The sequence below is a fragment of the Strongylocentrotus purpuratus genome, unplaced genomic scaffold (assembly GCF_000002235.5).
Source record: "Strongylocentrotus purpuratus isolate Spur 01 unplaced genomic scaffold, Spur_5.0 spur5_scaffold_14, whole genome shotgun sequence".
In the NCBI taxonomy this organism is placed as follows: domain Eukaryota; kingdom Metazoa; phylum Echinodermata; class Echinoidea; order Camarodonta; family Strongylocentrotidae; genus Strongylocentrotus; species Strongylocentrotus purpuratus.
The window spans coordinates 36,262,764-36,330,265 of record NW_022145599.1 but is presented as its reverse complement, the minus strand read 5'-3'; the positions used below and the strand labels follow the sequence as shown (position 1 = coordinate 36,330,265).

The 67,502-nt window shown below is 37.9% G+C and overlaps 3 protein-coding genes and 1 long non-coding RNA gene across 6 annotated transcripts in view; 2 read left to right on the top strand and 2 right to left on the bottom strand.

The window, feature by feature from the left end:
• The window catches only part of LOC115923680, a 10,846-nt gene extending 3,377 nt beyond the window's left edge, over positions 1-7,469 (bottom strand). Inside the window, exons 1-2 of the long non-coding RNA XR_004064051.1 lie at positions 6,394-7,469; positions 2,921-2,924 (exon numbers count right to left, since the gene is read on the bottom strand). This is a non-coding gene — a long non-coding RNA (uncharacterized LOC115923680). The remainder of the gene's footprint in view (positions 1-2,920; positions 2,925-6,393) is intronic.
• Positions 7,470-15,448: 7,979 nt separating this feature from the next.
• Positions 15,449-24,721, bottom strand: LOC584052 (TNF receptor-associated factor 6). The gene is made up of 8 exons (XM_783936.5): positions 23,949-24,721; positions 23,415-23,472; positions 22,435-22,533; positions 21,832-21,990; positions 20,594-20,671; positions 19,810-19,896; positions 17,533-17,705; positions 15,449-17,029 (listed from the first exon to the last, which is right to left on the bottom strand). Exons 1-8 carry the CDS (start codon positions 24,368-24,370, stop codon positions 16,516-16,518), a joined length of 1,590 nt encoding a protein of 529 aa, XP_789029.2. The 5' UTR covers positions 24,371-24,721; the 3' UTR covers positions 15,449-16,515.
• Positions 24,722-26,885: 2,164 nt separating this feature from the next.
• On the top strand, positions 26,886-51,668 carry LOC584036 (putative E3 ubiquitin-protein ligase UNKL). 3 transcript variants are annotated; one of them, XM_030984859.1, is made up of 14 exons: positions 26,886-27,018; positions 27,121-27,330; positions 32,554-32,924; positions 33,819-33,954; positions 35,064-35,266; positions 36,177-36,298; positions 38,078-38,284; positions 39,425-39,557; positions 41,179-41,298; positions 43,042-43,208; positions 44,345-44,638; positions 47,619-47,714; positions 49,443-49,604; positions 51,454-51,668. In XM_030984859.1, the coding sequence occupies exons 1-14, from the start codon at positions 26,945-26,947 to the stop codon at positions 51,634-51,636; spliced, it is 2,478 nt and encodes an 825-aa protein (XP_030840719.1). In that variant the 5' UTR covers positions 26,886-26,944; the 3' UTR covers positions 51,637-51,668. The 3 variants fall into 3 exon arrangements, with proteins under 3 accessions (XP_030840719.1, XP_030840718.1, XP_030840720.1); XM_030984858.1 differs by having other exon boundaries at positions 43,012-43,208; XM_030984860.1 differs by lacking the exon at positions 47,619-47,714 and having other exon boundaries at positions 43,012-43,208.
• Positions 51,669-58,054: 6,386 nt separating this feature from the next.
• Positions 58,055-61,157, top strand: LOC586579 (cyclic AMP-dependent transcription factor ATF-5). Its single transcript, XM_011666516.2, has 3 exons — positions 58,055-58,188; positions 59,026-59,316; positions 59,647-61,157. Exons 2-3 carry the CDS (start codon positions 59,142-59,144, stop codon positions 60,513-60,515), a joined length of 1,044 nt encoding a protein of 347 aa, XP_011664818.2. The 5' UTR covers positions 58,055-58,188; positions 59,026-59,141; the 3' UTR covers positions 60,516-61,157.
• The last annotated feature ends 6,345 nt before the right edge of the window (positions 61,158-67,502 follow it).

Below are 67,502 nucleotides of genomic sequence, written 5' to 3'. Positions count from 1 at the left end.
TAACTAAGACTCTATCTCCTACCACAACCTTATTTTCCTTCAGCTTCCTATCATAGGCAGTTTTGTTTTTCTGATTCATCTCATCACCTCTTCCTGATGCCAAATTATAAGCATAATCAAGACGATCTCGTAAATGCGTGACATACTCGGGTGCACTAGAGGAGGAGTTATCTTTTGCATGGAGTCCTAAGTACAAGTCTATGGGAAGGCGGGGGTGTCTACCAAACATCAAATAAAAGGGGGAAAACCCAGTGACGTCATGTTTAGTGCAATTGTATGCGTGAATTAAGGGGGCAACATACAATTTCCAGTCACTCTTTTTCTCGTCAGAGAGGGTACCAAGCATACCGAGGAGTGTACGATTCATCCGCTCACAAGAGCCATTACCTTGGGGGTGATAGGGGGTTGTCCTAGATTTATGAGTTCCTACCAAACTACACAGTTGCTTAATTACCTCGGACTCGAAGTTTCTACCTTGATCAGAGTGCAACCGTTCAGGGAATCCATAATGTACTAGAAAGTGATCAAAGAGGGCCTTGGCCGTAGTGGTTGCCGTCTGGTTTCTGGTTGGCACCGCTACTGAGTATCGAGTAAAATGATCAGTGATAACCAAAATATTCCCGTACCCACCTTTTGATTCCTCTAGGGTCAAGTAGTCCATACAAACTAATTCAAGGGGTCTATTAGTCTTCACACTAACTAAGGGGGCAGTATTCCTCAAATTTTGGACTCCTTTTCTGCGCACACAACGACCGCAACTCCCAACATAGATTTTCACATCTTTAGCTAGGAAAGGCCAAAAGAACCTCTCACGAATCAAGTCTGTGGTTCGTTCAATTCCTAGATGGCCTATTTCGTCGTGTAGGGAGTTCAAGGCTAAGGTCCGATACTTTGAGGGAAGGACAAGTTGTAGGGTGAGCTTTCCCTTATCAAACCTCCTTCTGTACAAGACTCCTTGTTTCATCTCTAGCTTGTCCCACTCTCTCAACAAAATCTTCACCTGAAGTGACTCATTCCTAACCAAACCTATTGGGGGCTGTGTACCTTGTTTAACATAATCTATTACTTTTCTGATGGAAGGGTCCTTACTTTGTTCTTCCTCCCAGTCTGGGGGTAGGCCAGGGAAGCTATGAGGGGGGTCACTAGAACAAGTAAAAGCATTAACAGTAGTACCCATCATTTCAACATATGGACTATCTTCCACGTCAACATGTAGGGCATAATTAACTACCGCCTGGAATGCTTCAACTGAAATTGGGGGTTCACTATCTACTGGGGACTCGGTACTACAGGTGGGCTGGGGCTGTCTAGAAAGAGCATCGGCGTCAATGTTAAGCTTACCGGAGCGATATGTAAGAGTAATATCATAATTCGCTAAGGCTGCTAGCCAACGTTGCCCTGTGGCATCAAGCTTCGCCGTGGTTAGAACATAAGTGAGAGGATTATTATCTGTACAAACATGTACTTTGTTTCCATACAGAAAATCATGGAACTTATCAGTCACGGCCCATTTCAAAGCTAAAAACTCTAACTTGTGAGCAGGGGCGTTCCTTTCACTCTTATTTACTGATCGACTGGCGTATGCTATGACCCTTTCCTTCCCGTTTGCATCTAGCTGATATAGGGCTGCACCCAGTCCAGTAGTACTTGCATCTGTATGCAATATGAAAGATTTATCAAAATCAACATATGCCAACACAGGGGGGCTCATCAGCTTTTCTTTCAACAACTGAAATGCCTTTTCACATTCGGGGGTCCACTTCCAGGGAGGGGATTTGTGTGGGGGGTTCCTATGGTTACCTTTCTTCTTACGGGGTCCACCCAGGAGATCATGCAGGGGTGTGGCTATCTTAGCAAATCCAGGGATGAATTTTCTGTAATAGTTCGCAAATCCAAGAAAAGAACGAGCCTCTCGGACACAAGTAGGGGTAGCCCAACTTCTAACAGATTCAATTTTGTCTGGGTCAGTTTCGATTCCTCTATCTGAAATGATGTGGCCCAAATATTTCACTCTGGTTTGGAGGAGCTTACATTTGGATGCTTTTAGTTTGAACCCATTTTCCGCGAGGCGCTTAATGACGGTTTCTAGTCTATTAACCTGTTCATCGACAGTTCTCCCATACACTATTATGTCGTCTAAATAAACGACACAACAAGTGTGATTTAAGTCTCCTAGGCATTTCTCCATCGCCCTTTGAAAAGTACTGGGAGCATTGCAAAGTCCGAAAGGCATGCGATTGCACTCCCACAATCCGAGCGGAGGGGGAAGTACAAAAGCAGTTTTGTGCTTATCTTTCTCCTCAACTTCTAGTTGCCAATATCCAGATTTAAGATCTAAGGAGCTGAACCACTTTGCACCATGAAGCATTTGGAGCGTCTCGTCTATTCTGGGCAAAGCATAGGAATCGCGAATTGTTCGCTGATTGAGCTTGCGGAAATCTATGCAAAATCTTAAAGTCCCATCTTTCTTGCGAACAAGAACGACAGGGCTTGCATATGGGGAGAATGATTCCCTAACGACTCCGGCTTCATGCATAGATCTTATGTGTTCCCGTACTTCTTCGTACATTGAGGGGGGGATCCGCCGGTACCTCTCCCGAAATGGTTGCGCATCATTGAGGGGGATAGTGTGTTTGATGATGCTACTTCGCCCTAGATCATGATCGGATGTGCTAAAGGCATGGGAGTATTTGCCCAAAACCTTTTTCACCTTATCTACATCATAGGGGGAGGCAGGAGAGTCCGAAAAATCTAATCCCTCTATAACACCATCACCACCTCCCATTGCCTCAGGAGTTACCACGCTTTGCTTGTTTGTTTGAATGGGCCCTTGCACTTCACACACATATAGATCACCTAGAATCTGGCGTCTGTATAACCAAATGGGACTGTCAGTATGATTCTCAATCAAAATAGGGACACACCTAGATTGCTGCCGCTCGCGATCAACAACTATGACATTCTGATTAACCACCAGGCCAGTGGGGAAATCACGTATACGAGGTTCTAACATTGCTGCATATGCATATCCTACGCAAGGAAGCGATACTTCACCCGGCACAACTACTGCCTGTTTTGCAGGAATCTTAACAGCTTTTTTGGCTGCGATCCTTACAGCGCCTAGTCTGCCTTCCACGGTCGCCGGTATCGGTCGTTGCATACATGCATACACTTCTTTCCAAGTAGGGGTCAAGTCCGTATGTGATTCAAAATCATGGCCATAATTAGCATGTCCTATCTCAATACACGATTGAATAACATTTGTACCTACACATAATGGGACCTTTCGATTATATGGGGTATCGGGGACAATCAACACAGGGGCAACTAATTCCTGGGGGGCGGGGAGGGAACCTGGGAGATGAATTGAAATTTCTACATATCCTAAATAGGGGACGGGCAATCCATTTGCACCTTCAACCTTAATAAGGTTTTCAAGTGAATGGAGAGGGGTACCTTTAAGATTACATGCATAAAATGATTTACACAAAGTCGTAACTTGGGAGCCAGTGTCGATCAAACATTTGGATCTATGTCCATTAATAATGGACAAAGCTTCATTTGCTGGACCAACCATTTTCTTCATCGTAGATGGGGAAGGGGGGACATTACTAGAATTAACCTGCACCTGGTCTACCGCCTGTCCCACGGCAGAGACCTGTTTTCGTTTAAACTAAACTGTGTGTCATGGTGGGACATGGGGGTAGAATGATGGGACATGAGAGGGGGAGGATGGGACATGAGGGGAGGAGGATGGGACATGAGGGGAGGAGGATGGGGCATGTTGTCATGAGGGGGCATTGTTCCCATCATGTGAGAATTAACGGGATGGGGAGGGTGCTGGTTATAGCCATGGGATGGGGGTCTACGGAGGTTACATTCCCTAGAAAAGTGGCCTACCCTTCCACAAGTATAACATGGTCCCTTGGGAGCCCTGGGAGCCCGTGGAAAATTTGACTGGGGAGGGGGTCCCTGGCGTCCTACCTCCATCTCCCTCAATTTCTCTCGAATCTCTTTCAGCTCCTTCTCGAGGTCGGCCTGAGGGGACTGGACCTGCGCGGCATGCGCATTAATTTTGTGGCGGGTCGCTGATTTTCCTGAGCATGAAAGTTCCGAAAATCTTCACTTTCCTGCTCTACCAGCCGAGCTACCCGCACAAGCTCGTCAAATGAGTCAATCACCTCATATTTATGCCGTATGGCTTGTTTAAGGCTTACATTCGACAAGCCCTTCCAAAATATCACGCGCAGCGTTTCATCCTTAGCCGACTTAGAGATGCCACTCCTATGCTCTGCCCTATCAATTAGCAGCTGGAGGCGAGCGCTGAAGGCAGAAACGCCTTCCTCGGGGCTCTGCTTGGAAGAGTAGAGCTGCTGTAAGAGCGCAGCCCCACTTTCCACAGTGCCATAGAACCCCTCTAACTTGCTCAAAATATCCTGGACTGTTGTGTCCACCTCCATATGTAAAACCAATTGGGCAGCTTCACCACGCAAGGATCGCCGAACTAGCCTAGCTAAGGCTTGATGACTGCAGCTTTCATCTGTTTGGAGGCATTTTATCTCGTGCATCCAAACTTCGAAAGGAACATCACCACCCTTGGGTTTCGGATCCCCAGAAAATATTGAAAGTTTGAATGGGTTCTGGATTACGGTTTGGGACCTAAGTACAGGCGGACTAACATCAATTGGTTCCTTCTTTAGTTTGAGAACAAGATTGGATGGGGGAATTTCTAATATCTCAAGTACCTTGTCATCTAAGGTCTCTTTATTTAGTTCGGATATTGCTCGTAATGCAAGGACACTACTAGCAAAAGCACAGTGAGCATTACCGGTGCTCTCGCCAGTTACAGAATCTTTGCCAAAGTTTAAGTGGGACACTTCCCCAATCTTTTCTAAAAATTCTCTTAAACCGTCCTCGGTAGTTGAAGGACTCAATCCCTTTATCAAAACAACACAATCTCCCTTAACAGAAGCCATTGTTTAAAGAAGTAAGGAGAGAAAGTATGAAAGAAAAATAAAGAAGTAGAAGAGGAATAGATCTAAAGGAAATAAGAGGAATAAAAGGATCTTAGGAAAGACAACTATACGATTATTAAATCTACAACAGAAACAAAAAAAAAACAGTCAAATCCCAATCTATAATATTGACTATACAAAAGAATAAGGACTTTAACATGAAATAGTATAGAGCAACGCTAAGCGGAAAATATAAAAATTTGCCAATCACTAGCGAGCATACACCTCAGCAACACATACACTCACACAAAATATTCAACCATTCGTCAGATAAGGGGGTGATATCAGAGGATTGGAATGTAATATCGTCAAAAAATAAAAAAATGGAGAACAGGGCTAGCGATTAAACAAAAAAAATGATTTTAAATAAATCAATATAAAGACCAAATAGTATAATTAATTTCCAAACAAATCAACTATTCCTCTGCACCATAAAGATTCAAATTCAAATCCTCAGTCAATGGAATACCTGCACTCAAATCTCAACGATAATGTATACAACTTCACACACAAAAAAAACTGTAAAATGAATAAACTGTCTCCAAAACTATTTTACATATGCAAGCACTTTTTACTGACAGGGACTTGGCATCAAACCTGTCTTTAACAAAAATAATTTGGGAGCGTTACAGCTTTTTGAAATATTTAAAACCAAAATCCTACTAGAGTATTCGTGCTGATAACGCGAAGGTCGTGGGTTCCGTCTAACGGCCACGCCACGCGTCTTCTATTATGATGAAATAATAGATTCAGGCTCCGAGTGAAATCAGGTTTTTGTATTGGTCCGCTAGCTATATGACTTTCACTCGGGGGTGGGGTTAGTCTCAAATAGACCACTGTATCAGTGTATGATATTATTAAAATATAAAATACAAAGAGACAAATCCAGAAATAAAGTGCTTGGACACGCTTTGAATTACGATGTCACTTGGTAATTATTTAATTAATATGAATGACAAATCTCATCCATCAAATCAGAATAATAGAAATAATACAATGTATATATAAATGTTGCAATAAATATAATTGCAAAGTATTCTTAAGAGTTAAAGGGCGACTTAATTCTTACTTAATTTGTTACAGTCTAATGGGGAAGGGAAGGGATAGGTTAATGGAAATGAAGTTAGTAATTATGGCCACTTAGCTCGCTGATATTTCGATCGAGGACTTGACTTGGGACGAGATGCGACTGGGACGAACTTGGACGAGACTTGGAGGAACTTGACTTGGAGGAACTTGACTTGGCGGGAACAAAGCTGGACAGGATATGACAGGAACGAAGCTGGACGTGACTTGGTGACTTGGCGGGAACAAAGCTGGACAGGATATGACAGGAACGAAGCTGGACGTGACTTGGTGACTTGGCGGGTACGGGAACGGGAACTTGACTTGGACGAAACTGGAAGTTGACTTGGACACTTTGATGGTTGTGTGAAAGTCCTTTAGCTTAAACGTTAAAGCTTTGTTTCAATTTAACTGTTGCTGCTTTCTGTCGATCATGAAATTCTCTCAACCTGATACTGTTGCTTTTTGCTAGAATATATCGTAGAAGGTCAACCAAAACTGTTGCTTCACTTCTCCAAAGTCCAAATCTTGAAGTATGTTCTATATTTGATCTTGGAGCACTGATGAGTTAGAGATGGGTTAGGAGGAGAAAGGTTCCGGGTGGGGACGTTCTAAGTGAGGGGGTTCCAAGTGAGGATTTCATGCAGGGGATGGGGGTTTTATACCTAATTACATATTCACAATCTCGATTCTGAGATCTCCTCCTACAAAATATTCTTACACTAAACTTCACTATTTCGTTATAATTACAGTAGGTGACTGGGCGGGCATAACACTTGATGGACACTCAAACAGTGTTCCTGGACCATTAATCCTAACATTCTGATTGGGCGAAAGTAAAAATAAGGGGAAGGAGTAGAAAAGACAAAGGCTCATTGGACAGTGGGGTATATCCCTGCTAGTACTTCCTGCGCTGACCCAACTCCTTTTCCAAGAAAACAAATGCTTTGTCTTCCAGCCCAAACTGGTTTTCGCAGAGGCAGAAGGACAATTTATATGTTTGCTTATCATCAAAGATTGTCAACATTAACTTCCTCTCCCTGTGTTTCTAATCCTGGGGTAAATAAATCTAAGTCTTAAGTTTTGGCAACACTGGTTGAATAGGGGCTTTGTCTACTATAGGTCATGTACCTATTCTATGTGAACAGATTTAATCCTATCCTTTCCTTCATGTGAATGGACCTAAACTCCAATGAAATAAGGGGCATTCTCATTATCTACAAACATCCTATTCTTGGAACATTTGGACAAGTGGAAATGACCAGGTTTCATCCTACTATAGTTTGTTGACCTCCAGTAGAAAGGATGATGAAAATAGGAGAGAGAGAGAGAGAGAGAGAGAGGGGGGGGTATCTGGTTTAAAGGGAGATATCTCTACTTCGCTACACTTGGAAGGGAGGGGGTGCAACCTGCCACACGCCTCTACTTCTTGGTTGCTTTGATCCATTGCCGAAAATATTTTGGCACCTATAATTCCCCCCCCCCCCCAACCGAGGATACAAATCGACACCCTTGCACATAGGCCTAGCTACTAGCAATATAAAAATATAATAACAATGATAATAATGATAATAACAACAACAACAACACTGAAAAGACATAGAGACCTAGCGTGACGTGTCTTGGTCGCAGTGGCGGATCCAGGGGGGGGGGACGTGTAAAAACACGTTAATTTTATCTTTTTTTTGGAGATGCCCCCCCCCCCCCCAGTGCGATTTTAAACATTTCGAGGGCCAAACAAAAAATTGTGCTCACTAGCCCCCCCCCCCCCCCTCTCCCCAACCCCTTGGTGCCCTATAGGCATAGCGTTAGTACAGGCATGTCCATGGTACAGGTATGGAATATGAATTCGCAATGGGGTGGAAATGTGAACAAGCACACCCTGCAAAACAGGGAGGGGGCAAAAAGTCTGCACCTGTTCATGGTCATTTCCCTTTTTCTGCCTTTCGCCCCCACCCTTCCCGAACCCTCTCTCTCTCTCTCTCTCTCTCCCTCCCTTCATCTCTCTCACTCTCTCTCTCTCTCTCTCTCTCTTTCTCTTTCTCTCTCTCTCTCTCTTTCTCTTTAACATGCAGCTGTATTTGAAAATAGTCAGAATTATTTTCATAGACAAAACATAAGGGTTTGGAAATTTTCTTTTGAGATGATTTCTTGAAAGTCCTTTGGCAATTTGTTTTCCTTGGAGTCCCCCCCCCCTACTGGCATTCTATTGGGGGGGGGGAACAACCATGTTCCCCTCACCATCTCCTACGCCCTTCAACCAAGGGTGTCGATTTGTATCCGTGGTTGGGGGGGGGGGAGGGGGATGATAGGTGCCAAAATATTTTCGGCAATGGATCAAAGCAACCAAAGTGGTAGAAGCGTGTGGCAAGTTGCACCCCTCCCAAGCGCGTGGCCAGGATTTAATTTTAGGGGAGCGGTAGTGAGCACGCAAAGCGCGGTTCCTAGGGGGTTGGGTGCAGGGAGGGGGAGTCCCCCCCCCCCCCCCGCGCAAAGCGCGGAAGCTTTGACGTTTCACTAAATTATTAGAGAAAGAAGCCGATTCGTTGGACCGTTCTCGACTCCTAATCCTTGTTTGAATCAAATTCCCCTTCCTCCGCGTTTAGCGCGGAAGCTCTGACGTTTCATTAGATTATTAAAGAAAGAAGCCGATTCGTTGGACCGTTCTCGACTCCTAATCCTTGTTTGAATCAAATTCCCCTTCCTCCGCGCGTAGCGCGGAAGCTCTGACGTTTCATTAGATTATTAAAGAAAGAAGACGGTTCTATGTACCATTCTCGACTCTTAATCCTTGTTTGAATGAAGTTCCCCTTCCTCTGCGCGTAGCGCGGAAGCTCTGACGTTTCATTAGATTATTAAAGAAAGAAGACGATTCGATGTACCATTCTCGACTCTTAATCCTTGTCTCAATTCATTTTTGCCCATTCCTGCGCGAAGCGCGGAAGCTTTCACAGTTTATTACATTATTAGAGAAAGAAGACGATTTATTGTATCGTGTCCTTCATGAATTCAGTTTTCAGCTTTAATGTTTCAATAAATTATTACTCTTAATCCTTGTCTGTAATCATTGTTCGCTAAATTATTAGAGAAAGAAGACGATTCGTTGTACTGTTCTCTATATTAATCCTTGTCTGAATTCAGTTTCCCCACTGAAAATAAGTTGTGTCACAAATAAGTTGTGTCACAAATAAGTTGTGACATAATTATCTTTCTCCAAAAATGAAAAATGTTTTAGGAAATATCAGGAAATAAAATGAGTGAAAAAAATAAAAATAAAGATACAATGACGTGAATTTTAAAAAGGGTGAACGGAAACAACATATCAACTAGGAACTATTTTATAAGTCATACTAATGTCCGAAAATCTTTCTCCTTGTCTCCGATCTCATCACGAAATCGTCACAGACTTTATCTATGTTTACACTGTCCAGGATTGTCTGATGTGCATTGCAGATTGCTACTTTTGTGCTTCGCGCTTAACATTTAGCTTGTTGCTTTTGACGCACTGCATTTCTATGATGCTGTTGATTGAACAAATTGAATAAATTCATCAATTCCTGATGAAGCCATATGAGCGAGAATTCAATTTATTCTTGTCTCATATACGGTTGTCTTATTAACTTCGTATATATGTATGTATTATGAAAATGAGATAGCAAAATGTGTATATTGATGGTCATCTTGCGAATAATAACTATTAACTAACCATTAACTACTCTCATCGGACTCTCATCATTAATTTTTCTCTTCATTTAAAAAAAAAAATTTATGGTGAATTATTGGGGGGGGGGATGATTGTACAGGCCATCCCCCCACCTGAAATATTGGGGGGGGGGGGATATATCCCCCCCCCCATCCCCCCGGGATCGACACCCATGCCTTCAACCGATAAACAGGTTTTGACTGGAGAAAACAATGACAAAAGTTGATACTCGATAATGCCCATGATCGTTGGAAAGTTATTGCAAACCAAACCAACACAGTCGTGCCGAGAAAATGCTCATTCTCATTCCCCCCTTTACGCAAGTACTTATTTCTTATAAATGGTATTAGTTCAACTATAAACGTGACCAAGATATTTGCTGAGCAAAGCAAGGTGTTGTGAGGGCTACATGCAGGGGCGTCGCTAGACCTTTTTCAGTGGGAGGGGGGGGGGGTGTAGAGGCCAACAATTACCGACAAAACTAGCCACCAATTACCCACAAAATTAAATGTCCAATATCTACAAATTCAACCCTATAAACCTGGGGCCGAAGGCTAAATTGTTTTTTCCTATTGGCTATCTATAGTACTTGCATATGCGCAAAATGGTCATTTACCTCGACGACATAAATATACGAATTATTTCTTCAATTTAGTCAGCATCATAGCTATATATTTTAATGCAGGCGCGGAGCTAGGATCTTATTTTAGGGAGGGGCGGTAGTAAGCCAGAGTATCACTTAAAAGCGCGCTCATTAGTGGGGTGTGGGTGATGGGCCTCCCGCGCGAAGCGCGGAAGCTCAGACGTTTCCTCAAATTATTAGGAAAAGAAGACGATTAATTGTACCGTTTTCGACTGGTAATCCTTGGCTGTAAGAAGTCCCCTCCTCCCCCCCCCCTTCCGCGCGAAGCGCGAAAGCTTTGACGTTTCATTTAATTATTATAAAAAAAGAAGACGATTTGCTGTACCGTTCTCGACTGCTTATCCTTTTCTGAATTCAGTCCCCCCCTCCTCCCGCGCAAAGCGCGGAAGCTTTGACGTTTCATTAAATTATGAGAAAAAGCAGACGATTCGGTGTACTGTTCTCGACTCTTAATTTTTATCTGAATGAAGCTTCCCCCTCCCGCGCGAAGCGAGGATGTTTTGACATTTCATTTGATTATTAGAGAAAGAAGACGATTGGTCGTACCGTTTTCGACTCTTAATAAGCCCTTTTCATCTGAATTCAGTTTCCCCTTCGCGCGAAGCGCGAAAGCTTTGACGTTTCCTAATATTATTAGAGAAAGAACACGATTCGTTGTACCGTTTTGACTTTAAATAAGCCCTATTAATTTTGTCTGAATTCAGTTTCTCCCTCTCGCGCAAAGCGCGGAAGCTTTGACGTCTCCTTAAATTATTAGAGAAAGAACACGATTCGTTGTACCGTTTTTGACTCTAAATAAGCCCTATTAATTTTGTCTGAATTCAGTTTCCCCCTCTCGCGCGAAGCGCGGAAGCTTTGACGTTTTCTGATATTATTAGAGAAAGAAGACGATTCGTTGTACCGTTCTCGACTCGTCTAAATGAAGTTTTCCCTTTCCGCGCGAAGCGCGGAATTTTTGGCGTTTCATCACAATATAAAGAAAGGAAGACGATTCGTCGTACCGTTGTTGACTCTTAACCCTTGTTTGAATTTAGTTTCCCCGAAAATTTTAAACCTCCTATTTCTTTAGCTGATATTATAGGCAAGTGAAACTTCGAGAAAATACAAGTATTGTCGTTGTAGTCACTCTCGAAGTCGTCACAGCGGATAAGAAGTCACAGTTCGTAGGGAAAAAAACTTGTCGGCCGACCGACAATTATACATCTCACCGGCTTCAAACTTCTGCATTGATATAATACACGAGGATCGAGCGAGAATACCGACACAGCTGACCCGACACAGCAACATATTTACCCGTGTCTTTCTTGCTCCCTCGACGAGACGACTCCACCCAACAACCCCCTTCTCTCTTTTACTCCCACTCCTCCTCTCTCAGACTCTTACCTCCCCTCTCTCTCCTCTCTTTCACCCCCCGTTTCTTTTGTTTCCCTTTCACTCTTTTTTCTTCTTTTTTCCTTTTCTCTCTTTTCTTTCTTTTCCTTTCTTTCCTCTCCTCCCTTTTTGTCTTTCTCTTTCTTTCTTCTCTTTTTTTCTTTCTTTTCCTTTCTTTCCTTTCTTTCTTTTCTTTTCCTTTTCTTTTTTTCTTTTCTTTCCCTTTCCCTCTCTTTTTTCCCTCTCTTTTTTCCCTCCCCCTTTTCTCTTTTTCCCGACGGCAGCGCAATTTCACCGACAATATCCTGACAGGTGGGGGGTGTCGCACCCCCCCCCCCCCCACACCCCCTTTGGCGACGCCCCTGGCTACATGTCGTGTTTCTGAAGGGTCATAATTCCGAAGGTTCGTATTTCCCAAATTGTATACGATTCATAATTGTGAAAGTTCCGAAAATTACAGAGTATACTCTTTTAAGTGTTTTGAAATTCACAAATTTTCACAATTCACAATCTAATTTCACTTGGAATTACGAAACTTCGAAAAAACGAACCTTCTGAAAAAATGAGTGCCTCCCGTTGTAAGATGTACCCCAGCTGAGTAATACATGTACTTTCACGATTTGGCTCATTTTAACCATGGACCTATTACGGATGGACATTCAACGTGATTCTTTCTTTGGTCCAATGATAGTCGCCGCCTTCTGATTATGTGCATCTTAATGAGAACATTCAGCCGTTTTAACAATAACGACTGCGTAAGCATTTTCGGGCATTGACAAAGGAGCAGTTTTCCTCTCTTGGGTTTTGTTTGGATGGTGTGCTCTGTAAGAGTGTGTCTTAAATAAAAGCATCCCCAATGGGGAGTAGCAAAGTTGAAAAGCAGACGATTTTGGTGATATGAAATGTATTATTACTGATTCGCAAACTTTCGCAAACACCTATGACCTTATAAAACAATTAGAAAGCCATGATCTGTATCAGCCCTGTGCGTTGTAACTCTGGAATATTATGAGGAAATAGGGGGAAACGGGATTTTAAATCACAACCAAAAATAACCTCTATCTGGTAATATCAACTTGTTTCTCAAAATATATTACATGTACAGTACACGGAACAACATTTTCCGATTATAAGCCAGAACTGCACATCTATTTTCCATGATTTAGGCGAGTTATTATCTTCTGCGCATGTAGATTAACATGTGTAAAATCACTATCGTGATTCTGTCCAGCTTTTTAGCGGCGACCATGATGAGATCAAAGTGAAGAAACACGTAGGGAATGTTATTGAGACGACATTGACGGAGACAATTACAATGAATTCGTTAAGAAAACGATGAATGTCCATCCGTAATAGGTCCATGTTTTAACTAAGCTTGAATTTTCGTCTTTTCACTGAACTTACACGTGTTTTGTGTTTAACGTACTTAATATATCCAGTAGTAAATAACTGTTTTGTGTATATTGTGTTAAATGTTTTGTAATGTTTTACCATGTACTTTGTCACTTGCCTACAGGGCTCACTTGAAAAGGCCTTGCGGCTCTAGATGGACTACCTTGTACTTTAAAGTACGGGTTCATAGAAAATCACATATATGGCAAATGGCGTATTACTAGAAACTGGTAAGCTAACAGATGGCCATCATGCAAGTTAAAGGTCAACTACATATCGGGCGATTTATGAAATATAAATAAAACCACCTCCATAGCATCTGGGATATGCGAGAGATTCGCCGGAAAAATAACGATGTTTTAATGCCGTCACAATATGAACCAACCCTGCCCAAGCAGACGACATCCCATAAAGAATGAACATAATTGCAATGCTTTTATTTCTCAAATTATAATGAGTTTAGATTATATAAATGTGATGGAATTTTACACCATTCAAAAAGGGATATGACCCCACTCTGATAACTAAATTCTTTTGTTGTAAATACACAGGATAGGGGTTAATGAACAATCAAAGAAACCACACTTTCAAATTAAAAAACCTCCGGAATAATAGCATGGACGTCATTTGTTCCCTCTTGAAACGCCGAACATGCCGCAGGGTATGCAGCTGAAAATACAATGGCATCTTATTTTGTTTACAAGCGACGGATTCCTTATTTTTTTATCCTTGCATTTTTCATCAAAATAATACCATGCACGGGGTTAAGAGTGAGGCAACAGATTAAACATTTCGCCTGAGGGTATTGAAGTAAGAGAAATAACTGAAAAAAGATGACAAAACAGGCACTGAAATTGTGTAAGATGTCATGGGACATCGTCTGCTTGTGCACATCATGTTCAACATGTGACGTCATATCTCAGCAGCGACCGGAGAGCTTTTCAGGTGCTATGTCGGGGCTGTATCTGAGCGTTTTGTAATTGTTAATAATCATTACTTCGAATGTCTCCAAGCATTGGCTTTTGATAACCTTGGCCAATCAAAGTGTCAACTTTGCAATAATGACATTAAAGTTAGTTTTTTTAAATCAATGAACCTTCTCTTTAAAGAAGACTGAATAAATACAATAAATAAATAAATGTGTGTCATGATATATCAATGAGCCCGACCCCATCCAGAGCTCGGCATGCAAGTATGCAACGTAAAATAAATATATGCTATTTTCGTAATGTAACCAAATTTAAAGCACGTTTTTGTGAAGTGCCTCCATACAAATCATTTTATTCACCTGTTACAAATAATCTCAATATTCAGAATGCGAAGTGCATACCGTACGTGTTGCTAGGAACGACAAACATTATGGCTTGCCCTACCTAACAACATTATGCAGTCTGGAATCTGACTTTTGAAATACATTTATTCTTAACAGGTGAATGTAATAATTTGTACCGAGGCACTCTACAAAGACCTATGCATTAAATTTGGTTACATTGTGAAATTAGCCCGTTACAGTCGTACACATTTGGCAAAGAAAAGGGCTAGTTTCACCTTTGATATTTTAAATATCGTTTGCAAGTTTTTGAGTAATACATGTACTAGGCCTAATCAAATCTGACCATGAAATCAGAAGCGGTTATAGAAGGACAGTGTTGGTGTTTTTTTCTTGGGGGGGGGGGGGAGCTTGAGCCCCCGAACCGCTCTAGTATCTCACTGAATGAAATAAAACTCGTTAACATTCTGTAAAATTTAAATTCTTCATGTTCATCTTTTAATTAATACAATATAAAAACAGAATAACACATACAGTCATACACGAGTATCATTTACATAAATGAGGCAGATATTTTCATCATTATTCGAAAGAGGCAGCAAACAATATCGTCAAATTTTATTTCGTGGACTATGCCGCCGGCGTATTTGGATCAAGTCTTGTATTTTATTCATCTGTTACATTCTCAGGGATTGGATATCGATCGGACAAGGCCTGACAATGCTATAAAGTTGAATTGACGAGATGAATTAACCTAACCACCGATGAATAGTTTGAAGATAATTTTTTACTCGGGGAAAAGCCTCAGCTTGGATATTCAGCACAGTATACAACAGATAGAGAAATTTGATTGGTAAATTGTATTTTTGATGGTAGTGAACTTTCAGTTCCTTAATATATATTGCACATATATATGAATGGATTTTAGATGGAGGATACCAACCAAATATATTGTATTTATATATATTTATATATGAATATCAAATTGAATTAAGATGAGAGTTACGAAGATACCAATCTCTGATAAATCTGTGACAACTGGAGTCTCCGAGCTCATATGTACAAGACAGGTGGAATCAAAACACAACATAGGTGGCGCCCTTTCACCCTGCAGGTTGTATGAGGACAGGGGCAGCAGGGCTGACATGATGGACCAATCATCAATGAAGGATTTTCAAGGGAGCCATAGCTTGAATGGTTGCATTGATCTGTTCCCTTCGAATTATAATTGGCTGGCAAGTTGTTCTTAATAAAGTATAAGATTTTGTAATACTTCGGTACCACTCTCGACTATTACATTTGCATAAAATACAACATCAATATTGCACTTGAGTTTGTAGTAGATGTATCATCGAACAGGAGCTAAAATGCATTTGGCTTGTACATCTATGGTGCAGAAGAGTGTCAATTTTAATGCGGTATTTAAGGGTCTTAAACATGTTGATTAAATGCATGGCATACTATTGAGTTGTACTCAAACGGGGAATATATAATATGTTTTCTACAGAATACACAATATAAGTTTTAGAGAGGCGATATGTTTTTTGAAAGATATTATGACGTTGATAACTGAATACAAGTTTCTTAGTAATCAATAATCCTTTCCCGACCCGTATCAGAACCTCAGTGTATTTTAACATGAAAGAAACATAAAGTAACAAGACCTTCATACAAACATTAATAAATACTATTTTTTTAAACCTAAAGACACGTTTACATTTAATAAACATAGATACATGTATAAGCAACTATATATAAAAACATTTATGTGACTTTTATAAGAATAAACCCTTTTCTCATATTTATTGACATTGTAAAAATCGAGACACATTATTAGATATGATTTGAAAAGACCTTAATGACTACAGTTCTCGGATTCAACATTCAGAATCAAATCTTTACATGCCAACGCGTCAACCATCCGAGATGCCACTGACATGTACCAAACAGCTGGGCTAATCTTTGGTTTGCTATGTGGTATATGATATAGGAGGGTGTTCACACGAGCCTGGAAGACACCGACATGTACCAAACAGCTTGGCTGATCTTTAATTTGCTATGTGGTATGGGCTGTAGGGAGGGTGTTCACACGAGCCTGGAAGAAGAGTGTCCCAGTCTTGCAGAATCGACCATTGATCAGAGTATCCGTCTTCATGAACTGTAGCCTTCCACGACGTTGCATGGTGCTCGATACCTCATGAGGGCGTGGCATCTTCTGACAGGTGATGGTGGTATTCAGGTGATTTTCGCAGTCCGATTGGTCGAACAGAGTCAGGCTACAGACAGCACTGAATGGGAAATACAGGTTCCTGTCGTGCTCCCCTTTGCACAGCATGATAAAGATGGAAGTATAGGAGTCTGAACGCGTCACGTGACCTCTCAATTCAAGGCAGAGGCGGAGCTTGTAACCAACTGGAGAGGTGTAGAAGGGTGGGCTCAGGACAGGTGCAGTGAAGTCACGGGAAGATATCTGGACCTTCCATTGAAGGTGGCCTGTGTAATTGGTGTTCGTTGCCAGTGAAAGTTCGTTTCTTAAACTGCTGACATCTCCAGAGAGCTCTCTTATTTTCCTGTAGAGAAACAGCATCAATAATACATCACCTATATTCTTATCACAGTAAAATATACTTAGCGGATTCATTTTCACCGTCAAATTTTAAAATAAATTATGTCGGACAATTATTTTCAACGAATTATCCAAAGGCATGAAATATACAATGCCCCGATTTCGCCCAACATAGAGCATTGAACGCCGCAACCATACCCCTTCCCCAAATCCTTCAATCGTCATCATTACAAAGGAAATCGCGCAAAACTTTGTGTAATATGTAAACCATTATATCAATCTCTTCCAAAAACAATTAATTTTACAAATAAGTTACCGAAAACGACATATTTATGACGTTTCAGAAGTACCAGCGAACATGTTAAAGTATACGAGAGAAGGTATCTTTTAGTACAACATTGCATAGAAGTTCATACAACAACAAAAATATCGACTTTTGGCTTCTACTATAGCTCACCAAAATGACATGTGGTTGTCAGGAAGGTGGTATAAATAGAGATTACGAACCTGTCAGCATCTGCATTCTGTCCGACCAGTCTGGAGCAGGTCTCCTGCAGCTCGTGTATAGTGCATGCCTGTTCCTGGACATGCTCGGTCTGTGTGGTGTAGTGAACTAACACGAGATCTAGGTGGAGACCTTGTGATTCCTGGCTATGGAGTTGAAGATCACATCGTCTTACCTGTAATACAGAAAGGTTTTAATCAGTTTAGTTCCAAATCGCACTCTGCTCATTGGTTCGCTTAATTGTCGAGTGATTTTTTTGATTAATGGTCAAATTGTGTGGGTTGTATACCTATCGTATTTCCGATTGTGGTGTTAAGTTAGGTGACGAGTTAGATGCCGAGTTGGGTGCCGAGTTGGGTGTCGAGATGGGTGTCGAGTTGGGTGTCGAGTTGGGTGTCGAGTTGGGTGTCGAGTTGGGTGTCGAGTTGGGTGTCGAGTTGGGTGTCGAGTTGGGTGACGAGTTAGATGCCGAGTTGGATGCACAGTTGGGTGTTGTGAGAGGTGCAGGTAGATTTACCAATTAGGTTGCCAAGGGAGATGTCAATTGGGTGCTGATTGATGGTCCGAATGAGGTGGGCATTGCCTGAGCCATTGGTATGCTGACAATAAGACCCAGAGAGATGCTGAGTGGGCTGGCAACTGGGAAGTCGAGAGGGGTACCAAGAGGGGTGCCGGAAGGGTTCCGGGAGGGGTGCCGAGAGGGGTGCCGGGAGGGGTTCGGGAGGGGTGCCGGGAGGGGTGCCGGGAGGGGTGCCGGGAAGGGTGCCGGGAGGGGTGCCGGGAGGGGGGCCGGGAGGGGTGCCGGGTGGAGTGCCATGTTGCCAACATGAGTGTCGAAGGGGTTCCTATTGGGTTATTGAGAGGGGTGGCTAGAGGGTTGCCAAGTAAGACGCCGAGTAGGGTGCCGAGTAGAGAGCCAATTGGGATACAAAGTGTTGTGGTAAATGGTGTTGGTAAAGTGAGAGGTGCCACGTTTTGTGGAATACTGATTGTAAATGCCAAATATATGCCGAGATAGATGTAGAGTTGGTGAAGTATAAGGGAGTTTACAGATACAATCTGCGCATGGGCAGATAAAGGTCATTTGTACCAAAATGGTAAAACCCACATAGATGAATACTGGATATGCGCTCTTGAAAGTTATGTAACATTATTCATTTATGTACCAAAGGTACATTCTATGATACGCATGTGGAAGTATTCTTTTCAAGAGGTCAAACAAAAAGTATTCATGAAGCACATCTAGAACTTTGGCAGTTATTATTCTAAGATGCTCAAAGTGGAACTTCTACATGTGTAAAAGATCTTTGTATATTTGGGGTCATTTGTACCATGTGCTATCTATCTGTAAACTCCCTTATTGAGCGCCGCGACAATTTAGGTCAAAGGAATTCATCGCATTCTGATTTATTGAAATTTCAGGTTTGTGTATTTTTTTTTTCAAACGTAACGTTTTGATAACAAAAGGTCCTTGAACTGTTAAACATTCAGAAGCATACGTCTGTGTGACACAATTAGAAAATATGTCAATCATTCCCGCGTAATCCATTAACGCCTTTCCCACAATGTCTGAGCCTTCCACGTGCAAAGGACTGAACTAATTTGCTTGCAAATGATAGCAATTGTATGTATCGATAAATAAGAATATGATCATACAATAATCAAAGCCTTGCAAGAGAACAGATTTTAAAATGCAGTATGTTATTTCGATACAACCAATACAGAATTGCGTTATTACTTGTCACTTGTAGGCTTACAACATTTTTGTGTTTGCATGTTTACTTATATGTCAATATTTCGTAATCATACAGATTCTGTTCTTGGTCTTGGTCCTCAAGAGGGATATAAAGATATGATCGGAGCTGTACAAGAAAACTTTATTCAATCATGAAAGTGTAATTTGATTAAATACAATAGCATTCATAAACCATTGAATGGAGAGGAATGAACGCGATAGATATAGACAAGCCGGAACACGATACAGATATTACAGATTAAAAGCGACAGAAAGAGAGAGAGATATACAAAGAGAGACATAGAGACAGAGATACAGAGTGAGAGAGAGAGAGAGCCAAAGAGAGCGAGCGAGAGAGAGAGAGAGAGAGAGAGAGAGATAGAGAGAAACAGAGAGTGAGAGAGGGGGATATTAAATTGATTTTTTTGTTGTTCTTCTTAATTTTATCGAATCTTTTAAATATGTGATTCTCATGTTTTGCTTTAATAAAATATACAACAAAAAACAAAAAATTTGGGATGAAAAAGATCTATTAATTTTGTACCTGAACATGGCATCCCATAGCGCCAAACTTGCATGGAACCATGGACTTAGGACAGTCTCCATCTTTATGATCCGTGTGCTTGGGCATCTGTAAAACGCAATGGTACGGCAAAGGTCAGAGGCCCAGAAATGTCATGACCTTCATTTTTGACATTCAGCCAAAATGAGCAGGCAGAAGTCGTTGGAATCAAGTTTTTGGCATATTTGGAGTCATTGTTTTGTTATGCTCTCTATAGGAGGGGGGAGACTGCATTTTCATTGCAAAGTGGACAGAAAAGGAGCATTCTAAAATATATCACGATTTAATTTTTTTTCTCAATAAACTCAACTCATCAACATTATGCCCTATTATCAAATGTGTAAAAGAAGCAAAATAGAGAGGGGGGTGGGAGTAACTATTTTTTAAGACCTATCCCTCTATAATAGGTGGCGAGTAAGGAAGCAATTGTGTTGCAAGCTATTACGATGATTAAAACATAACTACCAACAAATTAATCTGATTATTACACATAATTCACGTAAATACTGGCAAGTTTGATATTTTTATGGACAAGTTCTCTGTCTGAATTGAAAGAGCCACATGATGCAATATATATATATATATATATATATATATATATATATACTTTATTTTTTAGGGGGCAATCATCCCCCCGCCCTTTCTAAATCGACGCCCTCAAAGAGGAGAGAAAAAACATTTTAAATAAATGGTGGTGGCACTTTTATTTTGATTGGCTCTCTGGGAAAATAGATTTGGCAATGGTTCAAGAATGCAAGGTACTCACGTCCTCTCGTATTATGCCGACCTTCCCACACAGAGGGCCGTCTATAGCATACCTGGGACACAGAAGGAGTTGATGTTGCTGAAAGAAAGTCAAGAGGCAATATAAACAGTGTCATACGCAACATGATTCAAGATTCAAGATTTATTAAATTCTTTCCACTGACATGAAAATAATACATTCATGAACAGTAACAACAAGTTCATCTTCATCAAGAATAAGTTCATGAACAATAACAAAAAAGTTATAAAGACAATGAAAATGTGGACAAGAGGTGGTCTGTAAAAAAGCACAGCTTGTTAAACACAGATCACCTTCACAAGAACAAAAAGATTTTAAAAGAGTAGATTAATAATAAAATAGAATAGAATAGAAATAGAAATAGGGAAGGTGAATACATGTACAATGCAGGGGGGACTATCAATACTAATCTAGTTACCTATACTGAATATAAATATAATATAATATAATTTCAGAAAGCAGTAACACGGCATTAAATCCCGCCCCCCCCCCCCCCCACTCCGAGAACGGACGGACCCCATGCGTGTTACCAAAATGTCCTTTCGTAACAAAAGAAAAAGGTCGACCCGTATTGACTTTACACACCGGACTTTGCTGAAAAGGGGGGGGGGGGGGGGGTGCTGAAAAACGGCTCGTATAACAAAAGAAAAAGGTCGACCCGTAATGACTTTACACACCGGATTTTTGCTGAAAGGGGGGGGGGGTGCTGAAAAAGGCTCGTATAACAAAAGAAAAAGGTCGACCCGTATTGATTTTACACCCCGGGGGGGGGGGGGGGGGGTCGCTTGAAACACGCATATGCGTACCCTAAATAACACTGAATGGGGGGGGGGGGGATTAAATACGACAATAATAATAATAGTAGTAGTAATGTAGAATATTGTATAGCGCTCATGTCTGGCACATTATAGCCACTTCTGGAAGTATATTATTACCCCGCTTTAGCACGGACGCCCTGACCACGATTGCAGTGCTTGGGCATTTTGAGGAATTAATTCCTGCCAGATACACATTTACCTCACACCTGGCTCTAGTGTATCAAATGTAGATTAATGTCTTGCCAAAGGACATGATGCGTCGGGGATTCGAACCACGAACCTTGTGGTTCACAGTCCGGAGACTCGTCCACTATACCAAAACACCTCTATAACTAAATTATTATGACTCTGTCTATATCATTTTTATTGTGCAAATTTAAAGCATTAACAAATTTGGCTTACATTGAGAGATTTATATGCTACGCTTTGCTGACAGAATGTACATTCTAACAGCCTTGCAGGGCAGTTATTATGGTGCTCATCTGCATCCATTCTCTTGTGATGTGTGAGGCATCCGTTAGAACACAGTATCAGCAAATGGGGACAATCATCGGTGTGCTCCTAAAACAAAGAACATTCAAAGAACACATTTAACGCAGTTAAATCAACCCATTTAAATCCAATACACCCGACAAATTTGAAAAAGAAAAAAAAGTTACAATCATCATACTGCATGCCGCAAATACAAGTGTCCCGGTCGGTCCATGATTTTGATCAGTTTTATTGGCTTGTCAGTGAACTTGAATGCCAGTGTTCTCCGAGCTCCCCCATAACCCAAGGGCAAGAGTCACAATGATTTTTACTACATTTTTACTGCCTTATTCGATATTGTCTTTATTGTCAACAAAGGATACTAAGTTTCTAGGCTGGAATAATTAATGAAATATAAAAAAAGGAACACAGAAAGACCCCCCCCCCCCCAAAAAAAAAAAAAAAAAAAAAAAATCATTATTTTGAATGCATTAATAATAAAATACATTTTTCATCATTTTGAATACAACCCACCTCTAATAACCGAAGCTCTCCCTTCCATTCACAGTCCAAATTGGTGCAGAGGACTAATAATGATAATACTTCTCTCTTCATGGCAACGTCTTCAAACACCTGAATAGCAAAGACATACTGAAATTGAAGACTCGATTCATAAATACTTGTACATGATGACAATATCGATAAAAAGCAAAGTTCTATGTGTATACTTTTTACATGAAACATCACGATTAAAAAGAATCTCGTCTTGCTATATACACTGTAGTATACAATTAAGATATTATCAAATCTACCTTTGTTCTGATTTAGATATTATACATATGATTTCAGAGTGAGTTCCTGAATAATCATTGCGCTTCAAACACAATATGATTTGATTTATCACTTAAGCTAGCTGCAAAACGTCAAACAAAAGGAGAAGAATACAAGTGTCATTCAAGTTTATTATGATATATATATTTTTAATTAATTGGGATTTATTTTCTTTTGCGAAACCTGCAAATCAAATTACATCTCAAAGATTCAACATATATCAAATATAACCATTAAAAAAAACGTATACACAATATCATAATAAAAATGTTGACGTTAAAACAAAATGTAACTGATAACACACTATCAAAAATTAATCAATGAAATAATTTTGGAGAAGAAGAAGAAGGAGAAGAGCCACCACGATGAGCGTTTGATTGAAAGCGTGATAGCCCGGGGTGGGGTGGATGATTTAAAGTAAGCCAACCTCAATATCCAACACGCATCATCATTGATAATAAACGAATAATGACGAAGTGAATGTTAGATAATGGGAGTTTGTGTGAGACCGTTGAAAGGGAGGTACATAGATACAGAGAATTCGTGTGAGGGAAGGAAAGAGAGCAGGAGAGAGATATATGAGAGTGTATGAGAGGTCGTGAAGCTTTAAAAGAAAGGGGGGAGAGGGAGGGAGAGAGAGAGAGAGAGAGAGAGAGAGAGAGAGAGATGATAAAAAAACTTACTTCACTGCGGACATCAAAGAAGAGTTTATCCAGAGGACATTTAGCAACGTTTCCCGGGCTGAAATAGTTTAAAGAAGAACACAGATTGAAATAATCATTAAACACCACATTTGATCCTACTTTTTGATTTTTTTTCAATGGATAAATCAACTTTGATATTCAATTCGTTTAGAGGAATTTCATAAATTACATATCATATATTAAATGAAGCCAAGTTCATAGAAATGCAAAGACACAACATTCAATGTATTGTTAACAATTAAAATTCCTCGCGATAAGAACATTAATTTTATACCATATTCTCCAGAATCTCTGATCCACAAAGTGATAGAAAATATTGTCTGCAATATGTGTGATGTGTGGAACTTAAATAAGACATCATCATGTTATATTTGAGCGTATATTTTTAATTTCATCACGACTATTTAATCTTCGCTGTCCTACAAAGAACTGCATGCCTGAAAAGAATTTGTAAGCCCTAAAATTCATGAAATAAAACGATGACAAGGACTATATATTTGAGATATATCTTACCCACTTGCTAGCGTCAAGCATACTTTGCAGAATCTGTGCCCACATTTAGTCTGTAACGGATCACGAAGAGCTGACAGACAGACCGGACATACATACTTCTTATCCAGTGGAGTCTCGAACTGAGCCTCATATCCGCACACTGCAGACACCTCTGAGCCATCATCATGGGTCGACATGGGGTCTGGTGTCGGGGAGACGGCAGTTGCCGTCGCCGCTCCTTCAGTATCGTAATATGTCGCTCCATTTCCGATGGGGTTATCTTCCTCCAGCACCATAGCTCCGTCTATCCCAGTGAAATTGTCGAAAGTGCCACGCCCAAATCCCACACCAAAGCGTTGATATCTGCGTTCTCGTCGAGTATCAAAGCGATCATAGAATCCACGAACCGAACTTCGACGACTTGCCGGACGACTTACTGGCATCCTGACTTGATTTATGTCCTTAGCTCTCAGATAATGGCAACACAATGCAACAGTGAATTTGAGATCATTAATTGAAAGAAGATGATGATGAAAGTATCCCCTATCCAAGTACTCTCTCGAGGACAACTAATTATTCACTTCACATCGGAGCGAACCTAATCAAAACGCTGATGCTGCCAAAGCGGTGCTGCGAAAAGTTCTTGTTGAAATGCAACTGACCAGTTCACTGTATTCGAGAACATGAAAGGAATGTTATCAACAGTTAAAAAAAAACATATTTAGTTCCCTGTTACACGCTAATGTTCCTCAACTATTCGAATCATTTGTATTGTATTGCAGTTGTTGGAATGCAATTTGCATACATTACTAACTTGTTGATTTGTCGGGAGTAAGTAAGTATTTGGTTCATTATGCAACCACTGCAGAGGTATGCATAATGTGAAGACATTTCGGAACTAATCTATTTGATTACATCTCTTTAAAAGGTCATCAACTGAATCCCCAACAAGTCAAGTTTATTTAGGTGTGTCCATTGGCATGAACAAAATTATATAGCGCTCCAGACTTATAGATCTATAGGCAAACGCATAATGAACCATGACAATTTACGATTTATGACAGAGCATCCAATGACTTCGTTGGTATCCCACGCAGCGACAGTTTTGAAAGATCTAAAAGCCCGGTATAAAGTATTTACTGCTATCAAAGTTAGCTCCAATTTCCGCCATGATAGACATTTTGCGCCGTTATGTTGCTTAATCGTTATTCAATAGACCATTTTCGTAATGTAACCAAATTTAATGCACAAGTCTTTGTGTAGTGCCTCAATACAAATTATTTCATTAACCTGATAAGAATAATAGTAATTCAATAGTCAGAATGCAAACTGCTTATATCAAGTGTTGCTAGGTAGGTCAAGCCATAATGTTTGTCCAACCTGGCAACAACTAATGTATGCAGTTTCGATTATGTCTATTGAAATACTATTATTCTTACCAGGTGAATGAAATAATTTGTATTGAGGCACTACACAAAGACTTGTGCATTAAATTTGGTTACATTACGAAAATGGCCTATTGAGGTTTTTTTAAAATTAATTCGTGTAATCTGAGTGCAATAGGAAAGATATTGAATTCCAACTTATCACTCAAATTATTTTGGTTCGAGACCAGCCAATACCAGTCAGGCTCATCTGAACTGTTGATCCCATCTATTTAAAACAAAAATAACGCTAATCGAGCATTTGCTTGTGCAGCACCAAAACTGTGAAATAAATTGCCATTTGAAGTCAGGAAATCACCATTCTGTCAATATCTTTAAATCAAAACTGAAAACACATCTTTTCAATTAAATGTAAATCTAAGCATATAAGGAGCTCTTATAGCGCAGTAGAATATATACTTAATGTTGGAAAGTTTCCGCGCTCTATAAATGTATTATTATGATTATCTATTTTGATTAAATTATTTAATCGTTATTCAATTGAGGTCTTTTATTAAATGTGATGCACATCATTAATTCGTGTAATCTGAGTGCAATATGGAAGATATTGAATTCCAACTTATCACTCAAATTATTTTGGTTCGAGACCAGCCAATACCAGTCAGGTTTATATTTTCAATTAAATGTAAATCTAAGCATATCAGGAGCTTTTGTAGCGCAGAAGAATATATACTTAATGTTGGATAATTTCTGCGCTCTATAAATGTATTATTAATATTATCTATTTGATTAAAGTAATTGGCCTAAAGTAATGGGAAAGTGAAACAAGTCTCCAAGTCTTAGTCTTTTTATTTACCACAACAAGGTGAATACGTGCCTAATCTAAGAACACTTGTTCTTTTTGTTTATACATATAGGTGGCAAATCTTAAAGTGTTGGCAACGTTTCCATATTTTGTGCTTGTTGGAAAAATGTTAGCAAATTTTCCCAATACACAACTTCCCTTGGAAATGGTCTCCGCTGACAATATCATGTTGATGTAATGTGATGTATGAAAGAATCATGAATTAATATATCTGCAATAAATAAATACTTTAAAAGTTTACAATTTTTAATATTTACACAATAGAACGTTTTTTTAAATCATATTTTTCTAGATTATTGAAAACAGTGAAAGACATATAATCTATGCATGTACTTTGGTTTTAGCGCCACGGAAGAGTTCGGGTCTAAAAGTGGACACCCGTATAATTATACTATATAGGCCTACCCTTTCCTAAAATGTCAAGGGACGGCTAATGTGTATACAGCATAATAATATGAATTAAACTATCTGTCCTATCTGTTATAAATTCTCCAGTTCATGTTTTCTGAGAAGTTATTAGTTTATTAATTAATTGCTATTACAAGATTTTAGTTTGTTTTGGTAAACAAATGCACGTGTGTAGCGCTCAGCTGTTTTGCCAAAATATGTGACGTCAGGGGGAAGCCCGGGTCATGTGACTTCATTCACGGGCCGAGATCTTGACGTCAGAGCAGAGCTGATTGGCTTTGCAAAGAAGAGCTATTCGCGCGGGCTTACGGCCTTACGTGCACGTTCGTACGTCCGTACAACAACAGCTGAACTTCAAAATGCCGTCCGAGCAGCAGAAGGCTTCGGCTAATCAAGTCGTTTCTTCTCAACCAGAAAAACCTTTCCACTACACGTAAGTAGAAGAATCATATTTATACTATTTTCTGTTTCATTCTGTGATTGTTTCAAGAAATTTCCGTGATGATTTAACCATGTTTTTTGCTTTCCTTTTCAGTTACTTGAAGGAGTTTCGTACACAACAATGCCAGGATTTCTTGCAGCACAAGTGCCCAAATCATCGGCCGTTTACCTGTTTTCATTGGCATTTTCTGAATCAACGAAGGCGAAGACCGATTCGTAAACGTGATGGAACTTTTAATTATAGCCCGGATATATATTGCTCCAAGTACGATGAAACTTCAGGCCTTTGTGAAGACAGAGATGAGTGAGTATTGCCATTGTTTTTGTCAAGAGTGGGCGAGTCGTAATGAAAACCAGTCGGCAGCTGTAGCGTGCGTTATTGACGCCATGTTTGTTATTGCCGATACGCAGATAACTTGTTGACATATTTTGACAGATATTTGCACTCAAGTAGGCAAAATGACAAGAAGAATTCACAGATGTATTAAACACCAACTTATGTCAAATTTATTCCAGACTCTTTTGTTACTGTCTAGATGATGTGTTACAGGTTTAAAACGGCAAAATGGGCCGCAGTGTCGATGTAGTTACAACTAAACAATGGCAATGTGCTATTGCGAAATGTCGTGTAGTGGATTCATATTTGGGCGCGCTCCGCACGTTTTATGCGTGCCTTGTTTTTGTTTGGAGCAATGGCACTGCAGTCAGAGTCAGTATGGGTTGGGCACGGCGTGTTATCTTCCAGGTAAGCGAATGGATCAGGTCGGCCCACATATTTGTTTAGGAGTTGGGGTTAATCGGTTGATCATCAGCATTTTCTCAAAAATACAGGCTATTTGAAGATATTGTGGTTGTGAACATTGAATGTAACGTTAATTGAATGATATGAAGACAACAGTCAACACAAGTAAAAATATAGATCATGATGTAATGACAATTGACATGTTTTGGAGCTAGTTTCACTGTCAGGCTTTATATTAAAAAAAGACAATTGCAAGAATGTTATTGTTCAGAAGAATTGATCTTGTCTTATTTCTCAGCTGCAGATTATATTATTAATCAAAATCTCGTACATCATGTGAATTTGATTTTTTATTTGGATTAGGGTCTACTGATTTACTACAAATACAATGTACGACTAGAATCTAGAGGTCTAGTCTAGTCATTTTACTGAAGCTTTGGCTTTGTGCAATTAAAACATTTATAATTGTAGGGTTTACACGTTACATGATAATTGTTAGTCATAATTAGTCTACTTTACATTTTAAAAGGTTGTTTTATGCAAAATGTATCATTAGCTTTAATGAAATTTACCTGGGCACAGAAAGCTATCAAAGACAAACTATCGTGGAATAAAAAAGTATCTTTAAATATATGGAATGGGGTCGTTGTGAAATTTATTTCTAGTTGATGAGGTTGATAAGGGATTCTGTTTTATTTGAGTGCAAATTAATTGTGAAGGGACAATGTTAACAGAAATTTATAAATGCAATTTCATATTTTTGTGCACATCGTACATGTACATGTACATGTATGCTCCAATGAAGTTGCAGTTTTCTGTGTATCAATCTTAGCTCAATGTCAAGATTTTGCAGATTCATTATTCCTGTGAGAATGAATTTAAGTAAAATTTTAATGGTGATGAATTGGGAAATTGATGTTGAGAACTTGAGAAGTTGAGACATGTACATGTATTGTAGGGATCGGTTTTAACTTAGCATTACACATAAAGTATGGTTATATTTGTGGTTTGCAGCAGGTTCTGTCTACACAAATGTAAATATGCCTAATGTTACTAAGGAAAGTAGCAAGTGTAAGTAAGTTTGTCCCTCATCCCCAGTTCACCACATGTAACCAAGTGAAAGTCATCTAACATTTACTTTTACAACACACCACAGTGACTAAGTTAGATAATGGAAATATATATCCAAATAAACAGTAAGATTTAACACCTCCAAACAAATTAAAGTAATGTTTGCATTGTTTCTATTAATGCACAGTTATAAATCAAAATGAACTACCGGTACTATTAGTAGTGAACATTTGTGATGCGCCATGTTAGTCAAAATTGACACTCCTGGTGTGATTGTGAAAAATAAGTATAATTGTTGGCATAGATTATACATACAGATCTATAAAGTAATGCAGTTTGGATTTGCCTTGTTTTATGATTAGTTTGGAAAATATAAAGTAGATAAATTTGAAATGAATAAATGTTTCTGTATCATTCAAAATTTCTCTTTCCAATACTTGCTTGAATATTTGTAAAAAAGTAAAACCTGTAATTGATAATTTGACATTAATAATTACATATCACAAGTTACTTATTTTACTTGGGTTAAAACTTCCTCTTTGATTTTCATTGAAAGATGTCATAAATGCCCCCCCCCCCCCCCTCCTTGTTTTGATTGATCCAAATAAAAATGTCATCATTAGTATTTAATAATATCCAATGCAACTCTAGTGAATGGAGTCCAAGTATTTACAATTCAGACAAGGCTTAAATTAAATTGATTGCTCTCAATGCCCTTCTCATTGGCCTTGGAGATTTTTTGTGCCCTTTCCAATTCTTCCTATTTGTGCTGTAATATAGGAATGTGCCCTACAGAAAAGTGGCAATGAAATTTAAGGCCTGTTCAGATCCTGGGTGCAGTAAATGTACATTCATACAGTTACAAAATGCTTCATCATGAAAATGGTACATGTAGAAGTTGTCAGTTTTCACTTGTCAATGTACAGAGTACAGTACTGTGAATTTTATTTTATTTGTGAGCTCACATGTACAAGAAAATGTGCATTTAAATTTTAAAGCTGATTATTGAGTTCTACTTCTAGTAATAGAACTGCATTTTAGAGAACTTAATAACAGATCTACATGTGATAATTCTGAATTATTTCTTATGCAGACTGATACAATAGATGTCTTGTTTGGATCAGTATACAACCTTTTTGGGAATCACATTCACTGAACAATATTGCATGATGCACTTTCAGAACATCTACATGTAGCTAAAAGTTACTTTTTGTTGCTGTTCATTTCTTTGATGTACATGTAAATATACAGTATATTTTTCTACCCATGTATTTGATGGATACTGTTTATTTACAATATTGAAGATTCAGCGTACAAAATGTTTGGTTTGAATCTGTGACATTTCTATTTGTTATTTAAATATTATTACAGAATCTCCAGATAAATGTAAGAACATAACATGTTTAACTACTGTATTGTAAATACTAGATACCCCCCCCCCCCCCCATGTCATTAAGTCCTGCACTTGGTACATGTACATGTACTTCTACAGTGTGTTAATGTAGCAATTTTTCACTTTTGATTTCTTTTCTACATGTGATGTATGTATTTTGACATGATCTTCAAATATTGTCATACTACATGTAACAATACCAATAAAACATAAGAAATGAGTATTTCACAAAGAAAACTATTATTATAATATCGGTACCCAATTTCCAATACTACTTTGTTGTAGCACTCCGTGAGATCGATAACCTTGTAGTACGTGTAAGAGCTACATGTACATGTATGAGAGAATTTCAAATGTTATCACATGGTCCAACTTACAGTTGCACTCTCATTGTCATAGGCAGATTCACTTTTCATTTGAAATAATGAAAGTAATCTACACAGTGCACATACATGTACTGTACATAGTTGTTTATGTTATCAAGGAGGCATATTGTTTATCTCTGCCTTCCGTGGTGTATGCCATGGTTCTGCAGAGCCCTCTGAATCTAATGAATAACACTCTGTGACTAGATACACATCTGTATTCTTCTAGGCTATTGTAATGTAGTATTATCAAGTAGCAATGTTTTACCATGTACAGTAACAGCAGCACAGTAACAACAGCACGGTTCAAGTAAGATATTGAGATAATTGCCCCAAGAACATTAAGTTATCTACACTTTTATTTCCAATTGAGTAATAAAGGATTTAAATTTTGAAAAATACTATGTACTGTGGATGTAGATTCACTAGATCCCTGATCAGGGTCTACTCTCTTGATTGTGTTATTTTTGGAACTAATGTGCTGTCATCTAAAGTTTACCTATCACCAAAAACTATTTTTCTCTGTATGTTAAGGGTTCCATGATGCTAAAAAGCAGCTGAATACTGTACATATACATGTATACATGCACAGTGTATTAAAAATAGGAGCTTCAAATGTTAATTCTATATTGAAATATTTTCAGTTTACATTATAATGTACATTCTTAATTAACATAAAAGAAACTTGTGAATACCGGTCGACGCACCTGCACCTATTCGCATAGAATAGAGCCTATACAGCTGTATAATAAAACCCAAGTTTGACTTGGGTTCTGTGCATGAGACATCTTTATATACCTCACTTAAGAAATCCAGCCATCTGATTGGTCGAATTGCATTCATAAACTTCAACTGTTCCTGTAAAATTCTCGGTAACCATGCATAAAACATTTCAATATTTTTAATAACCATGGTTATTAAAAAAAGTTGGTCAGCCTCCATGGTTACCCCATAGGTTTACATGTTAAAAAATGGTTTGAGCGATGGAGGATGCCGTATGTGTGCGAAGGATTGGTCGGTAATTTCAATACAATTGAATCTCGATCGATCTTACCGACAATTTTATCTTGCATTGTTGACATGAAGACGAAAATAAACTTCCAAAAACAAAAAAACAACATCTGCCGATAGATCTTGATCTAAGTTCGTGCCAATATGCATTGCAAAAGTAAAAGAAGAGTCCGTATATGGAGATTTTGCGAAGCATTCATCACACGCGAAGCCGGTTTCAATCCATTTTAATGTATATATTGGAGAAAACTGCCAAGCACGTTAACGGCGGGCCATAGCCGAGTGGTCTAAGCGTTGGTTTTCGGTACACCTCTTGTTGTACGCAAGAGTTCGAATCCCGTCTTCGACATAAATGATAAATATTTTTCATTTTTCATTTTTTAGTCTATTTTTTTTCGGCATATAAAAGTATTAATGACTGCTTTAATATTCGAGAAATAGTTGTTTTCATACGCTCTCAGGAAGGTTACAATTGGGCTATTCCCCTCGGCAAGCCTCGGGGAATAGCACAATTCTAACCTTCCCTTGAGCGTAATAAAACAACTATTTCTCTCAAAGCAGTCATTAATACTATAATGTTATTCCTTCATTTTCTTCACAGCAGATTTGCACAATACTCTAGTTTTAACTTCATCTAAAAGAGAAGATAAGGATGATATTTTTAAAAAGTTCTTGCCAAAACTGTACATTGTTTTTCAGCAGGACACCTTTAGTATGTAGGCATAAACGGTCTGTGTACATGTACTGTATATCTGTTCTATAATTTGATTAATTTCACCAGAATTCTTGGGAAATTCTCAGCTCAGTAAACTTTAAATGTAATATGAGTAGTGTTTTAATCATTGATTATGTCTTGTACATGAAAATAGGAAAAAAGGCTTATTTTATAATCTTCTTTTGTCTCTAGATATGATGACCATGATAATATTGAATCTTTGCTCACAGGTGCCCCTTCCTTCACCGCAACACCGGAGATACAGAGAGAAGATATCACCTGAGATACTACAAGACAGGAACCTGCGTTCATGAGACGGATGCAAGAGGTCACTGTGTCAAGAATGGGCCTCACTGCGCGTTTGCCCATGGCCCGCATGACCTACGACAGCCAGTGTATGACATACGAGAGATGGCTCAGACCAAGCCTCCTGGACAATGTGTTCCTCCAGTGCTATCACCCGAGTGTACGACGTTACCCAGTGATCTAGGATCTCTTACTGCTAATCTCATCACGACACAAGCTCCTTCAGTAGCTCCTCCTCCAGCTGTAGCGATGGACAAGGATAAAACCATGTATGTAGATGATCCTAGATGGCAAGGTGAGTACATAACATCGGGAAATCGATTCTATGAAATAATACCAGGGGTGTTTCACAAGGACTTAGATTGAATTTAAGTTAAGTTGGACTTAACTATGGCAGGCCATTCATGCCACTGGTTGCTCTCACATTTGGTCTCTCAATTATGATCTTTAGATAATATTTTTTCTTTCAATTATGAACTATCAACAAATATAAATTATGTAAATATGTGACCATGATTTATACGTCCCTTGAGAGACCAATGCCAGTAAATGGCGAGAGAAAACAGTGGCATGAACGGCTTGCCATAGTTAAGTACAACTTGAAGTCAATCTTAGTCTTTATGAAACCCACCCCAGCAGTCATAATTCCATGCGTGACACAGCTAGAGAGTGTCTACTTTATTCAAGCAATACTGTATTGTCTGCACATGCTCATGTCAATTTAATCATCTTTAAAGAACATGGAACAAAGAATTATGTAAGAACTTTGAATTTTGAAATCATATCTACGATTGCTCTGATGATTCATGGGGAAATAGCCATCTAATGCTGATAATTGATTCTTCTACTTTTGAATGCAGCTGGCTCAAAAACAATCTAAACAAAATTTGGTGGTGGATTACCATTACATCTACTCCGTAACTCAAGAATTGCAAGAAAAATGTTCATTCTCATCATTGAAATATACTGTATAGACATCTATAATTTCTTTTGTGTTCGAACTTTGCCACATATTGATTTTATTCATACTCTGTAATTACTGTGAGTATCTGCTCTCGTATACATGTACCTTTATTTTCAAGTTTGCTTTCAGGTGGCGCATAGTACATTGTATTATTGATTTAATTTTGTTATTGTGATGTATTGAAGACTACTGATTTTATCATGTCTTTTGCTTATTTACATGTAGATACCAACTTTGTATTGGCCAATTACAAGACAGAACCGTGCAACAAGCCTCCCCGCCTCTGTCGCCAAGGTTACGCATGTCCAAGATATCACAATGCTAGAGATAGGAGAAGAAATCCACGCAAGTTCAAATATAGGTGAGAAAGTATTCCCTCTTTGTGTGAGGCTTTTAAATCGATAGTACATTGTTCCATTTAGAATACATTTTCATGTTGATACAGTATCTACATGTACATGTTTACATGTATGTATTCACACAAGCGGGTTTATGTAGAGTGCAGGGAAAAACCCTTGTCCTTCGTTTTGCGTAACTGTCTGCACATTCAGAGACTGACAGAGGCTCAGCTCAAGGCTTTTGTATTGTGGTAAAGTGTCAAATAAGAATGTGTGCCTGCAGACAAGAGTTAATGCTGCCCTGGGCCTGGCTTCTCTTTTAGCCTTGCTTCCCTGATAAGGTGTTAAACCATTCAAGAAGTTCTACCTACCACTAGACTGATACCCAGTACCTCACATAGATGTAGGTAGAGAGTGTCGATTGGGAGTATGGCATGCCAAAGGATGTCAGTGCCATGACGGATTATAGAATGGCAATCTGATCCCAAGTTACAGTTCTAGTGGGTTACACAGATTGGAGCTAAATTCATCTTGTCATTTTATTCTGATTAAAGTGTGTACTTTTTTTATTATTGTAAATCAAAAAGATGTGAGCAATTTTTTATTTGCCGTAGTAAAAGTAATATTTCCTTGTGGCACTTTTTTTTCCTCAAAAATTCAAAAATCTTTTTTACCGGAGCTCTTTCTCAACTCTTTTAGAACTTTCCAGTGTTAGCTTCCTCCCTTTAATTTTGACTTTAGATAACCTTTTATTGTTCTCTCTTTCTCTCTCTCTCTCTCTCTCTCTCTCTCTCTCTCTCTCTTTCTCTTTCTCTCTTCTCTTTCTCTTCTCTTTCTCTCTTTCTCTTTCTCTCTCTTTCTCTCTTTCTCTTTCTCTCTTTCTCTCTCTCTCTCTCTCTCTCTCTCTCTCTCTCTCTTCTCTCTCTATCTCTAACCTTTCATATTATTATATACCTGTATGTAAATGCTCTCTCTGTTTCTGTCTCTGTTTCTGTCTCTGTTTCTGTCTCTGTTTCTCTCACTCACTCTCTCTCTCTATCTCTCTCTTTCACTTTGATCACTACATACATCCAACGCTTATTCCAATGTCTTTGTGTCTTTATCTGTATACTTGGTTCTGATTTGTTTGTAGGTCTACCCCCTGTCCCAATGTAAAGATAGGAGATGAATGGGGAGATCCAGCAAACTGTGAACAGAATGATAATTGTCAATACTGTCATACAAGAACAGATCAGCAGTTCCACCCAGAAATCTATAAATCTACCAAATGTAACGACATGCAGCAAACTGGCTACTGCCCACGAGGCCCGTTCTGTGCATTTGCACACGTAGACCGTAAGTTTGAACTATTTTTGTAATAAAAAACAATTTCCTTGTAGCGTTCACCTTCCATTAAGGTGTAGGATGACGAATAAATTATAATCTAAAAGCTGACACTTTCAGCTTTGAGTATAGATTTCCTGTGATAAGATAGATAACTTGCCTGTGTATATGGTTATCATTTTGTTGACATAGAGAGAAATACACTGTTGGTTTTGCAGGTAGTTAGAAGTTACTTGTACAAACATATTAATATTAATTATTAACTGAGAACCATATTCAGACATATAGAAATGGTCATGTTGCACATGAGAAATTCTGATTTAAAGTGAATCTGGGGGTGTTTCACAAAGATCCCAAGTCAAACTTAACTTTACATGTAAGTTGGACTTAAATATTATGGAGAGCCATTTGTAGCCTTAAAATGAAATATACTCAAAAGCAAAAATTCACATATTTTAGACTTTTCATAAATTCCACATCAAGAACATGAAATCTCCTTGATAATAGAAAATATGAATGATTTGAATAAACATTTTATGCCTTTTAGAATAGCTTTTACAAAATATTTTCAAAGATGCTAACGGCTTTCCATAATTTTTAAGTCCAACTTAGAGAAAAGTTCAATTTAGGATCTTTGTGAAACACCCCTCTGGCATGCTATATGAGAACATTATTATTTGACCCGCATGAACCACATGTACATGTTTTTCGATATTAATGTTACAAGAGCCATCATAATATCATGCGTCGTAATTAGTTTGTACTCTATCAAATGTACATGTACATTTTTGTAAGTCAAAACATTGCACATTTATGTAGTAGGAAGAGGATTATTACATTTCACTATTCAAGTCCCCGGGAGTGTGAATTCATGATGGTTAACATTTGTTTTTGTATTGTGTGCTTCTCCTCATGTCTGCAGAGGAAATGAGTAACACTCAGCGTGAATTAAGCGAGGACCAAACGTCTAGTCTATCCCAAATATCACCTGTGTCATCAGCATCATCAACAAGTAATCCGGTCAACAACCCCTCACTACAAACAGTGAGTCAATCTCTAATCTGGACATGGATTGTGATTCTATAATAATAATACAGTCAAACCTGCTTTAGTGACCACCTATCTACTAAGACCACCTGTCTATAAAGACCACATGTTTTTTTCCCTTGAAAATTGTTTCTTATTGAAACATGTACTAAAGGAACCTGTCTACAAAGACCACTTTTTGTGTTTCCTTTGGGTGGTCGCTATAGACGGGTTTGACTGTAATAATAACAAAATAAGTGCACTTATTTAATTACTTAATCAAGGCGCTATACAAAATACACAAGACTTTCTCCAAAAATTAACAACATGATAATATTAGTAACTCTGAGTAAATAAAAGCTTTTAAACATGTTTCTGAAAGGTTTCTAGGCATGGAATGTTTTGAATGTCACTTGGCAGCTTGTTTTAGAGGACTGGTGCAACATAGATGTACGCAAATACATTTTCCTTTGTACTATATATCATTGTTGTGATTGTCATTGTGAAGAAGTGGTATATGGTAAGGAGATGAAAATCAAAGTGCAATTTGTTGGCTGCCTGACTGTAATAAGGCCGGTAACAGCTGTATCTTATCAATGGTAGTAAAACTAAAACAGCCTTCTTGTCGCCAGCCAACGACTAATACATTGATGACCCATCCCATGTAGAGTGAGAATATCTATAATACATTGAAATTCAAATTTATGGCATCTACCAGTAATTGATTTAGAAATCCTTCCACACAAACTTTAAATTACTTATGTGTCATAGTGACATGAGGAAATTAGACTTGATTTTATTATTGAATGTACTTACATGTAGCATTAACTCTTGCAGTTACGGAGCTTAACATGACTCACTTGGTCAAATACAGCGTTTATGTTTTAATCACTGTCAATGTAGTCTTCAGGATAAACACTTACCATTTAGTGGGATATAAGTGATATTAAGTATGGTACTGATTTAACAATTTCTTTTGCTTATAGATGAAATGATTATATGGACTTTGGAAAGTGTCTAGGCTTACATGTATTTTATAATAATAATAATAATAATATGGTTATTTATATAGCGCCGGTATCCGCCAGGCTCTGACGCTCATGGCGCTGTACATATTACTATCACAAACATATACTTTCTTAACTAAAATAAAGTAATTTTACAGGGAAGACTGCTTTCACTGACATGTATGAAAGAAAAAGTTAACCAAGTTCCCTAAAGTTCATTTGTGAGTGTCATTTGTAATTGGTTGAATTGTACCTACATTCCTACCAACACCAACACTGTGAAATACCTTTAAAACATTAGATGGTGTTTACTTGTAGAGCTGAGAGTAGCAATAAAAAAAATGGTAGTCATAATACAGATGAATATTTACTTACAATAATGTCAACAAAGAGTGGAAAGTTCATAAACAGGACAGAAAAATACTCAACAGGTCAGTATGCTTCACTTTCCAATACTACACATAACCTGTTTAAGTTTTTTTGGAAAAGTTGATGTTTCTAAGATAACTGATTGTAATTACATTACTTTAGAGCCACTAATATTTTTGTTATATAAAGAGCTGTTTCTGGTTTGAAAGTTCATCTTGCAGACCACTGCCATTACCAAAATGTTCAATGTACAGTCATAAAGTTGCATCAAGAGGAACATATGATAATGTAAGATTCTTGTACTGCTTTTACTGTATTTATAGGTAACAAGTGATGCTACTAAGTGAACATGTTCATGCAAAGTATCAGTTCTTAGAGGAAAGGTATTGATAATTTCTCCATCTATCTTTTTGTTTCTCAGGAGTTATGTCTAGATTTTTCATTTGTGCCACCCAATGTCCATGGTCATATTGGAAGCGGTGACGCCTCTAGTCTTAACAGCCCAGGTAGTAGTGGTCTTGGACCCATAGGTAAACCTCGGTCTAACAGTGCATCAAGTAGCTATTCATCGGTCTCTGAGACTTCTAGCTATCATCGGTCTCACAATGCAGAGAAGGATGACAATTCAGTAAGTCCTCATGGCTATCCTGAAATAATGATAATGATATTCTGCTTTTATATAGCACTTAATACATCAACGATGTGTCTAACAGGCCCGATGATTGACTGATTTTTTTTCTTCTTTTTTTTCCATTAAGAGGGGGAGAGGGAAGGTGGTTGAGGGGGAAAAAAAAGATTTTTATTTTTTTAGTGCTCACTATCACCCCTGGTCTAAGTGATATACAGATATATTATTACCCAGGTCATCGGATTCAGGCTTACCTGCATACAATGTATGCACATTCTCCACTCCCTGGGGAGCATTCCAGCCAGGGGCCATTTTACAAGCGCTCATTCAACCACATTAACTTTCGCATCCTACCGGGTACCCATTTAACACCTGGGTGGAGATTGACGTCTTGCCATAGGACATTAGTGCCGCCGCAGGACTTGAACCCCTTACCTTGTGTTCTGCAGTCGGGTGACTTATCCGCTGCACCACAATACCTCTACGTAGATGAGATTATTTCTCTAAGGATTTTCTACTCCAAGGACAATGATTCAAACCTGTAGATTAAAAGTCATATGAACAAACCTATACAACATGGCAAGGCCAGGAGGAGGTTGTACAGTCAAAGCTGCTTTAGTGACCGCCTGTATAGAAAGACCACATCTTTTGTTTCCCTTGAAAATGGTTTCTCATTGAAACATGTACTAAAGGAACCTGTAATTAAAGACCACCTGCCTATAAAGACCTCTTTTCTTGTCACCCTTGGATGGTCTTTATAGGTAGGTTTCACTCTATTAACATTTTAAATGCGTGCATGAGGGATGTTTAGAAATCTAAATTTGTAAGCACTGGACCGCAAGTAAAATGAAATCCATCCCCAACATATAAAGGATCCCTGGTTTCTGAATTTGCCAGCGAGGATAAAAACATATCCAAATGTATTTAAATTTGCCTATCGCCAATTAAAAATGAGGTTACATGATGGGGAATAAAGATGCAGGGTGTCACGCTCAATTCACTGCTCTTTCCTGTATCTTACATTACTGCGGCACCTGTACAATGTTGTAGAATAAAGATAATGGCGTTATTGTCACGGTTGCTGATTGTTTTGTGTTACACATGATAATAATGTTATACAACCTTTTCTTTTCCCCACAGAATCTCTTTTTCCCATCCTGCTCTCAGATGCCACTGACGATAAACCACAGCACTAGTTCTTTCTTTGCCAGCTCCATGTCACCTAATGCACAACCATTCTATCCGACCAGTGATACGGTAGAATCAGTTGTAGGTAGGTTGGACAAGCTTTATATCTTTGACCCATAAGCCTTGTTCAAATAGGATGAGGTAAATCGCTGTGAAAATGCTGCAGCAGCACTTTGAGTATACATGAATGGCAAAAGTCATTGTTTAAGCTGTTTTGAATAATCAAAGATCACATCATACAGTGTTTGATTTGAATCAAATAACAAAACTTCACCAAATTTTTTTGATTTCAACATCATACTGTCAAATTTGTTCTCCATTTTCATGTTTATTCTTTTTAAAAATATGTTTCAGCATGTATTAATGTGTCTTTCATAGTGAATTTTATTGTTGAAAAAAGTTTTCATTAAGTTTTTTGTCTGTTGCACAAAAGTCTTGTCATGGCTAAAATTGTTTGCAATATACTTATGCATGTAAAACCAATTCTATTGATTCAATTAGAGTTGTGTTATTACTTGTGGGTAGAACATCATTTTTACTTCATCATAATTTTTGCTTTTGTGAATTTCAATGATTTTCATTGTGATGAAATTGCTTTTCAAATGCTATTCAGTTCATTTTGAAATTATGCACTGGCAGATGTTACTTCACCAATGTGTTAATGTTTTTGTTTTTATTATTTCCCTGATAAAAATAGTTCAGGCAGTGCTCTCAATGTCATCTTGTATATTTTACAAATTATAATCTGAAAAAGTTAGAGATTGCAATGAAATAAAAGACAAACTTCAGATTGAAAATAATTAGCAGATTGGTATATCTTAGACTCATGTGTGTAGCAAATAGACTTCATAAATAATAGACAATTATACAGTGAAAATATCCTGTGCTTTTATTTGGTTTATAATAATTCTAAACATTTATTTAAAATGATATTGATAAACCTTAATTGTAGTTAATGCATACTACCATAGTTTAATTTTTGCTAAGATAACTAACTAGTACTTTCATTAGATTAACTGTTAAAGTAAGACAGTGATTGTTTTTGGGGAGACACATAGAGTTGCGGGAAGTGCAGTGATGTTGAACCGGGATGGAATTGGTCCACATAATTCCTTACCAAGTTCCTTAATAGGTCCTGGCTGCCTACGTACAAGAAATGTGTCTTTCTTTCCTTTCCCCTATGTATAATAATGATGATAATGCAGCAATGATTACATTTAAAATGATATCCCGAGGGATTCCCAAAGGAACCAACAATGACAAAATCATGTTCTCACCCTGGCTCTAGCCTAGTCGCTACTTAAGTCCTACTTCTCAGACCTACCCAAGGGACCTGTTTCACAAAGCCTTTTTTCAATGAAAAATTACAAAAATCAGAGACAAATCTGCTGATAACCAATCAAAAGCAAGGATTTCAGTAGCTTGTAACAAAAACTGTCATTTGTCACTAATGGCAAGTTTTGTGAAATGCCCCCCTGCACCCACTGTGGCAAGACGTGTCTATCCTGCAAAGGGCTCGTCGGTCACCAGCGGGCCTGCCCAGATCGAGTTATACCTTCTTAAATCGGTGTTCGCGAAGAAAAGCCAAATGTGTAATGCCAAAGAGAATCCAAAGAATGCATTTTGACTAGGTCCGAATGAACTAATTGGGTAATAATTTCATGACGTAGTGACTAGTGAGGAATGGCCTTATTTTATGTCCCCAGGGAATGCTTTAGATGAACTGAATTTGGATGACTTTGATGTAGCAGCCATAGACAAAGAGTTGGACAATGACAATTCATCAATAGGCAGTTCTACTACAAGTTTGGGCCATTTACCAATGGGTAAGTCTTTAATATAAACCATCCTAGATCGGTTCTCTCTCTCTGCACACAACTAAAACAATAGTTAACGCTTTAAAATAATGGTTTTATGAAAGATAGCAATACTATTCTAAATCGGTCTTTATTTTTTAGTTGAAGTGTATGCATGATGCATCCTCCTTCCCATTGAGGTAGCTTGTAGCAATATGCACACAATATAAATAGAACTTAATGTAGAGCTGAGAAGGATAGGTCAGCTGTACAGAGCCATAAGGGAGTTAACTCTGTGTTAAAGTATATAGGTTGATGCCCTTCTGGCTCCAAAAAAGCTGATGTATTCTCATAGATTTGCACGTATCTGTAGATTCAAAAGCTTTAAGAAATGCCATAAACTATCTGAATATATCTCGAATAGCTTTTGTAGTATGTAGAGTTGGAACTTGGTAGGTTATGTTTAAAAAACGTGCTATTATTTTGTTATCTTATGTTATGAATTCATTTTCAAAGAAAGCATGAAAGTTAGCTTTTCATATCAAATGCATGCTACTTGGCTGCATAATGTTAAAGAAAAGAGTGTTTATGAGTAATCGGCCAGTTATATTTCACCAAAACTTCACCATATTTTATTATTGTGTTTGAAATATCTATGACATGTTGTCTGCTGTTTGGATCCATTCTTGTTCACCTTTTTCATACTAATTAACAATTTTTATTGTGAACCTCTACATATAATCTGTTCCTGATCTTGAAGTCTATACAGTGTATAGTCTCTCCAGAAATAGTGTATAAAATGTCTTTTTCATTTAAATGTTAATTTAACATTAAACAAAAATTACTTCACTTTTTTTATTTTAAGGAAAAGGGTTGTAATTTATACGATTCTAAATTTCTAATTTCTGGATATGAAAACTGTTAAGTTCTTCAGCTTATGTTTATACATGTACATGCATTATGAAAGTCTTGCTCGAAGGAAAGCTCATTTCAGTCTTTTAGAAACCATGAAACCAACCAAGCAAGCACAACATTATTATACTCCCCATATTAATGATTTCATGCACAGAAAGCACTTTCCATTGAGGCTGCCTTAACATCATCAGTCTTTATTGCATGAGGCTGTTCACTGTGTTCTGAAGCAAAACTTATTTCTTGGATGTTCACACATCATGTCATACCTGCCAACTGTTTCGTTTTAATCAGAATTTTTTAGGACCTAAACATTCAGAATATTCTGAATTTTCAAAATTCTGAATAAAAAAATTAATAAAAAAATTTTAAAGCCAAATTTAGTTTTACCATGTGCCGCGATTTGAGATTTCATGTATTGCGTGCGTGGAATGGCTGCACGATCGAGCAGCAAATTTGTATTCGCTTTTGTGCACAGATTTCCTGCGTATTGCCAGTTACACTGCCACTGCATACATGGCCATGGTAAGGCCGTTTGATCACCTGTTCAATACACACGTACATGTTTGCCTGTTACCCGGTCTGCGCCCCAAGACCCCAGCTAAGGGTACAAATTTCTTATTTTCAAATGTTGGCAGGTATGTCATGTTATTATTTTCCTCATAGTGTCTGTTAGGAGTCATACATGCATTTACCCTTATACTTAGGTACAGACTCAACACCATTATGGACTACCATAAACAGATGAAATATTTACAATGTATGTACCAGTTTAAACATGATCGATGATTCCTCATAACACCAGCTTTTTCAAATTGTTGGTACCGTAAGCGCCAGCTACTTTTCCATCTTTTTTGTCAGGTTTGAGCTTAGGATCGTCAGCACCAGTCAACATCCCAACCAGTAGCAGTCTTAATCATAAGTCTTCTATGCCTGAGAGTCCGGCTTCTCCTCTCTCGGGCCTACCACCAGCGTTTGTTCCACAACACATACAACAGCAGCAACATCAACAACAACAAATTGAGCAGGTCAGTGACAACAACAATAGACAGGGTCTTGTTTCCCTGGAAAATAAAAACAGCCGTAGTTGTGTTAAATGGTTGTTTAATGCACAGAGGCCACTGCACATTTTACAACACGTTTTAAAATGAGATTGTAATTAGAAAGAATTGGAATTTTCTACCCGAGTAAGGTCCCAATATGAATAGTTTAATCTCTATTTTATGTTATGCCATGCTTTCAAGTCAGAGTAAAGGTCTTTTAGGCCACCAGTCAGTTAAGGCTGTCTGTACTAGTGTGGACAGGAGGGATTAGACCACCCAGCAAGGTCACTGACAGGTGGCTATCTCATCAACTCAGCTTTCAATTAACATAAGAGAAAGAGGATAATGGGGGACCAACAGCCACAAATTGGGCATTGTTTTCTATTTAGAGGGAGCAAGTAGCTACAAGTAGTACAGTGGGCCTTTAAATGACCAGTATTACATCAATACCAAAAATGTGCTTGTTGTAGACAGGTGGTCTTTGTAGACAGGGGGTAACTAAAGCAGGTTTGACTGGAATTAAATTTGGATGTGTCATTGAACTCTTTCCTTTACGTCAGACGTTGATTGTTAGTGTATGAAAATTAAAAAAAAAGAGAAATGCAAAATTTGTGCTTATCAGTGCTAGGTTAGGTAGGTCAAATTCAATTTGTTTGGATGGAAAGAGGGACATAATAACGGAACAAATTTGATGAGAATGGCAATATGAAGAGGTGAAAGTTTAATGATGAAAGTGGCAGTGCCTTGAGGTTCATGAACAGTGATAGACCAGTTGAAGAATATCCCCTGGCTGAAACAAGTTTAACCATGCTGCAATATATTGAGGGTTCAGTGACGCAAAGATGTAACTCCATTTTGAGAAAAAGTGGTTTATGTGTCATTGAGCACTTGGGCCTTGAGGAGTTAAGTCTATGTTTCACTAGCCATTGACATCAATGGGTTGTTGGGTGGAATAACGTCTTTGTGTTTCCTGGAAAGCCCACATTTTTCTGAACATTTTGATATCAAATACTCATTTTGGCAAAATATGGAGTTAAGTGTTTGTGTCACTGAATCATAATGAAATCATAATGAACAAAAGTGAAGTTGAGTATTTTTTGTTATCCTTATGTCCGTACCAGGCTGCAGCTGCATTTATGAGTCAACCTAACACAGCACCATCTAGTCTAAGGCATATGGGTCTAGGCCACATGCTAGGAGACCCTATAGGATCGGCCTCAGGGTCTCCCAGCTCTAACACACCTATGACAACCTCTGCATCTAACTCTACCAGCGGTGGGACCCGGTCAGGGGGGCAGAACCATACCGGTGGAGGCGAGGGCGACACCACCGATGTAGGCAGGTTACAAGAAGAGTGCAACACGCTGAGAGGGCAGGTGCAGAAGTGGGAAGAGTCATGGGCGCAGGCGAAACAGGTGAGACTCTCTCAGCTACCTATCCAACAAAGCACCCCCTCGTTGTAGATCATATCCACTAACACAGTGAATGTTTGGTTTTACTACTTGTTTTCATTGTTAACCCTTTAGCACCTTCTTTAGTACCTTTATGGCTTCAAATTGGACCTACCGTTTCTCGAATTACCTATCTATAACCTTTCACATGCCATACCTCCAAAGTTTTGTTGTCTCGTGTGAAGATGTCTCACAATTCATACCTTGGGGATCCCATGTTGATTCTATAATTAACTGAAACGGTTTTCTTCCTTAACCCTGCTGTGTTCACACTACTAGCATTCATTGTATAGCTGTGATGAAATTTTTCTTAGTCCGAATGTCATGTAAAGAAACGTTGTATAATGGAACGTTATATATATATATATAAAGCATTGTATTGTTAAAAAAATAGCATAACTGGGAGGGTCTTATTATGAGCTTGAACTAATGATTGGAAAGCTGTTGTGTCAACTGACCTCATCAAAATCAGTTTATACGACGTTTCTTTATACGATGTTATTTTCTAGTCTGTATGCTCCTTTCAGTTATGATTCTTTATACAACGATTCATGTAAATTTCCCATAGTGTGAACTGGTTATTAGTTATTTCACTCTATCAAGAACCATTCAAACCTAGTATGCAGTCAGAAGGTGCTAAGGGGTTAATCATTTTGAAGTGCTGTTAGTATTTATAAGTAACACATGGTGCATGTTGAGTAGATCCTTTGGAATTTATGTTGATTTAACTAAGTGAGTAGTAATTGAATATCTTTATCACTATGCACATTTACATATCCAGATAAAAACTTATTAACACATGGCTTCTCTCTAGATTGTAACATTAAGTTAAGACTCTCAAAAGGAACCGGTACAATGAGACATGAGAAGGAAGACAGTGTTTCATGACACATTTCATATTCTCAAACTTGATTTCATTCACCTGCTATCTGCTTGTAAAGTGCAACAAGGAAGTGGAACTGATATGATAAAGAGTACTGTTCACCTCAAATTACCAGTCATTACCAGGAATGCATTGTTTCATAAAAAACAACATTGAAATGATTTTATTTCCCCCAAAGAAATAAGAACACACACATACACACACAAAAAGCAACACTTTACTTGCTTCTATTTTGATATAGATTTTTATAACAGGGCAATTCCACGGTAACGGAAGGACACTCAGACAAGATTTTTGAACTTCAGGTTCATACTAAAAGAAATGTTTTATTAGTATGTATTAAACTATGGGGAACAAAATGTGTTTCAGTCAAGTGGAAAGCTTCATCAACTTCACAAAGTTTGGATAAACACTAATTAACTGGAAAAACCATGTCCATTTTTATGTCCTTCCGTTACCGAGATAATTAATATGCACATTCTTAAACTACTTAACTATAATGACAATTTTTTTGGGGAGAATTAAAGGCACTTATATAGGTATTATATCTGTACTGTTTCACATCTTATACTAATAAAACAGTTCTTTTAGTATGAACCTGAAGTTCAAAAATCTTGTCAGAGTGTCCTTCCGTTACCGTGGAATTGCCCAACATTAAAATATTTGTATGATTTTAAGTATTTCCTCAATCATACACATGAAATCCACTCATTTGAAAATAATAATATTAAAGATGCCTTCAGAATAGCTGGTATTACTACACATGTATGAGTCAGCACTCAAGAGGTGAAATGCTAATACTGGAGCAGTAAAGAGGTCTTTAATAAGAAAACAAAAACACCAAACAGACGGACATCTAGGAACTCATTGAAGAGGCTAGCCTTTTTGGGATTCATACTCAAAGTCAGACATGAAGACCACATTATGTCGTACATATTGAAACGAAGGACTTTGTAAAAGGGAAAATGGAGAGGTAACACGTGAATTTCATAACCGATGTGATTTTAAAGACAAGCGTGACGAATTTCATAACTTTTAGCATGAAAAGCCATGAATGCTAGATTGCAAAGGTTAGGATGAAGCAACGTAATGGCTGTGTTATAGATTTGATAAAGAACAACAACTTCCATACATGTGTTAAAGATATATTAAAAATACATTTTAACTTTATCACAGAGAGCATTTCTCATTTCTCATATAGTCAACATTTTGACAGTTACTACTTTTCTTATATTAAGGAAAATCTATTATACAGTCATTAAATTCTCAGCAAGTTCAGGCATATATATATATATATATATCAGGGAATAATTTTCCTCAAATTTTTTGATTAGCAATTTCAGCCGATGGATAAATATTTCAAATGAAATTCTGTACATTTCTATGGAAGAAAACTGCTACACAAAAGATATTTTGTATAGCAGTCATGCAAAAATGCATAGCAAATTGCGATGCGATACCAGGAAAATTATTCCCTGTATATATAATTTTCATGAAACATTCAAGTTAATAGACATTTCTCTCCTGACATATCGTTGACAACACACTTCATTTTGCTATTCCAAACAATTGCTAGGATTGACAAACCATGTGATATGCTTTGAAGGTGTCAGGTGCATTTCTAGAAAGAGCTGGTGTACATGTATCATTTTTTTGAAAATAGAGAATGAAATCACCTATTAAAGGCCGTCTGTACTAGTTTGGCTAGGAGGGATTAGACCACCCAGGGAGGTCAATGACGAGTGGCTATCTCATCAACTCAGCTCTCAGTTAACATAAGAAAAAGAGGATCATGGGGGACCAATGGTCACTGATAAGGCATTGTTTTCTATATAGAGGGAGCTAGTAGCTACAAGTAGTACAGTGGACCTTTAAAAGAGCCAGTTATTGAATGAAACAAGTAAGACATTGTCCCTCATTTGTACTAGTAAAATTTAAGGGCATTTCAACATGTCTACTAAAATCATTGATACTCCGCTAACGCTTTTCTTTTAAAAAAAATGAATGCATTTTGACTAGTTTTGGCGAGGTCTTTGTTTTGTTTTCATTTGATTCTTACAGGCATGTGATGCATGGAAACGTGAGGCTACGGATTCTCAAGAAAAAGCTAAGCATGCTGAATTAGAAAAGAATTCTGCATTACAAAGAAAAGAAGAGGTAACACATACTTCTTACTTACGGTACTCTCAATCAACTTTGAAAGGGCAATCCAACCGTTCTTATGAGTTCATTTGTTATGAAAGCAGACAAAATGAGAGAAATGGAATTGTGATAGTTTGAAATAATTTAGACCAATAATGAAAAATTTATGAATGTTTGAAATACGAATCACTTCATCTGTGTGAATCTCATATTGGTAATTTGGTCAGTGGATTGTGATGTAGTCACGGACAACTTTCCTGTTTGTCGCATTAAAAAAGATCACTAATTTCTGTTTACCTCCTTAGCGTATTCTCCGTTGGGCTAATACATAGATATTTTAATGTATAGCAGGCTATCATTGGTCCTCTAAAAAATATTAAAAAGTATTAAAAAAAATCATCATTTTGTGTGTTGAGACAAATATAAAAGTTGTCCACCACTATATCACACTAACATTTAGGCAAACTTTATTTGAAACCATCATTATGGGTTGATACTTATCTCATCAAAATGTCCCTTACTCCTAAGAAACCCAGAAACTTTTATGAATTGAAATAGCATTTTGGCAGCCATTTTCATGTCACAATCCAGTGTTGTGTCAGTTGTGAAATTGAAATTCAGTTATTTTTAAACAAGAAATTTTTGCGTTTATAAAACACGTGAAAATTTCTGGATTTACAGAACACCTTTAGAGTGAAACCCATTGACTATTGCTTAAACTCTTGTGACTTTGGATTTTAAAGAACAAGCGAATCACATTGATATAGGATCGTGAAGAGAAAATTAATGTTGAACTACAAAATCTCTTGGTTAAAAGGTGGACTGACCCATTGACTATTCACTCTTTTGTTCAAATCCTTTGAGATTGCATGGAAGAAACCACCTTTATCGATTCATCATTGATATGTGTTATGTTTTAATAGAGTGATTTAATTTGTGCATCCTTCTAATAATACAAGTAAACCCAGTAGTGTTTATATCCTCATTGTTCAATCTCTCCTCATATTTGTGTAGACCCATCATCTTAGTAATGCATTTGAAGTAATTCAAGTGAACTTTTACCATTTATTTGTAAATTCTATGTGTGACTTAAAAAGTTTTATGTCACTTAAATCCTAGAATAGAGTGTTTGTTTGTCTGTTTGAAGTGAGAATATTGACCTTCATTACAAATATTTGAAACATTGGAACAACAAAAGCTGTACAGTAGTACAATCATCATGTAATGTATAGTAGTACAGTCATAATCATTAATAAAAGCTTATAGGAAACCTGATGGTCTTAAATGAATACCGACTTCTTTTGGATCAAGTTTTTTAAATAATTGTACTGTAATTTTAGTTATACAAATTTTTAGTGACTAAAATATTGACATGTTTCAATGAAGTTGGCAGTTCTGTGTCAATGGAAGATGTAGTCATTTTTATCATTTTAGAGATATATAGGTAGTCATCAGTTTGGCCAGTCATTTATGCTGATTTATATAAGTACTTCTATGAATACGTAATATTGTCACATATAATTCCATGTTTCGATGCTGCTGTTTCATAGTGCGACAAATCTTGCTTGTTATGTCACAATAGATTTGTAGTCTCTTAAATCTTGTTATGCACATCATGCTGAGATTAGCCTTTCAGACAACAAGCATGCTGTGCACAGATTGCTTGGTTTGCCGTTGATTGATATAATCATCAGAGCATGAAACTATATCATATTCTAAGTTTATCGTCTTTCTCCCCTACAGGCTTTCACTGAATCTAGAATACTAAAGCAAGAAATAGAAGGCTTATCAGGAGGACCGCATTTACATGTGCTTAACAAGGTAGCGGAACTGTCAAATTTACCAATGAACAAGCTTAAACAACTACAATCACAGCTCAAACTGGATTTAGAAAGGGTTGAAAAGGTGAGTGTAACAAGATCTTTCCATGTCCCCCTTCTAGAACAGTATTAGTAGTACTGGGGAGTGTTTCACAAAGACTTAGATCGAGTTTAAGTTGGACTTAACTATGGCAGGCCGTTCATGCCACTGTTTACTCTAACCATTATGACCTTTAGGTAATATTTTAATGAATTATCAAAAAAATATAAATTCTGTAGATTTGTGACCATGATTTGTAAGTCCCTTGAGAGACCAATGCCAGTAAATTGTGAGAGCAAACAGTGGCATAAACGGCCTCCCATAGTTAAGTTCAACTTAAAGTCGATCTTAGTCTTTGTAAAACACTCTCTTGGTTCATGTCAGGAATTTGTTCTAACTACTCTTCCCCTTCATTTTTTTTTACGGGGGGGGGGGGGGGGATTTTGTTTTGTTTTGCTTAGGGTGTTAAAAATGAAAGCAATTATCAAATTCCTTGAAATTAGACCATATTAATAAGAGGACTGAAAATCCTCTTGGTCTGTCCAGCAGCACAAGTTTTATGGGAAAGTGGGGGAGGGTAAATGTAGGAAGAGTAGTTGCTCTGATGCAAAAACATATTTATATAGCTTACTGGGATGTATTTTTATGCCTCCGTTACGAAGTAGCCGGAGGCATTATGTTTTCTGGTTGTCCGTCCGTCCGTCCGTACGTCCCATTCTCGTGATCGCATTATCTGAAGAACCGATTGATGGATTCCTGCCAAACTGTGGTCATGTATGTATCTTGCAGAGTCGATGAACTGATTAGATTTTGGGGTCACGAGGTCAAAGGTCAAAGGTCACAGGGCTCATTATGTATGCAAAAACAGCTCGTGATCGCGTTATCCAAAGAACCCATTGATGGATTCCTGCTAAAATTTGGTCATGTATGTATCTTGCAGAGCCAATGAACTGATTAGATTTTGGGGTCACGAGGTCAAAGGTCAAAGGTCACAGGGCTCATGTATGCAAAAACAGCTCGTGATCGCGTTATCCGAAGAACCGATTGAAGGATTCCTGCCAAACGTAGGTCATGTATGTTACTTGCGAAGCCGATGAACTGATTAGATTTTGGGGTCATGAGGTCAAGGTCAAAAGTCATGCGGCTCATTATGTATGCGAAAATAGCTTGTGATCGCATTATCATTAGAACAGATTGATGGATTCCTGCCAAACTTAGATCATGTATGCATCTTGCAGAGCCAATGAACTGAGTAGATTCTTTGGTCATGAGGTCAAAGGTCAAAGGTCATGGGCTCATAATGTATGCAAAAATAGCTTGTGAACGCATTCTCATTAGAACTGACAGATGGATTACTATTTAACTCGGGACATCTTGCAGAGCCAATGAACTGAGTAGATGTTAGGGTCATGAGGTCAAAGATCAAAGGGTCATATATGTATATGAGAAATTGCTTGTAATCACAATATTCTGAGAACTTGTTAATGGATTGAACTTGAATTTGAAAAATTTCTTCTGTTTTGGTTTGTAAATTGCTCTATGACGGAGGCATCATTTCGACTGCGTGCAGTCGAAGTTCCATCTAGTTTTTGTATACATATTTTCTATTTAAATTGAAAATTCCATTCACATGTTTTTTGTTAATGATCAAGGATAATTCTTAAATGATCAGTTATTTCATGAGGATATCAATTGATTTGTGTTTACCTGTTCATATGCTTGTATCTTTATCTATTTTGATTTAGCTGCTGTTATTTGTTTTATTCTTACCAAACAGGGCCTCATGGAAGACCACCAAATCGGTGATATGTGCCACCCTGTATGAATATCAGAAATAAATAAATAAATAAATAAATAAATAAATAAATTTCCTTTCTTGATGTATCTTTTGCAGGTGTTGCATATAAGAGAGAACTTCACATGCTGCCTATGTCAGGACCGTGAGCGTAGCGTGGTGGTAGGACCATGCCAACACCTAGCCCTCTGTTCATCATGCGCTACCACTGTCTGTGAATGCCCTGTATGTCACATACAGGTTAATAACAAGACCAACGTAGTGGTTCCTGCACCCCTCTGACTGTGGGGTGGCTCCTCCTGGGGTAGAGGGCGTGGCTTTGGTGTCAAATGATTATCCAAACATATCAGCTTTCCAACTTAATCAGTTTGATTTCATGTCTCTATGTTCCATTGTAGTTTGTCGTGAGGGAAAGGTCATAGAGGGAGGGAGAGAGAGAGAGAGAGGGAGAGAGAGAGAGAGAGAGCATGAGAGAGAAAGTGGGGGGGGATGGAGGGGTAAGGGTTGACAGTTATGTTTATTATTGTTTCAAATTGTGTTTGTAGTATCAGTATGACAGTATCACATAATTCAAGTGTGATTTGTTCATGTTCATTTGAGATTATTGTTGAGTATTTACCATGATGTACCCTAGCCTATGCTAGCAAGCCCCCCCCCCCCCCCTAGATGTGTTTATACGACGCAAGTTCCTCTCAATAATTCTTCCATATCCATGCTGCTTTCACACACCCTGTTTCAAAGCGAATTCAAAGCATCATCCTTTTCTATTTATTATTAGTTACTATGTATTAAAGGGATAGTTGAGTTTTGTTACAATTTAAATGACAAAATCATCTTTGTTTGATCAAAATCGGTTCAGAGATGGCTGAAATATCCTTAAATAAAACTATTTGTAATATTTGAACCAGTCGTTGAAAAACATGATAGCGCCTTGTACGTTTTATTGCAGCCAATGCCAATTTTGGCTTTTTCATGTTGGTTATAATATGCACAACCAGCCGGCCCGTGTATTGTTATTATTGATTAATTAATTAACGGTCACCATATGTGTTTGAAAGTGGAGCTGAATTAGTATGATCGTATTGGCTAAATTTCACACATTTTGGGGTCTAAAATTACCTTCATAGCAATTTTAGGTCCTAAGAGAGCACTAAAAATGTCATAGATAAGAATAAGAGCAATAACTATGCACTTCGAAGGCATTTGCGGTCTGAAACAAGAACTTGACTATCCCTTTAACAAGTTATGATCTTCGTGTAGAGTATTAAATTCCTGATAAGCTTGTGTGCCATGTTGTAGTCTTGAAAGCAATTTTTTAGCTATCCCTGTATGATTTTTGTTCCTTTCATGCTTTAACGCTAGTATCCATTTCACAATCAAAAAGCAAAAATACCATACTAAGCTTTAATTGTATGTTAAAGTTTTTGAGAGGGTCAATCCAAATCTCTAAACTTGTTTCTTTTTACTGGAATTCAAGTGGCATCTATAAAGATGAATACTAACAGAACAGATGGAAAAAGAGCTTCCCCTTTTTTTCCTTTTTGTTATACTTTAGTTTACCTACCGCCACATTTAAGTGGAATAAATTGACTTTGTAATGCATTGAAGTATTCAAAACCTTGCTCAGATATCTTCCGTTCCAATATTTATACTTGGTGGGTGATGCTTAAAATGTTTGCCATGATTTTCAGGGTTAAGTTAAGTTTCATTTTATCTTCCATAAAGTAGGACTGAATCCATTTCATGGGTGACAATTGGTTTAGGTCGGCAGTATGTCACTTTGTTCCAATGCATACCGGTAATGTATTTTAGTTTGACACTTGTTAAGGCTATATGTACAACAGGTAACACCATCATACCATTTTCATGCTTTTAGTTCCATCAATTTAAAAAAAAACTCTTCCAAGCTTTTCTTCAAATTCAAATACTTGCAGTTTCTTTTACAGAATAAGCAAATATCTCAATGAAAATTTCACTTATCTCAAAGTAGCTTTGCAAAATTACCCTTTTGCGGTCTTGATTAGCTCCAAGACAATCCTTTTAACACCGGTATAGAGTAAAGGTAAAGACCAGTTTTGGAAACGCCCCCCTCTCAAAAAATGAAATGGAAGCTCTTATCACCAATCATGTGAAAGAATATGTTTGACTAATACGTGATCAAATAAATTTTGGCGAGAAACCGCCTACCAATTGATGTATTATCTATTTGAACCTGATAGATATAACGCATGTGTCGCGCACGTGTGGTGGTAGTCCCATATATATCTTTCTGTGTACAGTGCTTGTTACTTTATCAAGATTGGGCCAAATTTCTAATCATTTTGATGATTCCAGAACATTGCAGTACACACCAATACTTATATGCTAAAGGATCAACCTTTTCTGATCGATTTCACAACGTTTCTTTCACAATGCAATCGCATGACCATAACTGGTCTTTATCTTTAATCTTGAACTGGAAATAGTGAAATAATCTGGAAGCCTTTGGTATATTATGATGTTGCACATGGAGATTGCTTGTGTGGCATATAAAGAGTTTAGGACCATGAGTTCAATTTGATGTGCTAGAACAACAAATGCAAAAAAAAATCCTACAACTTAAGCAAGATTATAATACTACAATGAGGAGAAAGGATATAAGCAAAAGATTCCTGCTGTATCAAGATGTCTGTAACCGTAGCAGTTATTCTTTAATATAAATTGCACTTCTGGTATGAGACCATGTATTTACATGATACTCATAGTATAATACTTAATATGTAGACTTATTTCTGGTCATGTGAATTGATTTTGCAAAGTATATCTTGTAGCTTTCATCAGTGTTGGAAACATTCAGGTATATGATTCATGATGTGTTAAGCAGCTGTATGTTAGATGGGATGTTATGTATGTCGGTGTGATATGTAAAGCAACTCAAGTTATAGATTAGTTCCCTTCTGTTCCACACTATTGTCATGTAGGTGACGTTACTTTTTATTTCATGTGAAAACTGGCATGTCTCAAATTTAAAAATGCATAATTATTTTGTTGTAAATTTGTTGCTATATTTAGTTGTATAAAAAACGAATAATGAAGATAAAAAGAAATAGTGAAGGAAGATTTAATTTCATCTAGTATTCAGCAGTCCGGTCTTCCTGTAAACGAACCTAGGATTAGACCTGAGTTATGTTAAAGGTCTGGTCCAGATTTGAACAAGCAGATCTCATAGGTCTTAAAAACCCAGCTTCTGCTGATATTCTCAAGACATGATACTTTGGGGCCAAATTTCTTAATCTCTCATTTAACATTTGGTACATGATATCACAATTTTGAACTCTGAAAGTTAACAAGTTTAAAAGTTTGCAACTGTAATCAAAATTTCATAAATTATATATATTAATTAAAAAAAATCTTTGCTCACCAGTTAGAACTCTTTCCAGGTCGATTAGAGTCATAATTAAAATTGTTTCAGGAATAATGTAATCCTAAAGATATTACCATCATGGATTCTTTTAATGATGATTGCTGAGTTTTATTATTGTTTAAGAGAAGGATAATGTGTATCCTGTGATGTAGTTTCTTTGTTATTTCATGAATGAATTGCTTTATTGTGTATGAAACAAATCATGTGTTAGGGTATGCTTGACTGTAAGAAGGCCAAGTCTAAAGGCACACATAAAGTCTTTGCTAGATTTATGGTATTTTATTATAACCATTTCAGGACAGGATTTATTTTTAGGGCTAAACTGATCCCATTATATTCTTCAAATTGGCAACAATTATGTTTTTATTTTATTGCTACATTGTTAAAATATGATGATGGTATTTTATTATAACCCTATCAGGACAGGATTTATTTTTAGGGCTAAACTGATCCCATATTGTTCTTCAAATTGGCAACAAATATATTTTTATTCTATTACTACATTATTAAAATATAATGTAATGTCTCTGAAAACAATAAACATGGGCAAGAATGCTGTCAAAAATGTTTGATTGACAAAATAATGAAAGATGGATGATCCCTGTATCAGGTGGGTTTTGATGCTGTCTACTGACCATGAGTTTGTTATCGCAGACAATCTGAATTCTTATCATATTTTGTATTAGCAGTGGGTATTGTCATGGTGATATTTTAGCCCTACACTCCTATTCGTCATGTTGAAATTAGAATCATGTTTTTATCATGTGAGTATGGTCTTTTATTCCCCACATATCATTTTTTGTTAATTCATTGTGTTTTATAAAACGTTTTACCTGTACCTATTAGGTTGAATCCCTGGAGTTAACTTTCCAGTGGACCAGTAGTGATTTTCTACTGTATTAATCTTGATAACATGGGTTATATATGTAGTGTATATTTTATGTGTTCATCATTTTACATTTAATGGTAAGAAAATAATTATATTATAGACAAGTATATGAATGCCTCGTGAAGGTGAGTTTTTATGACACATTCTGATCTTCTATTTGTGAGGATAAAAGTGAATGATAGTTATTGAAGATTTTGTTGTCGTTCTTCAAAGCATATTCATTTATTAAGATAAAATATTGTTGTGGCATGTACATGTATTTATGATTCAGTATTCTGAAGACTTTTTAAAAAGGAAGAAATATCAGTACTCTTTATTATTTTGTTATCTAGGATTTTCAAATCAATCTTCCCCTCTCCTCTAGTTTATTTTTCTTATTATATATTGAGGATTCATTTTGATCAGAATATTCATCCCAATGCTATGTTACTTCATTAAAACTAGACACATTGGAAAGAAAGACATTATATCTTTTAGATTTAACAGTTTTGTTGAAAGTTGTAGCCTGGCCCATTTAGGTGATCCATTAATAACTCTGTAGCATCAAAACAGGAAATTACAGGAGTGTTTTTCAGTGTTGAGAATAGTAGAAGTTGAAAGTAAATCCTGTCTACTGCATTTACAAGCTTTCTCTTGGTATAATATACAACATGTAAATATACGATTAAATAGACGCCATATTTCCAGCTTGATTTGAACCCTATCATTGCACAAACGCAGAGAATATATTTTGTTAGTACGTGGGGGGGAAACGGTATACTTGTGTGAATGGATTTTGATTTTAATTTGACATTGATATTTTAAAGAGAAAAAGAATCTAGAATTGTGTGATTCCTGAGCCGTATTCAGTATTCTCAAAACGACTAGCTTCTTGAGTATTTCACCAATAAAAAAAGTGGTGGACAATTTATTGTACTTTCTTCGTATACTATCTAGAGACTTTCAAAGATAAACGTGTATTATTGGAAATAGCAAAGATGGGGCAGCTTTTTTGCCTCTCGAATATTTTTATGTAATTTGGAAAAGATGGTAGATTTGGACTACATTGTTGCAGTTGGTGTCCTTTTGATCCTATCTTCATTGAATGGTGAGAGATGACTGTATGTGTTACACGTGCTGTATCATATATGTAGAGTTCTGTTTCTCGTCATGATTAGTTATGTTTTTTGGAAGCAAATTTAAACTTGTACTGCAAAAAAGTACATACAAAAAAAGAACATCATAATATGCATGTTATGAATAAAGATATACATTCTTTACCTTACTAATGACAATGCTTCATCAATATGATCTTTCTCTTGGTGGTTCTGTTCTTTTAACTTTGTGTTTAGTAAATGTAGTAACTTTTTATGGGGGTTGGAAATATATGAAGAGAGAGAGAGAGAGACAGAAAGCGGGATGACTTCTTAAATATATAGTTTGATAATGCTTCATCAATATGATCTTTCTCTTGGTGGTTCTGTTCTTTTAACTTTGTGTTTAGTAAATGTAGTAACTTTTTATGGGGGTTGGAAATATATGAAGAGAGACAGAGAGAGAGAGAGACAGAGAAATTGAGAGAGAGAAATGGGGGGGGGGGGGGGTCGATTGACTTCTTAAAATATACAGTTTGCCCAAACTTGTTATATACCCATGAACAGTTAGTCCAAACATGAACCTAATAAAAGTAGCACAACAAAAAAAGTTTTACGTTTAGGGTATTGATCTAGTCTATATATGATTCCCCCCCTTTTTTTTTCTGGGAGTGGGATCGAGGGAGGGCAAGGAGTACCGCGCCGTGTACGGCCTCTCGATCAGGGGGGGGGGGGGGGGGGGGGGGGGGGGACTGGACAAGTAATTATAATTTTTCATCCAAAAGAAAATATATCTTTTATCTAGTATAAGTTCCAATTCATATACATGTACTAGTATGAGAGCTATGAATGATCTTGCAGAAATTATGAAGGTTATATCAATGTCATACTCATTGACAATAGGCAACCGCCTCAAACTGGTATCTAGCTACTCACGTCACTGTGCTATTTCGAGGCACATGCCGTTATCTCCTGACGTTGTTCTCTTCGACGACCAATCATAAGCTGTGCTCAAGATTCGCTTCAGCGAGCTAGCTGCGTTTGCAAAAGCTGATGCAATATCGTCAAAGCCTATTTACCCCCTGGAGGAAATATTACCTTCCGCCAATCAATATATTTCTAAGTAGAAAATAAAGGTTCCTTAAATTATCCTCTATGTTGATGCAGAATACATTCGATATGAATCTTCTGGTTAAAATAACAGGCGATTAGGCTAATTTCGAGGGATATTAATAGCGTCCAAAGAAGAAATTAGAGGCTCCCTTTCGCGCATTGATAGTTTACACATTCTTAGTGATTGGGTCGGCAATAATTTATATTAGTAAAAGTTCCGGCGCGCCTTAGCCACATTTTACTTCATTCATTCATCGAAAGAACTTACAAATTTTACAGCAAAATGGCGGTGTAACTTTTGAAACCTGCAAACCTCTGGTCTGCAATTCGCAACGAATTGCCTTTTTCAACATGGCGTAAGTCCACTTCTTTTTCGTTGTGAATTTTTATGAATATTTGTGCATGGAAATAGTGATTTTAGTGATGAAACATGATTGAGAATGTGTGGGTTGGTTGAGCCGTCGTGATCGTGTCCACGAGTTCAATATGGAAATGTCTTTACTTTTCCTAATCCAAGATCTAGCTAGAGTCTAGTCTAGATCTATAGACTCTAGATAAACATTTATATCTAGAAAAGTAGCGGTTCTTGGTCTACATTAAACCATTACACAAGAGTCAAGAGAGAGAGAGAGAGATGAGTATGATTTAGATTATGTCGACTGGTCAAACTCAAAGCAGGCAGCTATTCCAGGCCATTCTTTGTTATGTAGTTTGAGAATGAGAGTTTTTTTTTTCGAGGGTGGGGGGGGGGGGGGGGGGCATAGAGCTTAGAGGCGCACAGCCGAATTCGGAGATTGTCTCCCAAGTGATAGTTGAGACTTTCTCTCTTTCTTGACCCAATTGAATTGAGATGATAGTGTACTTGCTGCTAACATTGATGGCCAGGGTGAAATGCAGATAAAGAAGTATGAAAATCCTGAAGAACAGTTGACTGTTTTGTGGGGTCCACTCACAAAGGCTTTAAAGCCTGTGTTATTGTTAACTTGTCTTCAAATGTTCAGTCACAAAATTGAATGAGGCGCTAATTGACAGGATCAAATGTGTCTTTAAGACTCTATTTTTATCACGTATACTATTATGTGTCACAAAACTCACAATTCTTTAGTGTGTCACTGACTGTGTGTATGTTATCAACTCTCAATTTATTATGCACTCCTTTAACAGCAAAATATTTTTTCATCTCTCTTCCACAGACTCCAAAATGGCTTCTCTGCATCTGATGCACACGTCACTGGAATACAATCCGCTGAGATACAACAGCAAACAACCCAGACAACTTCTATATCATCGTATCACATAGACCAGCAACATGGAATTCATGGAAGATTCCGAGATTCTGTCGCTGTTCAGCGGCAATGCCTCTCTGTGGGGGCAGCTACCTGATGAAGAGGAATTTCATCTGGGATCTGGTCTGGACTCGCATCTGAAGGAGACCGAGCTATCGTCGGGCTTGGACTCTACCGGTCCTAACTCACCACAATCAGGTATGGCATCCTCTTATACTTCTTATTTACTGAACCTGGGAGGGAGGATGCTGTGTTTAGCTGAACAAAGAAAGGGCTAGTTGAACTGTAATTCTGAGTTGTCTTTTCCATGACCTTAAATATTAGATATTTGAAAAGATTGATCATAGTTTAGCCATGGATTTGTGTTTTGGGGAAATAATGAGTTGTTGATTAGCCATGAATTTGTGTATTGGACTATTGGGGAAATAAATAAGTTTTTGACAAAGAACATTGATTGAATGACTTGTTTAATTAAGATTTCATGATATTGCATTAGTAAAATTAAATCATTTTTTGTTCTCATTGTAGATGTATCAGATGACCCTCTTCCTGACTGGATGTCTCAGAAAGTTTCTTTATCTGCATGGCTCGGTGATGAGGAGGACATCCCAATGGCAGACCTTATGACCATCCCATCCTCCCCGCCTCCAAAGTCCACCTCTCCCCCAGCTGAAGATTCAGAACTCTTCAAGGAGCTCCTTGCTGAGATTGGCGTCCCTCCTACCCCCGCGTCCTCAGTCGAAGACCAGTCCGCTGAAGCATTGCTGGCTATGTCTCCAGTGAGCTCCATCAGTGATCCTGGTTCTCCTGTTTATCAGGAGACAATGTCTCAGCTCATATCGGAGCCATCATCCCCTATGGTCTCAGGGGTCGATAGCGCACCTGTTGGAGACTTAGAGGAACAGGCTCTGGCTCTCCTTGATGCGATGGGATGCATGGAGTTCACAACGAACCAAGAACCCTCCGGCGCACAGGTTATAACTATCACTCTACCAATGATTGAAGACCAAATGGCCATCCAGCAACAACTCATACAGCCTCCTGACTCTCCCAGTTCCATTGATTCATCTATGCCTGCATCCCCGGAGGAATCTCCCATGCCTTCCCCTTCCCCAAGCCCAACCCCAAAGAGAACTAAATCAAAGCCCAAACTTAAGAACACTTCTCCCATTGAGAAAAAGTCTAGGAAGCGTGACCAAAACAAGAATGCAGCCACAAGGTATCGTGTCAAGAAAAGGATTGAAACCGATGCTGTTGAAGGTGAGCTGAAAGGACTTGAAGATACAAACAGAGAATTAAAGGACAAAGCTGAAGGGCTTGAGAAAGAGATCAAGTATCTCAAAGATCTCTTGATACGCGTCTTGAAAGGAACAATTAGTAACATCAAATCAACGTGAACCCTTCATTGTAAAAATGTATTGTATGCTATGTGAAATTTTGTGCTATGTTTGATGTAAATATACATAGTTGTACATTTTATTTTCTTTAACACTGAAATGAATGAATAATGCATGAAACAAAATGAAATGACCAATTTCATATGTTGGACAAGTCTTTTAAAAAGAAAAATTTGAATTGATTAAACCGTGTACTTCAACGGACAGAGGGGAGGGCAGAAAGACTTTGATTACAGTACACATACTCAATCATCCACAGTTGGAAGATCCAAGTGGGTTTATTTAACTTTTGGTTTTGGTTTGTCCTTTTCATTGAGCTACTTGCTACTACTCCATGGGGGGGGGGGGGGGGGGGGGGGGGTGTACTTTTTGACACTTAGGCAGCGTTTCACGAAACTGTCATAGGTACTAGTTTGCCAACATCCTGTTGAAGTGCATGTATCATAACCAACATGTGTTTCAATGTGATGTCATTGAACTTGTACTTCAGGCAGTTTTGTGAAATGCTGCCCTGTTCTCTAAGATAGTGAAATATATTACAAACTTTGTACATGTGTAGATATAGACATTGCAGTCTATTTACTGCATGATATAATTGAATGGTGACTTCAAAATGATTTGGATTAAAATTTGTTCAATGTATACTGTTCATTGATACTTTGTGTGTTAAGCGATAGTTGTGTGTTGTAGAGTGATAGTTGTGTGTTGTAGAGTGATAGTTGTGTGTTGTAGAGTGATACAGTGACATTTTCAATAATTGTGATGCACGTACTGTTCGTTTGGAGCAAGAAGGGTATTGACTGTTACATTTAAGGCTTTTCTGGCCCCAAACATACAATACAGAAGTCACAACACATACATTTTATTTATCACCTTAATTGTAAGAGTGATATTAATTTGAGGAATTCATCAATCTGGAACCAACTTTTATCATTGCATTTGCATCCTTTTTTACAATAATACTTTATTGAATGCTTTGTTTGCAATTGGGTGGGGTTGTACATGTGGCATGCTGTCATGTGCATGCGTGGTGAAGTATGGCAAGTGCTGTAGTCAATACACAAAGGCTTTTGCCAAAGTAAAGATTGGCGATGAGCCAAATCATTGCAATAGCAAAGAAAATTGTAGTACATGTAATTCAAATTCATCATTGAACAAAAAAGCACGTACACATTTACACACACTGCTCTTGGGAAAAAAATACATCTTCATAGAAATGAGCAAGTGGAGTATGTTTGTTCGTGTGTGTGTGTTTTGTAGGGGGGAGGGGCTCTTGCATATTTCTCCCATGACTAAATAATTCATGTCATATCATTGGTGAATGGCCTGCTAGGTGATGTGTATGTTTGATTTGTGATGGGGTAAAAATGACTTGGTGAAAGTTTAAGCAGTCTGCTGATAAAAGGGGAATACAGTATTTCATATCAAAAAGTAGATTACTATTTTAAAAAGTTGGAATAAACAGGATTTTTCTTCTACTTAACCCTTCACATTCTATTTTTGTGTACATGTTTGTATCCTTTAAATTCTTTCTGCCTTCCTCCTTCAGCCCGTCTTTCACTTTTGCTTTTAATAGATCATCTCCAATCTCATATAAGGGTAATTCCAACAATTAGGGACCCACTTTGTGACATTTCTGGTGTCCCACTTAATACACTTAATGGTGAGTGATTTTAGGTACGAGAATGCAATATCACGCTTGGAAATCACTTTACGATCTCATTCCACTATTTAAGTCTTAACTCATGCAGAGCCATAAATACGTGCGGGTTCCTTATATAAGTGGGACGCCAAAAATGTCACAAAGTGGGTCCCTAATTTATGGAATTACCCATAAGTGCTACCCAATCTCTAACTCTGTCTACCCTCTTCTCTCATCTTATGTGTATTCATTTTCACTTCTGCTTTATTGATACCCCCGCCCCCTGAACCCCCACTCCTTTTCTCACTCTCTCTCTCTCTCTTGTTGGATTAAAGACACAATACAATTAAACGGAAAGTGGGGGGGGGGGGGCGGAGAAGAGGGGACAAATAATTGGTGCATCCATCGGCAACAATAAATGCATCACGATGGAGCATCAAACTTCAGGATGCCGCAAGATGGCGCTAATGCTATTTGCACAGCAGTGTTCGGAGGCATTATACATCAGGGAGGCGAACGTGCAAGAGGAATGTTATAAAAAACTTACCTCAGTGAGTACCGAGTAGTCGCACCTCCCCGATTATACGGAGGAGTTATACACTTTAAAATAACTAGAGACTGATGGCATTATAAAATGATGACATTTCCTTTTCTGGTTCCGTTGCCATACAGGCCTCGATATGTTATGTGTCAAATTTATGTTTATGTGACTGTGTTTATAAGTAAAGACTATACTACAAGGGCATCATTAAAGTATGATGTGGGGGGGGGGGGGGGTAGGATTCGTGTATGTAAATACAATATGGTGCATAATTTAGTCCGTAATTTCAAATTTTCAACAACAAAACAAAAAAGTAATATAAGACTTTGTTTTCTTTATTTGTCAGTATATTTATCAAATGAGATACATGTATTCATCAAGAATAAATAATTCATTAAAAAAATGCAACACTCGCTGGATCAAATTCATTCACGACTCTATATTTATCTCTATAGGCTAACACACAACGTACAATTTTCTTTTAAAAAGTGATATCAAATATTGAACAAGGAGATGGTTATTATAAATAACATTAAGATAATTCCAAAATTATCTTACTTTTAATCGGTCGTAACAGAAAGATATGCAGGATGCTGATCAATGGTGAATTCGTGCATAAGTAGGGGTTCCCACGTATATTATGGTAAGAATGTTACAGAAACTAAAAGGAGTAGGCCTATATACAAAACTGTATTTCACATACCATTATGATTTTGTATACACGGTTACCTTGAAACTGTAATCATAATTAGGTCTACACCAAACAAGTAATTAAAATTTCCAACCATCTTATTCTGAGATTCACCGATATGAGCAGATTGTGAATTCAGTCTGATTATAACTTCATCGGTGACATTGATTATTAAACGAATAAGCGCCCCCCCCCCCCAAAAAGAAAGAAACTTCTCCAAAATGGGGGGGGGGGGGGGGGGTGCTCGCCTTTGCAAAAGATCCCTAAACATGGGGTATGGTTCTGTGCTGCAAAATCCCTAAAAGTGCCCCCACTTTACAGATCTTGGCCTCAAACATGGATTACTATTTTCTTCAGGATAATATCTCACCCTAATCATGGCTCGCTTAAGTAAAACTTCCAGATGCAAAATCCCTCAAAAAATAATGGAAATAATTTCGCTTTTTCATCTTGAGTCCTCGCCGATGGTCGCACAGATTTATCAATATCATTAATTAGAGCTCCGCTTCTGACTAATTCAAACGGGTAATCCCATCCCCGCCCCTCCCCACACCCCTTCCTCGAGCGTACGCCCCGGAAACATGAGTGTTTTAAATGGAAGCCCTATAATAATGGGTACAATTTTCTGCCAAAATAACCCTTTAAAAAGGGTATTGGTTTAGACGCTCAAGCCGCATACCCCCTTCCAAACCAAATCTGAGTACCAAATCAAAATGTTCTATTCTCATAAATTTAAAAGTCAAGATTTTTTTTTTTTTAAAGACCTTCACTTCCGACCTGGATCAACGAAGCGCATTATCTTTGAGCATAATATCGCGTACGGGCATATTACTGTTATTATGCATGATGATAATCGGGCAACTTGCTGCAACCTGAATATGAGGTGATAACTTCCAACCCCCCCCCCCCGCCCCTCGTGCGCCTATGTCTTTGACACTGGACTACACTGTGATCACTGTACCTGTAATGTAAAAACAACGGGAAGACTAATGTGTGGAGTGATAACCTGATGAAAAAGTTCTGAAAAGGAATGACAAATATGCGTCGATGTCAAATCTAATAACAGAACGATGCATGATATTCACATGGTGTTTTCGAAACGAACTCACTTTATCACAGGCGTATCCACTCAAAAGATACATGTGTTGATGAAAAAATAAAATTAGAAGATATTTTATTGTAAGTGTAAGACCAAACCTGAATATAATACTGAATGTATCAATTTCATTCTGAATAATAATCAGTGATCAATTCCGAAAGATATAGCACCATTAATAGAGTGGTTATAAATGTAGAAAAAAAGACTCATTCACTGCAGAAGGAATATAGCATATTCAAGATATTGAAGCCTATAAAGTTTGGCATATTATGAGAGGGTAAAAATCAATTACATGTACGTCACTATACAAATTCATGTTTATCGTATTATAACCATAATCACACATACAAGATGATTATCATCGAGAAGAAAGTTATAAATTATGACGATGATAAATTACACTCTTATAACAGTTTTCCCGTACATGTACATAGTAAAACGTGAGAACATTATCATACCACAAAGGTCAAGAATATTTAAAGCAAAATGATATTTCTTTGGTACGGTATGGAACAATCTCCTACTTCACACTCAGCTCACTTATTACTGTAATTAAATTACAGATGGATTGGGGGGGGGGGGGGGGTGACCGCCCCCGTACAGAAAATAAAGCATGACAAAGTCCGCATAATTATGACTAAAATTATCATATTCCTGGCCCCAGAGAGAGAAAGAGAGAGAGGAAGGCCTGAGATAGGCCGGCATGGTCGCCGAATTTATGTTTCGGGAACATTTGGGTAACCCATTCGGAAAACCACAATCTAACATTTTCAGTATAAAAATATTTAAAAATAGAGATCTATTTAGTTTAATGCGCAATTATTTTGGCACTAAAATACAGTGTATGATTAGCTCATTCGCAAAACTTCAAACTATGGTTTACATTCAGTCGAAACTCGAAAGGCGTCAGCCCCCTGATAGAATCGGGCCTGCCACGCCCATGACTAGAACAAACCACTCCCTGGTTTTTAGAGACCGCTAAGCCTGGCTTCCTCATCAGCTCAACTGATGTGGAACCTTCCAAGCATCAAGTTCAAACATCAACCGCCACATGACCTTGGCTTGGTGGAATACCTTTAGATTAGCTCACAGACAACCTCATTTCCTTTTCATATTATCACGTCACGGACAGACTTCATTCTGCAAGGGCACACTGAATGGGTAGCTATCAATATTACAGAGATTTCTGCATTCAAAACTGAATTGCATAGATGGCATTCAAGCACGTGTTCACTGATATAATCCGTCTATAGACGGTATTATGCCTAACTTGCTCAAAGACGAAACATAACGAATCCTCTATGCTCAATATTTGTGCATTTTTACACAGACATGATTTTGCTTATACTAAGCCTGTCCAACATTTCCAACAACTACATGCAGCTTTCAATATTATTGATGGCTTGCAGCAGACTGCATTATATACCTCACTTAAGAAATCCAGCCATCTGATTGGTCGAATTGCATTCATAAACTTCAACTGTTCCTGTAAAATTCCCGGTAACCATGCTTAAAACATTTCAATATTTTTAATAACCATGGTTATTAAAAAAATAGGTCAGTCTCCATGGTTACCCCATAGGTTTACATGTTAAAAAATGGTTTGAGCGATGGAGGATACCATACGTGTGCGAAAAATTGGTCGGCAATTTCAATACAATTGAATCTCGATCGATCTTACCGACAATTTTATCTTGCATTGTTGACATGAAGACGAAAATTAACTCTCAAAAACAAAAAAACAACATCTGCCGATAGATCTTGATCTAAGTTCGTGCCAATATGCATTGCAAAAGTAAAAGAAGGGTCCGTTTCATGGAGCTTTTGCGAAGCATCCCTCACGCGGAGCCGTTTTCAATCCATTTTAATGTATATATTGGAGAAAACTGCCAAGCATGTTGACGGCGCGCGATAGCCGAGTGGTCTAAGCGTTGGTTTTCGATACACCTCTTGTTGTACGCAAGAGTTCGAATCCCGTCTTCGACAAAAATGTAAATTATTTTTTATTTTTTATTTTTTAGTCTATTTTTTTTCGGCAGATAAAAGTATTAATGACTGCTTTAATATTCGAGAGATAGTTGTTTTCATACGCTCTCGGGAAGGTTACAATTGGGCTATTCCCCTCGGCAAGCCTCGCCAAAAATAGCACAATTCTAACCTTCCCTTGAGCGTAATAAAACAACTATTTCTCTCAAAGCAGTCATTAATACTATACTATTACATTCGCAGTGTTTACTGTCATTTGGCGGGATTATCTTGTTCCCATGTTAATCACATGTTAATTCAGCCAAGGTGCATTTTTTGGAACATAGCCTAGCGTTCATAATCTCTATTCACGGGTATATCTCTCATTTCCAAACAGCGTCAATCATAACTTGGATAGTCTAATTCACCAGGCCCTGTTTCATGTTGTTGATGTCCATACATGACTATGGGGTTACACATGGCATAGGGAGTGTCTTTGGGTTCAGCAATGACCTCTCTGTAGAGGTCAGCAACATTAACTTTAATTCCATATCGACACCGAATGCAGAACATTTCACAGCCATAAAACTGAACGTTATACCAGTCCAAACCAACTTGGTCATAAGCTGTATTGATGATCTTCTCCGCTCGTAATGGTTTGTATTTGAGAATCTTATGTTTGTCATTGTTCAGACGGACGAGTCTCCCGCTCGCAGCTTGCGTTAAAGCTTCTTTCTTCACCCAGGGATGTCGAACGTGGATGATATAGCCGTCGCCCACGTACACGGCCCAGTGGTTGAATGTCGAGGACGGATGAAGGAACTCGATCAGATCACCTGGCTCACACCGAGGAAGGAGACGATCCGCCGAACAAAACTTGTTGTTGGATGCACCCATTGTGACTCGGCAAACTATGTCAAATATAAATGATTAAAACAAAACAAGAATTAGACCATTATTATTTAATCATACACACTGCTGCACTGCATGAACAGTGAATGTAACAAGTGTTACATTCTTTCATAGAGAGGATATCGATTCAGATTAAT

Coding starts and splice junctions, on each gene's coding strand:
- LOC584052 (XM_783936.5), bottom strand. CDS start 24,370: ATGCCAGTAAGTCGTCCGGCAAGTCGTCGAAGTTCGGTTCGTGGATTC. Junction 21,991..22,434: donor GAGAGCTTCGGTTATTAGAG/GTGGGTTGTATT, acceptor TCTTTGTTTTAG/GAGCACACCGATGATTGTCC. Junction 17,706..19,809: donor CTATGGGATGCCATGTTCAG/GTACAAAATTAA, acceptor TCTGTATTACAG/GTAAGACGATGTGATCTTCA.
- LOC584036 (XM_030984858.1), top strand. CDS start 26,945: ATGCCGTCCGAGCAGCAGAAGGCTTCGGCTAATCAAGTCGTTTCTTCT. Junction 32,925..33,818: donor AGATGATCCTAGATGGCAAG/GTGAGTACATAA, acceptor ATTTACATGTAG/ATACCAACTTTGTATTGGCC. Junction 44,639..47,618: donor CATGGGCGCAGGCGAAACAG/GTGAGACTCTCT, acceptor TGATTCTTACAG/GCATGTGATGCATGGAAACG.
- LOC586579 (XM_011666516.2), top strand. CDS start 59,142: ATGGAATTCATGGAAGATTCCGAGATTCTGTCGCTGTTCAGCGGCAAT. Junction 59,317..59,646: donor TCCTAACTCACCACAATCAG/GTATGGCATCCT, acceptor TTCTCATTGTAG/ATGTATCAGATGACCCTCTT.